This window comes from Gadus chalcogrammus, chromosome 23 (assembly GCF_026213295.1).
Source record: "Gadus chalcogrammus isolate NIFS_2021 chromosome 23, NIFS_Gcha_1.0, whole genome shotgun sequence".
Taxonomy (NCBI): domain Eukaryota; kingdom Metazoa; phylum Chordata; class Actinopteri; order Gadiformes; family Gadidae; genus Gadus; species Gadus chalcogrammus.
In genome coordinates this window covers 10077378-10132581 of record NC_079434.1, presented here as the reverse complement: position 1 = coordinate 10132581, position 55204 = coordinate 10077378, and the positions used below count along the sequence as shown (strand labels likewise).

Genomic DNA, 55204 nt, shown 5'->3' with positions numbered 1-55204 from the left:
AGGAGACAAAGGCATGGACGAGCTTCTCTGCATCAGCCAGGGTGAGTGATTGGCGGAGTTTGGCGATGTTCCTGAGGTGGTATAAAGCTGTCTTACAGAGGTGTTTGATGTGGGTGTCAAAATTAAGTTGTGGGTCCATTTTAACACCGAGGTTGGTGACGGATGTGGAAAGGGGGATGTTTTTGCCAGAGAAAGTGATATTGGTGATGGTGGGGGAGCGGAGCTGATGTGGCGTGCCAATAAGGATGGCTTCCGTTTTATGGCTGTTAAGTTGTAGGAAGTTGAGCTTCATCCACGCCTCTATCGCCTCCAGGCAGGTGGTCAGTGTGGATGTTGGCAGAGGAGCAGAAGAAGTGGGGGTTGTCCTGATGTAGAGCTGTGTATCATCAGCATAGCAGTGGTAAGACAAGCCATGCCTGCTAATGACACTACCCAGGGGGAGCATGTACAGTGAGAACAGTGTGGGGCCCAACACCGAGCCCTGGGGGACACCGCAGGTGACGTTGTTGGTGTGTGATTTTGCTTTGCCCAGGGCAACGTGCTCAGTTCTGTCAGTGAGGTACGAGGTGAACCAGTTCTTTACATTTCCTGATAGTCCAATGGTGTATTGCAGGCGGTGAAGGAGAATATTGTGGTCAACCGTATCAAAAGCAGCTGTTAAGTCCAGGAGGATGAGGAGAGATGGGGAGCCGGTGTCTGCTGCCATCAGGAGGTCATTTGTGACCCTGACCAAGGCTGTTTCTGTACTGTGGCCATAGCGGAAACCAGACTGGAATTTTTCAAACAAGTGATGTTGTATGAGGTGATCCTGGAGTTGTGCTGCAACTGTTTTTTCCAGAACTTTTGACAGAAATGGGAGATTTGAGATGGGCCTGTAGTTGGAGAGGACTTCTGGATCAAGGGTAGGTTTTTTTAATGTTGGTCTGATGACAGCAGTTTTTAATGCAGATGGGATATGGCCGGCCAGGAGGGAGTGGTTAATGATATTGGTGATGAGTGGAGAGACAGCAGAGATGTTGGCCTTCAGCAGAGCTGTAGGGAAGGGGTCTAGTGCACAGGTGGATGGCTTCATTTTCCTGATGACGTCCTCCACCTCTTCCTTTGTGATGCTGGAGAAGGAGCAGAGGGTCTGGACAGAGTCAATCGGTGGGTCAGCAGTTTGAAGGGGCAGGGCAGTAGTGATGGAGAGGTGTGAGCGGATGTTATTCACTTTTTGTTTAAAAAAGTTGATGTGCATGTTGCACCTCTCCGTGGTGACATCAGATTGGGATGGTAAAGGGGGTTTGAGAAGGTGATGAACAGTTGAAAAGAGCTGTTTGGAGTTACCAGGGCTATTGTTGATTATTGCGGAATAGAACCTGGACCGTGCATTATTCAGGGCTTCAGCATATGCCCTCCCGTGTTCCCTGTATGCCTGTTTGTGAACGGTCAGACCAGAGGCCTTGAGTCGCCGCTCAAGGACACGCCCAGCAGCCTTCATTGTACGTAGTTCACTGGTGTACCAGGGTGCGGAGCGCGAGAAGGAGACTGACCTCGATGTTAAGGGGGCGTGGAGATCCAGGAGACTGCTCAGGGACTGGTTGTATAAGTCCACTGAGTCAGCAAGAGAGAGGGAGTCAGTTGAGCCAGAGGAGAGATGTTGAAGGTCCAGGTTATAGTTCAAGACCCCATGGGGTCACACAAGAAGTTTCAGAACATTCTGATGTGGAGTTTCAAAGTAAAAGCCAAAGGGTTAGTCTCCAATATGAGACACATTACATATGATTTTGGATTCAATTTAAAAGAAAATGCCCTGTTATTTCAGGCTCATTTCACTTCAGGAAATAACAGGGCATTTCCTTTTAAATTGAATCCAAAATCATATGTAATATGTCTCATATTGGAATTGTTGGTGGGCTTTTATTTTGAAACTCCACATCAGAATGTTCTGAAACTTCTTGGGTGACCCTATGGGGTCTTGAACTATAACCATCAAGTGAATTGAGCCTGAAATAACAGGGCATTTTCTTTTAAATTGAATCCAAAATCATATGTAATATGTCTCATATTGGAAACTTTGGTGGGCTTTTATTTTGAAACTCCACATCAGAATATTCTGAAACTTCTTGGGTGACCCTATGGGGTCTTGAACTATAACTAAGGCTGGGGTAAACGATTATTTATTAAACGATTAATCGGGCGATTATTTTATCGATTAGTCGACTAATCTAATGACTAATTGGACGATTATCTATTTTTCTGTTGCTCGATTAATAAAAACCATAATGTATCTCAAATAAATACCAAAAAATTCTTAATAATATACTTTATTTAATACGGAACCCGTAAAGGGACATGAAAAAATGTGTGCGTATACTCTCTTGCGCTCCGCCTCCAACTACGAGATGGTTAGTTACATCTTTCCTGCTGTCGGCTCCCAGACCGAGGAGCACAGGTGATACGTTCCCTCCAGGGCCGATGCTCTCTCGGGGGCAACACCCTTCACTTTGACCGACAGTGAGTCTGCTTATAGGTTGGAATATGATGGAATGAAGCGGCCACCGATTCTTGACAGGCTGGGTACTTTACCTTACACACAACCGGACTCGCTCATGACTTCACTAGACTGACACGCACGCTATCGCTCGCTCTCCTCGCTTGTCCACCTACTCGCTGACGACACACACACACACACACACACACACACACACACACACACACACACACACACACACACACACACACACACACACACACACACACACACACACACACACACACACACACACACACACACTTCCAGTGATATGCGCACGATATTTCCCCGTGCGCACGAGATACTTTCTCATGCGCACGAGATACTTTCTCATGCGCACGAGATACTTTCTCATGCGCACGAGATACTTTCTCGTTTGAGATGCTCCAACATTGCTGTCGTGCTCTTGTCATATGCCAACTCCATTTGGCAAAGAGTGCAAATCACAACAACTTTCCGTTTAGGACTTAACTTGAAGTATTTCCATACCTTTGATGATTTCGTGCGCGGACATTTTCCTTTATTGTGACTTTCGTCCATTTCTCCGTCGAAAATTGTCGACGGAGAAATTTGACGTCGACGAATTTTTGACGTCGCCGCGTCGACATCATCGACGCGTCGCTACAGCTCTAACTATAACCATCAAGTGAAATGAGCCTGAAATAACAGGGCATTTTATTTAAATTGAATCCAAAATCATATGTAATATGTCTCATATTGGAAACTTTGGTTGGCTTTTATTTTGAAACTCCACATCAAAATGTTCTGAAACTCCTTGCGTGACCCTATGGGGTCTTGAACTATAACCATCAAGTGAATTGAGCCTGAAATAACAGGGCATTTTCTTTTAAATTGAATCCAAAATCATATGTAATATGTCTCATATTGGAATTTTTGGTGGGCTTTTATTTTTAAACTCCACAACAGAATGTTCTGAAACCTCTTGGGTGACCCTATGGGGACGTGAACTATAACCATGAAGTGAAATGAGCCTGAAATAACAGGGCATTGTCTTTTAAATTGAATACAAAATCATGTTATATGTCTCGTATTGGAAACTTTGGTTGGCTTTTATTTTGAAACTCCACATCAGAATGTTCTGAAACTCCTTGCGTGACCCCATGGGGTCGTGAACTATAACCATGAAGTGAAATGAGCCTGAAATAACTGGGCATTTTATTTTAAATTGAATCCAAAATCATGTGATATGTCTCATATTGGATATTTTGGTTGGCTTTTATTTTGAAACTCCATATCAGAATGTTCTGAAACTTCTTGCGTGACCCCATGGGGTCGTGATCTATAACCATGAATTGAAATGAGCCTGGAATAACAGGGCATTTTCCTTTAAATTGAATCCAAAATCATTGTAATATGTCTCATATTGGAATTTTTGGTGGGCTTTTATTTTGAAACTCCACATCAGAATGTTCTGGAACTTCTTGGGTGACCCTATGGGGTTGTGAACTATAACCCTGAAGTGAAATGAGCATGGAATCACAGGGCATTTTCTTTTAAATCGAATCCAAAATTTGTAATGTGTCTCAGATTGGAATGTTTGGTGGGCTTTTATTTTGAAAGTAAATACCACAACGGCCGTACACTTCCTTTGATAGTATTTGCTTTTATTGACTGTCTTTTTGTATGTACCCGACGAATGCTTTTACTTTAAACTAGTTCTGAGACGCTATTACCGTAATGGCTAGTATATACAGGTACGGCAAAAAACTGGGTCGGCTGGCTTGACCGCCGATCTCGATGAGTCGGCTGGCATGACCGCAGTCGGGGGGTGGGGGGAGGTTGTGAGGGTCTGCAACCAGTGTCCATCTCAAGGGAAATACATATAGGCTAGTGGAATAAATAGAAGTTGCTTACCTCTAGCATGGCTAGCTTCACACAGTTGTTCATATGCACTATTGCTCGCTTGTGTTTATTTGATCCGTTCTGACAGAATGTGTCATTCCTCTTACGTCAGGTCTGTGTCCACGAACTATCACACGCACTTGTTTTAAAAAGTATACAAGGAAAGCAAAAAATTGCATTGGCATAACCAGAGCTAGTTAGCCAAGCCTGAACCAAACTCTGGAAAAACTTCTCTTGTAGGCTCTATCCTTTTCTCTTGCTTGTTGGGTGACGTTCACTTCTGGCTTTTCTGCTCCGAGTTCTTTTACTAGCTGAACTCACAGGGAAACAGTGGAAGCAGTACTCAAAGTCGCCATCTTGCTGATCTCTGAGGTAATGGCAAACGCGCGGTTACGCGCAGTGGACGGTGCACTGCGCTTGGGGCTATATCTTGAGCGCCCCAAAGCCATACAATTCGACGACGCTGATTGGCGAAATTATATACTTTTCTGCCTAGCAACGGGGGAACCATTGGCTAATAATTCATGCATGTGGGGTTGAGCGAAAAGCGCCCCACGGAAGACATCTGCTTCACCAAAATGAACGTTGAACATGTCAGTGAATGAAGATTTAATCATGGGGGATTCTAAAGATATTCTAAAGTAAATGCATTACTCGAATGCAATTAAAATAGATTAATTCTCAAAATGAGAAGATTATTTAAAAAAATATATATATATTTTAAAAAGAAAAGATGGCCGGTCGGCGGGAGGGCGGCGCCCCAGCGCCCTCTATAGGCGAGCCGCCACCACTAAGGAAATCGTTTCATTAATGTAGCATGTCTACTCCTAATGTGTATTTACATTTCTACTACTCATATATTTTTAGCATATATAATATAAATGCTAATAATAATATATTTTTTTATCGTTTATGCTACTATATCTGAGGCCACCTAGAGGGCGCCGTTTAGCAGTCGATTGGTTGTGACAAAACGTCAGGAATTGTTCGACAGCCGGGATGTAATGTGATTAGTAAACATATCGGGCCTATGATGAGCCTTATTATATCTTATGAGTCCATCTTATTCAATTATTTACAAAACCAACGGACCGTCATCATTGTATATATTCTTAATAACTACCTGTGTGTGTGTGTGTGTGTGTGTGTGTGTGTGTGTGTGTGTGTGTGTGTGTGTGTGTGTGTGTGTGTGTGTGTGTGTGTGTGTGTGTGTGTGTGTGTGTGTGTGTGTGTGTGTGTGTGTGTGTGTGTGTGTGTGCGTGCGTAAAAGTTCTTTCTCCCAAAAGTTCAATTAAGGAGCATGGATGTGAATGTAGGTGAGTATGTATGTCGGTATTTATATTGTATTAGACATCAATTGTATAGTTATAGTTCAGATAAGGTTGAAGAAGAGTTTAGGATGGCTATTGCTTCTGGTCATCTTTGTAAGTTGTTATCAGTCCTTGGTTGACAAACCCTATGAGGGCTTTTAGGGAGAGAGGATTCCTGCATTCCCCTTGTCCATAAAAGGGCAAATCCATGCACGTCAATGTAGGGAAGGGAGTGTTTCTCGAAATATGTGCAAATACACTTTAGGGTTATTCAAATACTTGATCATTAATGTGTGACTAGAAATATCTATAAAATCACAATGAACATGACAGTATTCCACACGTATCTCAATATGTATGCGATTTAAATACATGCGATGAGTTAGCTGACCATATAAGGCAAATAATACACTTCATGATCGTTGTTTGATTACTTCACACCCCCCCCATGTGTGCGAGACTTGGTTTACCCCAGACTTCCTTTACGGAACCAACGTCGATATCAGGAAGTTCGGGCGGTGGTCAGAAGAAGAAGAACAGCTCCCTCTCGCATCTTTCTTCCATACTTGTCAGGTAAGACGTTTTGTGTCTTCATACATCTACCGAGGGACAATTAGTCGCACTGCTAATCCATTGTTAAGCGGTGGATCTGATTAATGTCGACTCAAATTGTCACCGTTTTGAATGGCCTGTTTTTAGGTCAGCGCAGAACTTCGCTAGCTGTGTGTTAGCACGGATGCTAATGTTGACGTCGTCTTTACTATCCGTCTGACTGACTCAAAGTTGTGGTTCTAGTTTAGTAAAAGTCGAACTAGTTGAGCGGAAAATGGCAGTTGTAGATATGTAATCGGCTTGTCATTTCAAATATCTCTCAGTATGTAGGAAATGTTTTAGACGGTATGGGATGTTTTATGATTTAATTGGGGGAAATCACCTACCAGGTGAGATACGCACTTCAAGATAGGCCGTCATCTCTTGGCCAGGAGAGTCTAGTAATTTAGTTTTCAAATCGTAATCGTATCCTAAATCATATCCTCTATGCAGGGGGAGCACTAACTGAATCCAAGTGCCTTCAAACATCAGTGCTGTTGTACAAAATAAACGAGCTGCTTTCCAGCGAACTGCTCCTCCGTCAGGAGATGAATAACGAGCTGACAGGAGAACGTAGCTCCTCTTAAGGGCATACGTGCTCGCATCGCTGGGTTTCCAGTCCTTAAAGATACAATGAGATTCTACGAGCCTCAGAGCCGTTAAATATCTCCATATATAGCTTGATGCGTCTGCCCACCAAGGGACTGGCAGCGCTGGAGTTGTTAATGTTCTGATCAGAACGAGATGTGCACAACATACCAGATGTCATATTATGATGGCTTTATATGGTTGTGTAATTCTTAACAAATCTGCGGTCTGACAAACAGTGTTTATAGTTTTCCTATTGAACTTAAGATGTCGTGTTCATTCTACTTTATTGTACAAGTTTTAGTTGTGGTGGTTAGTGTTTGACTCCCAGTTAAAAGTTTTTGGCTTCCATGGTCAGCCCCAGAGCCCGTAAATCCTCTTTATCCTCAGGGAAATGTATCAGAATTGACTGTAGTACGGTGTCTCCCTGCCCGCCTGTAAGAAACTTTTAGTTTACCATTAAAACAGTTGGTCTGCCGATATCCTGTACTCAGCTGTATCTTCTCCTCCAGCCCCACCAACAGTCATCATGTCCAGCAAACGAGCAAAGGGGAAGACCACCAAGAAGCGCCCCCAGCGCGCCACTTCCAATGTCTTCGCCATGTTCGACCAGTCCCAGATCCAGGAGTTCAAGGAGGCCTTCAACATGATCGACCAGAACCGAGATGGCTTCGTGGACAAGGAGGACCTCCACGACATGCTGGCCTCCCTGGGTGAGTCCAGGGGAGCGACGGCTGGCTATGATGACAACTTAGTTTGAACTAAAGACGTTAATAAAGTTCATATCATGTTTAGTTTCAAACGATGTCAGTGTTTTAGATTAAACGTTTTCTTTTAATCTTAAAACCACGTCGTTTAAAACTCGTACAGCGGGTTGTAGTTTAACCGCTTTTCTCTGACCACAGGTAAGAACCCAACCGATGAATACCTGGAGGCCATGATGACCGAAGCACCCGGACCCATCAACTTCACCATGTTCCTCACCATGTTCGGAGAGAAGCTTAACGGGACTGACCCGGAGGACGTCATCCGCAACGCCTTCGCCTGCTTCGACGAGGAGGGCACAGGTACGGTACCACGACGGTACAAGTACTCTTGCACACCGATACACATAGTGCAACTCTCATGCCAATAGGAATGCCCAGGAACAGCTCTCTGTCCTACATTTCAGTACAGAAATGTGTTTAATACACTTCAGTCCAGACTACTGGACTTAGTCCAGAATTGACTCTCTTTAAATTGTATATATGGTTTTACTCTTGTGCAACCACTACAGTTAAATGTGAAAATGATTCAGGAGAATGTTGTAGACAAAGTATAGAGGGAGATGGAACCATGAGTTAGGGCTGACTCGGTGATGCACGGACACTGTAAGGGATGGCCGACTATTGACTTATTCATGAACGGCTGGAATGTTTGGAATGAGCTGGACTGTTTCAGCTTGATTTGGAATGGACGAGATAATGAACAATCAAGTCTTATCTGATTGCCCTCTTCCTCTTTCTATTGGTGGACCCAGGAAGCATGCTCTACCCTTTATTTATATTGGTCAATGTTGTCTGATTGGTCTCTGTATATGGCTTCATCCAACTGTTTGGGTGTGTCCAGGAAGTGGTTCTGCTCCATCGGGCAGTGTTGCTGCTCCATTGGCAGTGTGGCTGGTGTCTGATCGGTCTGCTCGTGTGTTCTCAGGCTTCATCCAGGAGGACTACCTGAGGGAGCTCCTGACCACCATGGGCGACCGCTTCACGGACGAGGAGGTCGACGAGCTGGTCAGGGAGGCCCCCATCGACAAGAAGGCCAACTTCAACTACGTGGAGTTCACACGCATCCTGAAGCATGGGGCTAAAGACAAGGACGATTAAAGAGAGCCAGCGACGCCTTCTACCACACACAAATTAAACCCACGCCACAACCTGCTAGATCTCCGGGCTGCATGTCCCTGCTCTAGGAAGCGGTGTAAACACTTAGTCCACCTGGTCTTCTTCCGACCTGGTGTCTTAAGGGTGAAAGGTTTTTCTGAAGGGTTTGGGGTTTGCACAAATGTTCTGTGTTAGGAAAATTTGCCACGTGGGTCTAAGGGACGTGTGATCTGGGTTCTGTGGCTTTTTACCTTTTTATAATATAAACGTTTTGGAATAAATCCCTCTATCAAGTTGTAGTTTGTTGTGTTGTGTGTTTTGTGAACGGCCTGTGAAACGGGAGCAGTCTTGTCTGAACACCTGAAGTCTGCACACGGTGAAGAGCTCTGTCTTGTCTGAACACGCAGCGGCTCTTCACAATCGGGATGCTCAAACAGCTGCTAGACCACAGCTTTCTCATGCATTCAACTTTATTTACACAGAGCAGTAAGATGAGAAGACATTCCTGCATGCCTTTGTTTTGACCTCAAGGGAAGGTGTGTACTGGCAGGCTGACTATAATATTAGCTCTATTAAAATGAATAATTTGAGATGGAAAAATTAGTGAATTAATTTCTGTTTGAAATAAACTTGATACAATTAAATGCTGGAAGTATTAAGTAACTTCAATGATTTACTACCTAGATACTGCTGTGGTGTTTCAAATGTCTTCAATATTGTGGATATAAGCTTCCACTTGGAAAGGAATTTGTATTTTACACGATTCACTCAAAGATTACGCTCGCCGAACGTACTGGATTATTCTGGGTCATTGAACTATTTTAATAAGTTTATTTTAGACCAGTGACCCACAGAGATGATTGGCTGTGGTGCCCTCCAGTGGCCACACGTAAAGTTAGACCGTTTTTACAATAGGTGGAAAGCGAACCAATCAGAGGCTGTTTCACGCCGTTACGGAACCACGTTATATGTAATCCTGAATGAGGGGCGCTTGCACCGTGACCTAGAAGCTACAGGTATGGTTTTCCCTTTCTTGAGATAATTTGGTTGAACAAATGATTTGACAGTGACTAATGTTTACAAAGCCGACAGTGATCAACAGAGACGTTTGATAACCTGCTGAAGTAGTAGCGTACAGGCAATATCTTCCTAGCCCGCTAGCTCACTGACAGGGCAAGGACAAGTGATTTATAGTTTGATGTTTATAAAGCAGTGTCTTAGCTGGTATACGGGCGGGTTCGATGGTCCAGATCTTCATTTGAATGCATCATTCATCAGAGTAAACTGTTGTTTGACGTACAAGTTGCTGTATACATGGCACACCATTTGTCAACAGCAACCTGGCAGTGAGTGGAGTGTTGTTATTCTACATGTTACATATATAGATCACGTAAGGATATTTAATTACTCTCATCATGCTTCAGAGTTCTGTTTGAGATTCTTATTATTTTGAACCAGCAGGTCCTGATGAGGGAGAGTTCATGGCGCTAAAAGCCGCCCAGAGGCTACACAGTCTGGGTCGGGCTGGACGCTACATCCCGCGGCTCTTCGGCAACATAAGTCAGGGAGATGTATGTTGTGCTTCTGAGCTGCGGATCGCAGCCAACCGCCCCATCCACCACAACTGCGTCCTCGGTAGGATGGGCTTTTCGACGATCACAAGGGACCCGTCCTTCCTGGCCAGTGGGTCCGTGGGTCTCCACAAAGGGTCGGTTTTCCGCTTCCGGCTGACCCAGCTGCACCCGCCGCCGGAAGCTGAGGAGCGGCTGTTCGGCAAGCGGCTGGCCGGCTGCTCTTCCTCGCGGCAGGTGCTGCGTCTCCTACGCCAAGCGGAGACCCTGTCCGACGTGATGGCGGCGGGCGCGCTGCATCGCGTGGCCGACCTGGAGCAGGAGGGCTGCTCGCTGCGGGACCCCGGGGTGCTGGAGAAGGACGAGGTGCGCTCCCTGTGCTTCCAGCTGGAGCAGGACTCGGGCCGGCTGACGGACGGGGGGCTGGTGTCGGCGCTGATGGCCTGCACCCGGCTCTTCCTGGACCCCTGGAGCACGCTGGTGGTGCGGCTGGTGGCGGAGAGCCAGGAGCGGCTGGACCATGGCCGGATGAGCGTGGGGGAGCTGTGCACGCTGGGCCGGGCCCTACTGGCCCTGGAGGGCCCCGGTTGCGGCATGCTGGGCCAGGTGATGCAGCAGGTCCAGCGGCGGGGGCCGGCGGCGTGGAGCCTGGCGGAGCTGCTGGGCGTGTACCGGCTGCTGCAGGACGGGGCCGCCGAGGGGGGGCATCAGCAGGCCCTGCTGCACGGCATGCACGCCCACGCCCTCACCATGGCGCCCCGCATGGACGCGGCGGCCGTCAGCGGGCTGCTGGGGGCGCTGGTGGCGCTCGAGCAGAGCAACGCCACGCCGCTGGTCATGGCGCTGTGCAGGCAGGCGGTCCGCCACGTGGGCGGCTTCACGGACGACCAGCTGAGCCTGGTGCTGGGCGTGCTCATGCACTTCGGCCACAGCGACGTCCACTTTGTGGGCGCCATGGAGCGGCACGTGCCCCGCGTGGCGTTCACGGCGCGGCCGGAGACGGTCACGCGGGTGGCGCAGTACTTCGGCCAGAGGAACATCCTGTCGCGGCCCGTGTTCGACGCGCTGGCCGAGAGCTTCGTGTACCGGGCGGACGACTACGACACGGGCCAGGTGGCCCGGCAGATCCTGCCGCTGGGGAAGCTGGGATACCTGCCGCCCAACGCGGGCGAGGTGTTCGGGAAGGTGGAGGGCATCCTCCACACGCGCTTCTCCCAGTTCCAGCCGCGCACGCTGCTCAGCCTGCTGCACGCCTGCACCCTGGTGGAGCGCTTCCCGGTCAACTTCGTCTCCAAGGTGTTCAAGAGCTACTTCCTGCAGGAGCTGCAAGGTGAGCAAAGCCTCTCTCTGTATTTCTGCATTCTTTCATTCTTTCTTTGACATTTTTTGTCTTGGCTTTCTTCCTCGCCTCCGAACCCCAATAAATGGTGGAACCCGTCCTTCCTCCTCCTCTGTGTTCTAGAGCCGGGAACCGCAATGGACCGGCTGGTTCTGGCCCAGCTGACCCAGCTCTACATGACTGTGAAGCTGGAGTGTCCCTTCTACGGGGTAAACATGCATTGTTTCTACTGGCCCATCGACGGTTATGTAACAATATAGAGTTGTGGTGTATGCCGGCATTTGAAATACCTGTTTTAATACCCAAATATATAACCGATGCTAGGTCTATCCAGCAAAGATCTGGTTGTGATGTGACAAAGGGATAGCATATGGATCGGCTTGTGTTTGTGACTTATTATCTGCATACACACCTGTTGGTTAAAGGGAGGTGCTCTTTAAGTGATGCTGAATTAGTAACGGGGTGTTCTGTGGCCACTGTCCAGGGTCCCATTCTGCTCCCCAAGTACCGGGTGAAGTCCTTCCTGATGCCGGGCGGCTCGCTGGAGACTTTGGTGGACGTCCAGCTGTACAACCACGTCAGATCCGGGCTGGTAACCCTGCTGGGGGCCCGCACCTACTTCGCCTCCAAAGTCCTCACGCCCTACTGCTACACCCTAGGTAGCTATCTTTCCCACTGTATAGCTCTAGCCTGTCGGCTAACATTACTATATGGCTAAATGCTAAGTGAGGGTTGGCCAGCTTCACTCCCCTCACTTTGTACTGCTAAACGATAGGGAGCTAACTGTTAGCTTCACTTTCCTCACTCTGTACTGCAGTGCTGTAGCTAAATAAGCCAGTTCTACTTGTCTAACTGTGATAAACCCCAGGTAGCAAGCAGCTAGCCTCCTCCATCATCTGAAGTCCACCTGTGTTTCTTCTCCTCCAGATGTGGAGATTAAACTGGATGAGGAAGGTTATGTTCTCCCCGCCAGTCATAACGACTACGTCCACAAGAGGTAAACACTCGATTAGTGTACATATTTACCATTTCCTTAATATCCATTACAGAAGGCAAATCATAATAATGCCATAGGTTGTTTTCTGGTTGCCCCGCCCACTAGACCGAGCCGGAGCTTAGTGTGTATGCTTGTTTCTAGGGTGGCGCTGTGCATCGACGGACACAAGAGGTTCACTCTGAGCAGCCGCCAGCTGCTGGGGAGGGAAGCCACCAAGCAGAGACACCTGAGGCTGCTGGGGTACCAAGTGGTTCAGGTGAGGTCACTTCCTCTCCTCAATATGGCTTCTATTCACAGGGAAAAGTGCTGATTTCTAAAGAGGAAGACATTGTTTTGTAGGGTTTGATATAACCCCTGCTTGTTCCTTAATTACATCTCATTAAATCTGTTTTGGATAGAAGATTAAATGGTGTCTCAAATATAGTACAGGATGTCAATATGGAGTTGGTAGGGGCATCTTGCTCATGGGTCTTGAGGCAGGCGTCAAGATTGTACCGAGATTCCTTTCACCATAATGTTTTCCTGGAGGTATTTTTGCTAGCAATAATAATAATAGCGGACCTAGACCTCATTGTAACATGGGCGTTGATACCATTTAAACCGACAGCATGGTCTCCTTGTTTGTCTGATGTGAGTAACTCTGACTTGTGGTTGCACAACCAAGGTTTAATCAATGGTTCATTCTGTTCCAGATTCCGTTCCACGAGTTTGAGAAACTGAAGAACCAGAGTGAGGTGGTGGAGTACCTCCACAACAAGATCTTCCCCAAAAGCTACCGGCTCAGCTGGTGATGCCCACATCACCCCTCCCTCCTAAGTTATTTAATCAACCACTTTTCACTGTACAATAAAGTTTATTTTGTATAAACGTCCAAGACTCTTTTAGTTGAGCAAGAGTTGGGTTGTCCGAAAATATAATTTATTGGATTGCAGTAGAAAGTTTACAGAAGGCGTTTTTTTCTTCCAAGAATCACTTTAGCCAGAATATTTGTTCTTCAGAAAGACAATCACATTATTACTAAATTATTTCTCGATATAATATATTGCATGCTAAATTAAGATTAGCATTAAGGCGCCTGTGAGCTGGCGGTGAAAGACAGGAGTGTTAAATACAAGGCTTTGGTACATGTAAAATCCCAGCGGGCCGTCCTATGTGGCTGGGATCTGGGGGAGGCCGAACTCATCCACCAGCACACCGTCCTGAAACAAGACAATAGGAATATCAGGATTATGGCACAATGACGAATGGCTCCAGATCCCCGCTTTGTGACCTTAAAATGGGAGGGTCCACCCAGACATGAGTTGACGAACCTCTGGCTCAACACTCCCAACTGGTGACCTCACAAAACTTGAATAAGTTTTGTGAGGTCACCAGTCCTAAAATAAACAGTAATCTCCTATTGTGACCTCACAAGTGGGAGGTTCCACCCAGAAGTGTGATTGGTGGCCTCTACCAATTGCTAGGCTGAAGTCCAACCATCATGCATCTGGGTGAACTCTCCCACTTGGGACTTCATAAGTGAAACAAGTGGGGCCCTAATGCTAAATAAGAGGTGGACGGCCCCGTATGAGCAGTATCTAATGAGACGGGGGAGGACCCGTGGCTCCTTACCCGGCTGGTGGACTTGTCCCCAGGCAGACCTTCTGGGATGGAGGGGGCGGTGGAGGCATCGTCCAAGTAGGAGCTGTCCTCGTCAAACATCATCTCATCTCCCAGTGCGTCCAGTTCTGTGGACCCAGAAACCACACATAATCATTATCCAGTTCTCTGGGCCCAGACACCACACACACACAAACATCAGTTCTGTGGACCTAGACACCACACACACACACACAAACATCAGTTCTGTGGACCTAGACACCACACACACACAAACATCAGTTCTGTGGACCTAGACACAACACACACACAAACATCAGTTCTGTGGATCAAACACAGCAGCAGAAGCAATACTTTAATACCCCATACAACGACAAATACGGGAATCCGTCTGGTTGAGTTGTAGACATTAAAACAGGAAAAAATGACAACCGAACCAGGCGCACACACTCACACACATACCAGAGGTCCTGAATACATGGAGGAGGGTAGCTGCAGGCTGGTTTAATCAGCTGACCAGCTAAGGAATGAATGTAGTTCACAGCTCAATCACATGACCATGGTCGTGAATTATCAGCCAATCGGACCATGATGTGTCCTGTGAATTCACTGCAATGCCCTCAGGCGGGCGTTGTAAGGAGCCCCTTAGGAGAACAAACCACTACACCAAGTCCTTCATTCCCTCTGCCATCATTGTATTACACCCTGACAGTGTTTATTTTAAATGACTAAACGTGGTTATTTATACTACTTAATCCGACTTTTTTTTTTTATTGTTGCTCGTTGTACTGACCTATGAACATGATATGTTGCCACCGACATATCGCTATCTTGTCTTTTCTGTGAGTTTTTATGTCTTTTAAGTTGTTGGTATGGACTTGGTAAACTGCAAATAAGTTGCCCTTTTTGAGATCAATAAAGTTGTCTGAATCTGAATGCCATTTCACAAATCTGGGGAAATCCCAGCTGTAAATTACAATCCAGACTGAAAGACACACAATGAATTACATAATCACATTTAAAAGGGGCCAGGTGTGATGCTGATTAGCCATTACAAAATCCATCCAGAAGTGACACCATAAGTGGAAGTGTCCACCCAGTATGACGGAGCAGCTTACTCAGTGGACTGTACCAACTGGTTGGCTGACCCATCCATTGTACTTCTGAGTGGACTCGCCCACTGGTGACATCACTAACGGACAGGATTTGAAACGGGCCGTTTGCCGCCTTCCCTCCTGGTGATCGGTGGGCTGAGCTCACCTGCTTCCAGGTCGTCCTCGTCGATGTCGGGCGTGCCGTAGCTGCGGCTCATGGCCTCCTGCACGTCGTTGGCGTCCTCCATCATGTCCTCCAGCTGGTCTTGGAGGTCCTGGAGGAGGGAGGGAGGGGGGGGGGAACACAGACATCGTTTGGATGCATGTTTAAAAGAGAACTGGGCTTTTAGTTTGACCACATTTAGGGAGGAGGGAGCTTTAAATAATCAAAGACCAATACCTCGATCTTGTCAATCTTTATGTTCTTGTAGGCCTTCTTCATCTCCTTGGCTCCAACCTTCATGGCGTCCACCTGGAGGGAAGATAATGGTCAAACACAAAGTCCATGGACCACAGAATGTACGCGTATGTTGAGGAGGTCTCTACAGCCATCCCTAAGATGAAGGGTTCCTTTCAAGCTCTCCTCCTGTTCAGCCTCTCTGCCCTTCAGACTGTAGCGGTGATGAAGGTGAGTGTCTAGAGGGTCTTACGGTTGTCTTGGTGTCTTTGAGGGACTGAATGGTGTAGTTGGCCTGCTCCATGTTAAACGACTGCTGCATGAGCTGGTCTCTCTGGCCCTCGTACCTGGAAGACCAAATCAAACACTGAGACCGGTGCACGCCGACAGATTAGAGTTATCGATTTCACTTGGCCACTTTTCCTTTAGCAAACACTTAAAGCATGTGGTCAAAAGTGCTGTGTGACACAGTTTGAATAACATTACATTTGAATAATAGAGACAGTGGATTTGAAGTGTGATGTTTATTAGCCAATCCAAGCCACTGCAACATCACAGCTGGAGATAGAATACAGGCTCTTTAACTGTGATGACTTACATTCTCTTCTGCTTTAAAACTCTCATGGCCTTCTGTTTCACCATGTTCTAGCAGGGGGGAGAGACAGGCCGCCGTGTTAGGACACAACACTACAGCTAATGTTCCAAGGTATTAACCGGTCAAGCCTTGATGAGCTACCTTTGAGGGCCCGTCCCTCATCTTCTTCATCTGGTCCTTGTACTTCACCAGCTCAGCATCTAGTCGGGCCACCTTCTTCTCAATGGACTCTGACCGAGAATCGACCTGATCAGAGACAGAGCGATGCTTTACATTTCACCCGGTATAGGGGCCACTTAACGTGGGGATTTATAGGTTAAACCCCATGAGTAGACCCATTGCAGAGTGACTGAATGTTACCAAAAATAAAACACATACGACTGTAGGTCTTAGATCTAATACAGTCTGACAGAAGTGACGAGACGTTAGATTCATAATGGGTTACATCCCCTGGTGTGAATGGCATAGCTTAGGGGTTAGTTGGCCCTGAAACCTGTCCAACCAGTTCAACACAAGATCCAAGCAGGAAGATGGCTGTGTTTTTATCATTAGTTTAAAATGTAAGGATTTCGTCTAAAACAAGAATTGTTTTTAAATCGTCTCCTTGTTTAATCTCACATGATGAAGCTTGTGAGAGGAGATCCTATCCTCTCCCCCTCTCTTTCCAGGGTGTAGCGCATTAGCACCAATACTACATGGATACTCTTTACATGATAGTGTTAGAAGTGTAAAAGCAGTACACATCTTGTGGGTAAAAATTTGTTTTAAACCACGAATAGCTGATTACACAAACCAACCAAAAGCCTCCTTGTTTACTTTGCGATGGCAGCGTTCAACAAGTTGTTAAGGTTGATACTCACAGTGCCGATGCAGTCCGTCAGGTTGGGAGGGGGGGCTTTAGGCTTCCCGCTGCCAAATATACGATTCATTATTGCTGAAAAATGTTAAACAACAGCGAAAATAACCTAGTTAAGAACGCTCACTGACCGACGAGAAAGAATACACCCGGAAGACAAGTTGTGTTTACGTCAGTGCAGTAACTTGTCTGGACCGCGCATGCGTCCACGCCCTGCGTCGTCCAGCCTGTACAGCACCATGGTACAGCCAGTACAGCACAGTAGAGTACGGTAGTTGTTTTACATAAAAACATTGAACCCTAAGTATTTTGACCATTATTAATCAGGATTTTCCGTCTATTTGTGTCATCCCAGAAGTTTTTTTATTGTTTATTTGTTAAGTAATTTTACATTGTTAATTATTAACATACACCACTCTCACATATTAAGTCTAGTTATTACATGTTTCACATGGAGTGTTTGAAAGAACCAATTATGCAAATTATTGCAATATTTGTGAATTTCATATTTTTATGGCGTTAATGTGTTAGCTCTAAATTTTTCATTCCCGTGATGGCCATGCGACGGCGCTGATTGTCTACCTCAATTAGACCTTCACAGCCTCTATGGAAAGTAGTGCTTATTATGGGTCGGTTGCGTAATTTGCCTAATATCTAGCGGCCCCCTGAGAGAGACGCATGATTTTGACTTTAGAATAACCAAGTAAATGGTGCATAAGTGAGATGTGTTTTTCTGATATTCAAGACGATGGTTCTTCTTAGTAAAAAGCTGTGGTCTTCCTTATGACGTCACACTGGAGTTTCTGCTACGCGTCATCAAGGAGAGAAGATGCGATTGGAGCATCCCTTTCATTAACTCAGGAGGAGCGGTTGGAAGATGTGATTGATTCAGTATAACAACAAATTCAACACGCAATATATTTCATGAAAAGAAAGAAAAAGACATACAGTAAATGGGATTTGTAATCCTAAACAATGTTAACAAATATGTAAACCTATCGAATAAATATTTGACCAAATCTAACTCTCTCTCTTGTGAAATAAAATAACTTCAATTAGCCTATAAAAGGAAATTGGTCTCTCGTCCATGCCTGGTCATTTGATTACGGCTCTGATCACAGATAAGGGACGTCCCAAATCGAGAGTGTTTAGAGTTGATGGTGAACTGGCCATTGGGTTCAGCACAAACTCATCAGGCCTGCTACTGATTGCAGAATGGGAACGATTCGGAAGCTAGCTCTCTCCTGATCCTATTAGATTGTTGGTTCCATTGCTCGACCCTTAAGACAATATCTATGTTCTATGTTCTATCTATCTATGTATTATAATTAGAGAAACGGTTTCTTTAGCTAAAGTATAATAAATTAGCCTACCACAAAAATAAACCTGACGACGGGATGAGTCAGTCTTGAACGAAGAATTCGGCATTAGATTTTTATAATCACCTCATAATTAGTCAATTAAAACATCTTTAAACAGATGGTAAGCTACCCATTAAGTTACGTTAAAGTAACAAACGTTACTAATCTGGAAACAGACGGGCCGGTATGGGTTCTCTTGGCCCTACAGGGCAGAACTGACGGAGTCTGCCTCTAGGAACTGATCAGTCAAGAGTTGAGGTGAGGAGAATGACTCCTCAGGCATCACCTTTGAGTCAAGCCTCAGATCACAATACACACACATACAGTATGTAGGCTATATATATACACAAACACACGCACCCACGCACGCACGCACGCACACACACACACACACACACACACACACACACACACACACACACACACACACACACACACACACACACACACACACACACACACACACACACACACACACACACACACACACACACACACACACACACACACACACACACACTCGCGCGCGCGCGCGCGCACGCACGCACGCACGCACGCACGCACGCACGCACGCACACACACACACACACACACACACACACACACACACACACACACACACACACACACACACACACACACACACACACACACACACACACACTAATAGAGAAAGGATTATTTGCTTATTCACCCATTTAAGATGGGTCAAATTACATGTTTCTGGTGAGCCAATGAGCAGCATTATCATCCTGGAGGAGAGTGGAGTTGGTAATATGATTCCATGTAAACAGTTTCACCAAACTATCTGAAACCAAACGTCCTACACGAGAGACTCACCAACCATATGAACTCTAACGTCCGACACAAGAGTTTACACAACCATATGAAACCTATTAGTCCGACATTGCCCCCTAGCGGTCCCACCGGCCAGCTGCGGCACCGCTGTATCTCCGCCGGATGCGCTCAACACGCACTGAGGACACAAGCACCAGATATAGACCCTCACTGTTTCACATCCCATTCTAGAACAATGTTATCCATTTTAAACCACTTTATAAACCCGTTTGTGTTCCACGTCCATAACCTGGCTAATTAACCTGTTGATCGCGAATCTGTTGTGTTGCGGTGATGAGGCACGCGATGTTGGGCTCCTGGACAAGGCGCAGAAACATATTTTACGCTTGGAATTAAACGCATGCGCAGAGGGGTACCCCACTGCTTTGCGCTGCCAAGGAGAAGCAGTCAGATGTGCTCGAACCAAATATCACCTGGATTCTGGCATTCATGGTGACACAGTGAGTACATGTCTGTCTCCATCATTTACATTGATTATTGATTATCAGTGATGCGTGTATATATATACGATTTAAAAAGCACACGTGCATTCGCCTTCATTTGGACCAGAACATCAGCATTGGTCTCTGAACGACATGTTACCGATAGGACGCCTATTATACAATGCTGCATGTCAACGTTATTTGCATACTGAATATACCTGATCTTTTGCTTGTTTGTTGATAGTCTGTTTAGCCTTCTAACTGCAGGATATCTGTGGATTAGCTCGATGTATGGCTGCATTCGGATAATTTTTCTGTTTCCATTCAAATCAATCTGCATTCCGAGGAACAATTATGAGGGGGGGGGGGATATGGCTATTCAAAACAATAACCAGGACGGGTTGTAATAGTTTCCTTGATGAGGCGGATGGTGTCGGTTAACCACAGTTTGAGATGATGATGGTGTTGATGGAGGCTGCGGCGCAAATGTAACGCCTTGTCGCTTCCATTAGTGTCAACCCTGTGGTGGGTGGGAGAGAGAGAGGGACAGAGTGAGAGAGAGGCTCAGGGAGAAAGCGAGAGAGCGAGAGAGAGAGAGAGAGAGAGAGAGAGAGAGAGAGAGAGAGAGAGAGAGAGAGAGAGAGAGAGAGAGAGAGAGAGAGAGAGAGAGAGCGAGAGAGAGAGAGAGAGAGAGAGAGAGAGAGAGAGATGCTAATAATTTAAAAAAAATTGCCATACTTTTTTTAATTTTTTGGCTTCATGTTGATTAGCATCTTCTGCAAGCCCGATTCATCTTCATCTTGAAATAAAGCAACGCTGCGTCCGGCTGAACGTTATCAGAAACTAGTCTTTGTGAAATCATTATTGATATTCACCCACTGTCATTCAATGTGCTCCCACAGTCCACTTAGTCTCAAGGAGTCTGCGCACGACTCCAGACCCTGTTCTGTGTCCTTCATTCTGTGTGGTCGGAATAAGTGTGCAACATGTAACCCACAATGACTGCTGAACGTGGAGTGTGGTCGCCTGAAATTGGGTCAGAAATGTTGGATGCCACTGGCTTAATGTTAGAGGGGATCTGTCACACAATAATCACACAAGCATCGCTTGTCATGAGCTAAATAGTGGGAAGTTGGTCCATTTACGTCACTTTTCCAGATCGTACCAAGGGAGAACCCAACTCACGGACCAGTGACGTCAATGCTCGAACGATTCTGTGCTTTCTTTTCTTTCTTACAAACACAAAGTTGATGTCGCAGACCGCAAATTGTAAACAGTAGGTCCTCATATTAGCAAAGAGCCATGATGGTACCCCTTTAAGAGTTTTTTGGTAACAACAATATACACTCTGCACCCCCCCCCCCCCCTTCTCCCCTACAGCTCTTCCTCTGTGGTTTATGGGTTCGGAGTGGCTGGAGAAGAGGAAGAGGCAGATGCAGGTTCACCAGGAGGCGGCCGCCACCGTCCTGCATGCACGCGACGCCATGCGCAAGACGCCTCCCAACAACGCGTCCAACGCGTGCTGCTTCTGCTGGTGCTGCTGCTGCAGCTGCTCCTGGTAACGCACGTTACTATGCACGAGGCCAGCGGGTCCGGGACTAGTGTTGACACGATGCTGGATTTTTCTAACTCTGATACAATTCCTGGAAAAATATCGATGCTCAATACCAGTTTCGATACCAAGGGGGACAAATGTACATAACATTGAGAGATTGTATTTTATTTTATTTTTTATTAAATGACATTCATTTATTATTTTTATTATTAAGATCACTATAACAAGACTATTAACGAGGTTACGAGGTACGACAGACGAATGACTGTAGTAAAAGTGACCAATTACTGTGAGTGAAAGAGGGGAGAGGGGGCGGGGCTTCGTGTGTGTCTGTCAACTCGCTGGCGGAGGAGAGAGAGCGAGAAAGCGCAGCCGGTACTATTGTATCGATACTGCGGGAAATGAGTATTGAAACTGTATTGAAAAATCAATACTTTTGACAACACTAGTCCTGTCTAATTTACGAATTATTAATTACGAATTGCAAAAATGTATCTAATATTATTATCTGATCTCACAAGTCTTCAGCCCCAAATTCAGGTTGAGAACTGCCAGATTTACCAGGCGAGGGGCAACTTTGAGTAGCCCCCCCCCCCTCTCCCTTGATATACAGTCCTGCCTGATGAAGTGAATAAAAATGCGAAAACAAAACCAAAGTCTCCGCACACTGTTCAGGTCACCTCACCACCAAAACAACAGCCCACAGCCTGAACCGCAAGGGATGGTTTTGTGTTCTGAAGCCTCCTCCGTGTTCCCATTCATGTCTGGACTATATGTGTTTCTTTCTCTGTCTCCCTGATTCCCGGCCCCAGCCTCTGGGGTTTTACCTGACTTTGGTGCTTGCTGGGCCCCTGGGGGTCAACTTTGACTTCTGTTGCCACCTCTGCCTCAATTATTTTCACCTAATTGCTCCGGAGTCACAAAGAGCCACCGGTCCAGGGGGCTCAGCTGACATCATGCACACCTGGCCTTAATTAGTCTATAGGCGAAGGCAACACCAGGTGTGCACAACAATTCAATTACACACACTGGGCTGGCTTCTACCGAGAGGCCACAGGGTCCCTGTAGGATAGCCGTAGTTCCGGCTACTATCTTGAGCATAGCACTAACAACATACTTTCCAAAGCCTACTGAGTTCCATTAAAACAGAGTATCACTATGTGATCCGGAATTCAACCACCACGTAACGTGTGCTACTTAACCCATAAAGCATGCTACACATGGTTTATAACATGATATACATGCTATAAGCTAACGTTCGATACAACATGCTATTTAGACATACTAACATGCTGTACTTGCTACAGGTCAAGATGTAACTATTTTGAAAGGCATTGAGTCGTTATTGGGACGTGCATGTGAATATGTTTTATTCTCCCTTTAGAGACGTTCTCTTCTGTTCCTTGTCTTATAGGCAGGTTTTAAAATGCGCTCTGTTCCCTTCCTTGTCTCTTCTAGTCTGACAGTTCGCAGCGATGAGGAGACGGTCCCGAGAGGTCTCGAGCGGAGAACAGACGTCTTGGCCGTGTGTGACGACAGGTAAGGGCACGCCTCAACACAAACGTGGCTGGCGGCTTCACCATATACCTTCCAGTTCACAAAGAGGTCGTTCACCTAGTGGAAGCTGAACAGTTTAAAACAAGACTGGTTGTGAGAATGTATTTTCTTGAGTTCAAGAACTTCATTAGCATCGTGCAGTATGTATTTAGATCTGGTGACTTTCAAGTGAGGCGACAATCAAAGCCATCACCGTCATCTTCATTTTTTCTCCATCCAACTTCTCTCTGTTCATCTCCTCCATCGTTATTCACCCTCTTCTTCTTCTTCTCCTCCTGTCCCCAGCCCTAAGCCCACCCTGGAGGATGCTCGATCATGGTCCATGTCCTTCGAGCGTCTGATGAAGAGCGCGGCTGGGCGAGGGTGTTTCCGGCAGTTCTTGCGGACGGAGTTCAGCGAGGAGAACATGATGTTCTGGCTGGCCTGTGAGGAGCTGAAGAAGGAGACCAACAAGACGGTGGTGGAGGAGAAGGTGCGGCAGGTCTACGAGGACTTCATCTCAATCCTGTCCCCTAAAGAGGTGAGACCGGAAGCGTTGTCATCTTCACCCTCGTCGCCGTGTCAAAAGAGGGAGATAATTAAACCTGCACTATGTACGTTGTTCCATTAGCAGCCCCTAGTGGCTTCTGTTGTAAGACGACTCCTCCTCTTCCTCTTCCTCTTCCTCAGGTGAGTCTTGACTCACGGGTCCGAGAGGTGATCAACCGCAACATGCTGGAGCCCACCTCCCATACCTTCGAGGACGCCCAGAAGCAGATCTACACCCTGATGCAGCGGGACTCGTACCCACGCTACATGAACTCCTCCGCCTACACAGACCTGCTCAAGGACCTGGAGGAGCCCAAGACTGAGCCCTAGGGGGTCCCAGGTTAGGGCACTTAGTCCCCCGCACCCCCTTATGTTGTGAGTAGACGGGTAGAACAATAGCTAGCACTCTACTGGTGTTAACTCCCATGATGCACTAGAGATGGGTTCATTCAATAGATCAGGATATTCCAAACCTAGGGCTCCGCAGAAAATGCTGTGTTGTTTTCTCATCAGGGCTGGGCCAACTAACCGCTAATTGTGCTCCACAGGGAGCCCCGACAAACGATCCTTGGTTAAGTGAAAACAATCCATGTACAAAGAATGAGGTCAACTTTTATGGGTCAAGGTGGTAAGTTGACGCCAGTGTTTGTCAGGGATCATTTAAACCCGGCAATTCTTTCGTTTGGATGGACCTTTCAGACGCACTGTTTCTGGCACCTTCCAAAAATTAATATGACAAGTCGATAAAAAAGCTGATAGAACGCTCAACAGACACAGGATGGATACGGTAAAGGCGTCAGAAAGACTGGATACAGGATAATCTAGTGATCAGGGTATTTGACTCCAAGCCTCTACCTGTAGATCTTTGAGAGCGACATACCCCCTGACCCCTACCTGTTCCTAAACGACCTGCCTCTGTTCTGTTTAACCCCTCCCTGCAGATTAATGACATATTTCTGTACTGTCTAACCCCTACCTGCTCCGTAATGACCTGTCTCTGTAATTTCTAACCCCTACCTGCTCCTTAACGGCATGTATCTGAAGTAGCTTTAGATAAAAGAGCCTGATTAATGACTTAAAACGTGAAATAGTAAATAGACATAAACATGCACTTGTGATACAATGCATGTAGGATATCAGACTAAGCTGATGTTTACGGTTTCTTTCAGTTTGATTTGTGAAAACAGGAGAAACAAAAGGATAGTCCAACAGTGCATATTAATATTATGTGTCGGAAAATCATCACATATGCGTCAGTTTTAGGGCCGTCAAGGTAGAACTATATTTCAGTTTCAGGACATCTTGAAGTTTGTAATCAAGGTTGAGATTACAGTAGTGATGGTTTAGTGTAGGTTTGAGGTTATGGTTCGGGTACGGTTAAAGTCAGGAGGGAGCAATGCATCATGGGAAATTAACCACCAGATAAGTCTGTCTGGTTTTATCTAAATAGATGGGAGAAGAGAATCCACCCTAATTGCACTCTTTATCCAGAGATAACTTCTGACAGCTCACCAAACCACTCGAGGTGCCCGGCTAGAACCAGTTCAAACCTGTTACAAAATAACCTCCTATATTTTTACATATATATATATATATATATATATATAAGCGCTTGTTATTGCACTTTTCTATGTTGTTCTCTGAAGGACAGCATGCACCCTTGTGTTAGGACACATCACACCACGTAAACTACACCTGGTAGAAAATAGATTTGATTTATTCTTCTTTTATTTAAGTGCCTTGGAACAAAGCTCTCTCACGCACTTCCGCCGTGGATCTGAATGGTGACACTATGACATCATACGTTTGGTGCTCTCAGCTCTGGTCAAAGATAAGTTCCTCAGAGAAAGGGATGGGCGAGAGATGGAAGTGGAGCGCGTGTTGTGGGTTGGAATACTGTGAGGTTTAGCACGGGGGTGAGTCCATGACCATAACCACTGATATTATCTGTGTATTTATAAAAACGTTTGTGTGAAACAGTGCTGACCTTTCTCACAACTTGAATAAAGCACAGTTGTAATGTTTATGTTGAACACACTTTGCCCTTGTTTTGCATGGATATTAATGGAATAGTCTATTCTTTCTAATATAATACTACATCTTCCTACAGATTTTGTATGTGGGTTGTGTGCATGTATATATGTATGCATATCAATCTGAATATTATAAAAACCTATGTAAATTCGTAAACTGTGTTTCTTTTGTCAATGCTTCGTGGTTCACTTAATCACATCATTGCAAAATACAATGATTGAGATGACTCAAAGCATTATAATACTATATAAATGAACATACAGCTTGTATATTTTGACCTTTGTCAAGTAGTATATTAATACTTGGTTTCACTCAAAATAGCTGGTAGCATCATCATAAGTATACTTATACTAGATGGTGCAGTAGTATTATAATACTAAAAAGTATTAATCAGATATTGCCTAAGGTATTCCAGATAGCTTGTGCTCTTATCAGCAAGCGTCTGCACTCTGCTGGGGTAATTCTACTTCCTGTGTCCTAACACTTGAGGTGGGCCTACTTCTGGTCCTCCCAGTTAGGAGTACCCCGAGCTACCATCCAGGCTAGCAGATTAATCTGGATGCTAACGCCCAGGCTAACTTCGAGGTTAATGCTAAGGCTAATGTAGAGGCGAATGTCCAGGCTAACATCCAGGCCCACCGTTAGCCCCGGTCCAGTATGGCTCTATGTAGCGGTAGCAGCGGAGGTTTGCGCGTTGAGTCAGTGTGGGTTCTTCAGGTAGCGGTAGCATAGGCTGGTGGACAGCGGTCGTGGGGAGTGCTCAGCCAATCAGACAGGCTCAGCTCAGATGGGCGGGAGCTGTTTCTCTATGAACCTCTTAACCTCCACCATTTCCTAGAGAGACAGAGAGAGAGACAGACGGACAGATGGACAGAGAGACGAATCAAGAGAGAAAGAAAAGGAGAGGGATAGAATGTAACAAATACAGAAAGAAACCAAGAAAGAGGGATGGAGAGAGAAAGGGAAAGAGAAAAAGAAAAAAGGTAAAAATCACGCCTGCTGAAGCAACAGAACACCCATCAATATGTCCTCCTGTCGCGCCCAGTCCTGAGGGTCAACCCCGTGCTGACCTCTGGGCAGGCGTCGTGGGCCAGGCCGCGGTACGTTTTGAAGGTGATGTTGGCCGGGTTGATGAGACTCTTCATCTTCTCCACGCTCTGGCGACCGAAATGCACGGGGACGATGCCGTCCGCGTCCCCGTGGCACTGCAGCAGAGGCACGTCTGCGTTGGCGCCGCAGGCCGAGGCCTGACAACACGAGAGATTAGGATTAGGATCAGCACCAGATTACAATGTACAGTGCTGTGGACCAGGGGGTTTTCCCTGACCCGCCTTTTGTTTGGACGGGGCCGTAAGGAGGAGGGAAGAGCTCCAGATTCTGGGAGTTAAAGTCCATCCCAGGGTTCTGATCTAATCACTTATCCTCATTATTTCCTAAGTATTCAATCAGCAGATGCCTACAGTTAAGTAATAGACAATCCTCCTACGTCCTATGTAGAGTTCCTTCGATCAATGGAGAGGGTTTCAACTGCAGCTCGTAATGAGGGCTAGGGCAGGAACAGGTGTGGTCCAGGTGAGTGGGCCTGGCCTTACCTGAGGGAAGGAGTTCCGTAGAGGCAGCCAGCAGCTCAGAGCAATCACACCGGCGAGCTTGTGCTGAGAAGTCAGAGCGGTGTAGAGAGACAGCGCTCCACCCTGCCAACAAAAACAACACAGGCTTCTGACTGGCTCACAGAGCTCTACAGGGAGGGGATTCACAGCATCCCAACCAATATTAAGACAGCTGAAGCCGAGGTTCCTACACTCACCCACTACCGCAAATCAAATCCTTAATAAACCAATCACATTATTCCTAAATCTAGTACCGCCATAACATCTGATTTGACTAAGAAATGTTTTTGTCTGCAGGAAGATATCTGGATAATTATATGACAGCATGGTCACTAAAGCTCCTTATACAATTTGAAATTTGAGATAAAAGTTTCACAGAGCAAGGTGTGAGATCGTACCTGGGAGAAACCACCCAGCATTATCCTATGAGAGGGAATTCCATTTTTCACTTCATGGTCTATTAGGGCTTTTACTGTGAAGGGGAGAAATGGTTTATCTTAAACAGTGTGACTGCAAAGGTTTTTATGTAACTGAGAACACTGTGACTATATTCAGACAAGGCTTACAATTTTCTGACGCTCGTTTGATACCCGATGCGTCCTCGTCCGCGTCGTGGTTCAAGCTATAAATGTCGAACCTGCCAACAGAGCAGGTAAAAATCCCCACATATTTACAGAAGAATGAGCCTCCTGCAGTCTGACTATTCAAAGACACCTATAAGATAAACACTTCACACTATCAATCCTGGGAGAGAATTCAAGAATTATTCATGAGCAAAAACAGTCTTTATTGACTCACCATGCGGGCATGGACATCCTCATGTTTAAGGTAACTGGTATCGTTGGACTGCAGAAGGAGAGAGCGTAATTAAAATCAGAACAGTCCAGAACAACCTAGTTATGCCAAGTTGTATATGAATGGTGTCCAGGGTCCTACTGTACTTACGCATGCGGACAGATGTACTTCACATGGGGTGTTTTGATGCCTGTGAAGGCACTTGCCCACCCATGTCTGGTTAAGGAGAAAGAATGCACATACATGTACTAAAGCAATATGTCCACATATTATTATTTTTGGTATAATAATTTCTGGTGTAATATATCAATATGCCAACACAAAAAGAACATACCCCGTATCACCAAGACCATGTAGAAATATAACCTGTGATAAATACATAATACACAAAGGAATTGATAATGCACAGTATTGATCCATATCAACGAATCAACATGACCATGTAAACACAGACATAGTAAAACACATGGACGCGTCTTACCGCGGCGGTGGCTTTCCGCGCGGCAGGCACCACGGCAGGTAGAGGAGCTGACATGCTGTTACCGCACATGCAGAGCTGGAGTTGCTGTCATGTGATGTTATCCTTCTGGGAGCGACGAGCTGCCAAAGTGACCGCCGAATGTGTCGGTTTCACTGACAGGTGGACTAATGAGGAATATAAGAAGATGAGACGGAAACGACGGACTTTAATCCTTGGGACGGGTAGGATTATTGCCGTTATTTGAATTATTACCTGAGAAAATAACAACCAAATCACCGGTTTGCTGCTGGCCTTGAACCACACTCACGATTGGTTTAGCAAAACACTCCGTAGTCCCGCCCACATTGCGACGTGATTGGAGGTCGTGTGATTTCCTGTTCCAAGCACAACGGCGACATTGGTTCCTGGTAAATCACGATATTGAGAAATAATCAAGTTATAGTTTAGTAAATCAGTTTATATATATTTATCAATAAAGATGACTGAAATTAGGTATTTCGTCTGAAATGTATAATATCTTTGTTTGGTTTTCTAAGAATATGTCGGTGGGTTTCCGGGGTCAATTGTCACGTGACTAATGTGTCCTTGGTTCTGTTCCCTGTGACATGTGAGCAGCATAAACATGTCTCTTATCAAAAAGCCTGGCGGAAAAGCTTTGGATGTTTTACAGAATTTACCTCGCATCACTTTAGCAAACTTGCGACCCGAGCCGGGGTCAAAGCAAAAGGTGAGCTTTTGTTATGTCAATAATGCAGCAGCATTCAGAGCTAATGTTAGCTATGTCCAGTTGAAGTCAATGGACTGATGCTAACATCGGCGACTGGACAAGGGGTAACCTGTGTGTCTTGTCTGGTTTGTGTCTTCAGGAGAAACGGCGAGGCAGGGGTCAGTATGGAGGCAATCGGAGCGGCCGCGGCCATAAGGGAGAACGCCAGAGGGGAACTCGTCCTCGTCTGGGGTTCGAAGGAGGAGCGACTCCCTTCTACCTGATTATCCCGAAATATGGATACAACGAAGGGCACAGGTACACAATCCTGTATTTTTGTCATTATAAAATGTTTGTGTGTGATAATGAATTCTGGTCCAGCACAAACGATCTGGTAACAGGTGATCTTAACAAAACGGACAAAAATGTAGCCCTTGAAGTGCACATGTATACAAAACAATCTCTAACGATACACAATGAATGAATGCTGTATTAACCTTCAACAATTCCCTCTGTATATTTCTTGTCGGGAATTGGTTATGGAGAACCCTTACTAAAGTGGTAAATTACTATATTGACCTAACAGCTGGTTTGTAATGTCCCAGTGGCCAATGTACTGCACGTTATTAGTAGTATTATTAGGTGAGTGCTGCATGCAACACTCAACTATTGTTCTTCTGAAGTTTTATTCTATCTTTCTTTCTTTCTTTCTTATTCTCTACAAACTTTTGGACCCATCTCCTTCCTCAATTTTTCTCCTAGAGACACCATTCAAAATGTCAGAATAGCTTGGAATTCCTTTCAGATTATTTTATACTTTTAAAGATATTCTACTTTTAAAATACTATCTTTTTTTTAACATGGGAGTCAATGGGAGGAAGCCGTCCTCTGGTACTTCAACTGTTTAAGAAGTAACTAAATGAATTTTCAACCGTTTATCTTCGCAAACCATTTAACAAATCTACACACTTGTATCTTCAATAATATCCAAACAGTATTTCGATATCATTTAAACTTTCTTCAGAATCGCAGTTTTAGTTTCATACCGGCTTCGGTTTCAGCTGTTTTCATTGAAGACGTCTGCCCATTCTAAGAATGGGCAGACGAAATTAGAATAAATTAGACATCGTAACCAGTGTTTGGAGTAACGCGTTACAAAAGTAATGCATTACTTTTTGCTGTAACGTGGTAATGTAAGGCATTACAAAAAAAAGGTAATATTTTACTCGGTTCAAATCTCAGTAATGTGCCTTACAATGCATTTTAAACCCGAAATGTCCTTCCTCTTACTGCCTAGAGAAGAAGATCACGGCAGCAGCAGAGTCCAGGGGGGCTGGTTGTAGTCTTTTCGCTCGGTTCTCCGTAACAACAGTAGGGCTATAACGGAGCGAAAAGACTACAAAATGCCAAATAAAACACAACAGAAACTGTATTTCGCTACGATACTTGATTTGGAACATCAACGAACATCACTCAGTGAGTTGCACATTTCTGAAAACGAACATTAAGGGTTGTTTTAAGGACAGTTTTGTGAATACCGATAGCCAGCTATTGTTGATGCAGGCCGGGCGATTTGAAATGAGACAGATACCCGAGACAGGACCATTCGTCAAAATTTCGGTGTCAACCACTCTATTTCATCCTAGACAAACCAAAAAAGAGGGCTCAATGTTTTTTTTTTTTACAATGTACCGTAGTAGGCTCTAGCTCTATTGATTTCAATATGAATACCTAAAGTTACAGTATTTCTATTATAAAATGTTTTGCACTATGAGCCATAACTGCGACCATTATATTGTAAATTTGTTAGCCTTAAGCCTAGCTCAGTCATTATGCCATACCACATCACCTCCTGCTGTGTAATGAGCTGCATTGAAAACAAGAAGATCTATTGAGAACAACAATCCATATATCCTGTTATTTTGGTGAAAGTAAGGTTAAAGAAGTGTAATGCCTTACAATTCAAAGACAGAAATATTTTTATGTAACTAATTACTTTTAAATGACAGTTACAAGTAATACATTATGCATTACTCTTAAAGTAATTAGAAGAAGTAACATGCCCAACAGCCAACACTGATCGTAACTCAATCATTTGCAACCGTTTACCTTCGTTCAAACCATTTAACAAATCTAAACACTTGTATCTTCAATAATATACCAACGGAGTTTCTTCAGAATCAGTTTTATTTTCATACCGGATTTTTTTTCAGTTGGTCTTATTGATTTACGTTGACGCTGGAGCGCGAGGACGTTCAGCAGTGTGGCCAGATTGGGCGTTTTTTCCTGCCAGGTTGGGCTGCTTTTGGACGAAGTTCAGGCAGTGTTGCCAGATTGGGTGTTTTTTCCTGCTCTATTTGGCTACTTTTAATCATGCACCGGCTCTCTATTCTCTTAAAGACACACACGCACACGCACACGAGCACACACACGTGCAGTGCAATACATTTGACCTTTCAGATTCTTTTTTCAGCATTTTTAGCAATGCTTTACATTATAACCCATTATTATTAATGTTTCCTTATTGTATTTGCCAGCCGCCGGCCCCAGTACCAGCCCCTGTCTCTGAAGCGTCTGCAGTACCTGATCGACGTGGGCCGCCTGGACCCGTCCCAGCCCATAGACCTGACCCAGCTGGTCAATGCCCGGGGGGTCACCATCCAGCCCCAGAAGAGGGACTTCGGGGTCCAGCTCGTAGACGAGGTGACTGCTGATCAAAGCTAGAGACAGAGGAAGACCTTCCTTTCTACTAATGCAACACATTCATTGAACTATTTCATTCATTTCATAGTAATTAGAATATCGACCGTTACAACACAAAAACCGTCGGTTGACAGTCTGATATAAGTTCAGATGTTTTACTCTGGGTAAGGTTCTGGGTTCAAACCCCATTGTACTAAAGCTGTCCTACAGGTAGTCTGCATACAGAAGTCCTTGTTTTCTTTGGAACAAACTACTAGGGCTGAAGTGATGTAGAAGTTACAATGTATTTGTATTGTCTTCATCCAACACCCTATTCTACAGTACGATAATGTGTTGCATGTAACTAGGCTAGTTTCAGTTGCACTGCCGTGCCACTAGGTGTCACTGCATCCCACGGTTAAGATCAGCTCCGCCACATCCCTCCCTGACCTGCTCATTGTGATCTCCTGTTATTTATGTTGCGTTCTTCCTGAGGTTCCCCGGGTCATTTGTTTTGCTTCCTCCTCAGGGCGCTGAGCTCTTTTCAGCCAAGATCAACATTGAGGTCCAGCGGGCGTCGGAGGCAGCGATCGCTGCCGTGGAGCGCAATGGCGGGGTCCTCACCAACAGCTTCTATGACCCCATCAGCCTCGGTAACTAGTCACCATTCGCTCATTTAACTGAGCAGGTACGGCTAGGTGGGCTTCTTGCTCAAGGATGTTGACGTTGGGGATCCAAACAAACCTCTCAGGCATTAAGTCATCCTGACCACTAGACTATACTACCTCCAATCTGGCAGGACGTATGCTGCAGGGGTCAAAGTTCACAGTGGGCTAGTATTGATACCGTGATGTATATGACTGGAGTTTGACTGCCTCCAAAAAACAATCTGTATACGTCCTGAAATAATATCATTGTTTCATAAATGTCAGACCACTAAGTAGTTTAATGTAATTTTATTCATTTGTAGTTTTGTTTCTTTTGTTTAATGAAATGCACTTTTGATAGTGCTTAAAAGGATACTAAATTGTATTTTCCGTAGTGTTTTGTAGATAAAAGGTCTTGGGAGTGTTCAGTACTGTAATTAAAGATGTTCAGTATATTTAATAAAAGGTGTTTGGTGGTTATTCCCGGGGTCTAATCCGGGTTCTGGTTCCCAGCGATCCTCATCAAGCCCGTGCCGTTCTTCCAGCGGGGGCAGCCCATCCCCAAGCGCATGCACCCGGGGGAGGAGATGGTCCCGTTCTACATGGACCCCTGCGCCCGCGGCTACCTCGCCCCCCCCGAGCAGGTCCAGCAGGCCCGGCTGGCCCTTGCCAAGAAGTACGGCTACGTCCTACCTGACCTCTCCAGGGACGAGCTGTTCCACATGCTGAGCTCCCGGAAGGACCCCAGGCAGATCTTCTTCGGCCTGTCCCCCGGCTGGGTGGTCAACATGGCCGACAGGAAGATCCTCAAGCCCACCGACGAGAAACTCGTCCAGTACTACGGCTCCTAGAGGAGAGGCCAAGGTGCGCTCGGCTTTTCTATTACGGAAACCTGGTGGAAATATGAACATTTTGCCTAAGAGACCAACTCGAAGTTATGACGAAACCTTTATGGAATACTGTTATAAACTTGTCACAGTTTCTCTTTGAGGAATTATTTCGTCATTTTGTGAAAACTGGTCTGCTCCGGCAATCGTCATTCTGCCCGGAAACAAAGTTGGTCAAAACACATGATGACGTAGCTGAACTCATGCAATGTAAAGATAATAATCCAGCTTCTCTGTAAAGTTTTGTTGTTTGAATAAATATCATTGTTATACACGCTTTGTTTGTTTTGCTGAGGACTTAAGTCAGGGGCCCCAGTAGCCATAATCTCACGTTGCGTTCTATCCATCCTACCGATTGACGCGTATCAGCCCCTTATAACTCGCTACAGTAGCCGGGATAGCTACCGTCAGTGAGTCACCGGCGTGGTCACCACGGTGGAAGTAATGTCCAGTGCAACAGGTGAGCGGGAAATAAGCAGGAGAAGACAACTCAAAGAATGAAAACAGGAAGCAGATGTGTGTTACGTGTGAGAAGGGCAGCTTAGTGTTAGTCACAGGCAGCTGTATCCTGGCTAGGAACCCCCCACTCTACGACTCAACGTACACACGCACACACACACACACACACACACTCCTTGCTGCGTGCACGTGAGGATGCACTGCAATAATATGTCATGAGGAGCTTTGATGCGCAGTGAAAATAATTATGAGTGCACTTAATGACGTCCGCAATACACACATTTTTCCAACAGAAACCTCCACGACATTCCTAAAGTTCGACCCACTTGTTGTTTTTGTTTGGCAGACAACCAGTAAAAAAACCAAACAAGCCAATGGAGCATTCTTAAGCTGCAGGCCTGCCGGTCATGTTTACAAAGAGAGTTGTTGCATTTGTACAAAAGGACTGCAATACCAAGTCCAGATAATGGGCCCCTTCTATTTCAACTTTCTCCATCACGCTTGTGTTTATTTTCCCTAACTGGCACAGTCACTATAAATAACTTGGTATTTTACGCTGATATTGTCTTAAGCAACGCGGCCATAGAAATGCTGCAGATATAAAAACACTATCGTAGGAAGCATATGTTTGTGTGTGTGTTTTTGTGTGTGTGTGGTTGTGCGTACACAGTGTGTGTATACTGTGTGGTGTATGTGTGTGTGTGTCTATGTGCTATTTCTGTGAACTGTTTGGATGACTCTAAATACATAATTAATTAATTCATTAGATATGACCCGTTTCTACGTGCATATTTCACTGTTAAACCACAGCACTTTTTAATACTTGATCCAGATTGTTCAATAACGTTCCAAGGGTGGGCATAATTTTTCAATAATGGGACACCTGGGCCTTTGAACAATTCTAACAAAGATAACATATCCAACATTAACAACAATGGCCAAATAGAGCTATCCAAACTACTATAACGCAATAACAAAATGCAGAAAGCACGGTGGAAGAATGTTTTAATTTTAGCCCATTAAGTTGACAAATAAAGCATATAGCCTTATAGATTAAGGCTAATAATGTATCATTGTTTGAAGTATTGGTATACATGGTATTGGTATAAATGTGGTACTCCAGTGGTGCTGATGTTAATTTGCTGTTCTGGTGTCCCCGGCAACTGTTGCACTAAAGTCTCATCACACTGTGGTGTCCATGTCATGGTCTGGGGTCTTGTTCTGGTCTCTAATCCTTCCCGTAACCCTTAACCTCACCCTAAAACCTGACCACATACAAGACAATCCTGCCCCTAAACATTGATACGATGAGATAGGAAACTGTCTTACAATCGTAAAGCATGATTTCCAGTATCGGACTCCACTCCATTGTGCCAGTGTGTGTGGTAACTTATATAACACGGATTCCCCAGAGCGTATCCCTCCAGCACATCCAGCACATGCAGCCCATAATAAGCTCATAAAGTACAGCAGCAGTGGATAGTTCACCCACTAGGCCGCTCAGGAAGGACCAGCCACAGATCCTTACGCATAATACTTAAAATAAATCAGGGCACAGGAAAGAACCAGAACAGTGATTGTTTAGGGCTGCACAGCGGGCCTTATCTTCAAAGAAACAGATCCTTTTGTACAGGACCCAGGTCTCATAGACACTTGGGAACATACAGCCCAACACTGAGCCCTCAGCGTAGGATACACAACCACAGCCAACAAGCTGCTTATTATGGTGTGCATGCACAGAACCTCATAGGGGCAGGATAGTGTGATAATGCAGGGCGTTCGACTCCGTGCAGAAGGTACTGGATTCAAACCCCTTACGTCCGCAACATGTAAGATGAGGCAGACACTCTGGCCACTAGCTGCTCCTCAACGACATGTACCTGGACTCCCTGTAAGCCGCTTTGGATCAACTTAATGATGACTGAACTGTGAAGCATACATGATTGGAAGCCGTCTCTGTCTCTCCTATTAAGAAAGGGATCTTCTACTCAGACTCAACGGTTTGTTGTGGTTTATCAGCTATTAATCTAATGTCTGAGTCTCTCCCCTTCACACCACTCCCCTTCCAGACTTCGCAGCGCTGGCAGGCAGTTCGAGGTCGTTGTGTGTGTTCTTAGTGTGTCAGCTGCGTCGGCGTGTTGTTAGTTATTGTGGGTTATCTACTGGAATTGAGAGAGTCGTTTAACAGTAGAGAGCTGATATCAGCTAGTCTCGCAGCCCTTCATATCTAATTCATAATGAAGGTTAATTAGGGGCAGGGTAGGCACTTTGTCTGCCCAGGTGACGTGTTGGGAGGGGGAGGGGGGGCAACCGAGGGGAATTACATACAGAGGACTCTTAGGGGAACGGAAATTATTCCACTGTTCGATGCCCAGTGTGGACTCGGCCTGAAGGATGTAATGAATTTACATGCTGTGCCACGGAGTCAAGACGCGGCCAAGTGATTCAATTGTTCAGATAAGAGTCTTATCAGAGTACAGTTCCTCCTCTACAATGAATGGGATGACTGTTTATAAGAAAGAGTTTTACATACAGAGCAGGGGCCAAATGAATAGGATTATTGTTCATTAGCAGGAGAGCTTGCTCTCAGGGGACCATAACGTTATTTAAAGTGATAGTTTACAACTTTTTACTCACTTACTGAAAAGTTATTAAAACTCATTGTGGCAGAGCTTGGCAGAGCTTACTTGTTCGATTTTACTAAGAGCTTACTAAGTGCGATTTATTAAAAAGTGTTATTCGATTACTTCTTCCTTGTTGTAACCATCATATAAACATTCCCCATTTGCATTAAAACAACACGTATCCCTCTGACCTGTGCTCCAGGCATTAGCCGGGGACCTGGTTTGGTTGGGTGGGGGGCACGGGGGGAAGAGATGTTTGAAGTCTGATTGTTTATCCGTGCTCAGAGGTGGGGGCCTCACTGCGTCAGCCTAATGAGGCCCCATTAAGCCAGGCCTCCCGGGGGGGGGGGCCACGTAATCCTCTCCGCTGGCCCCCGACGTCAGCCGGGGCCGGGCCCCTGTTTGCACAACAGTGTGGGGCCTCACACATCAACTCGACAACACACCTGATCACAGCCCGGTCTGAATCCCCCCCTGCCTGGGGAGTTGATGCTAGCATGCGGTGCACATACAATCCAGCACACACTACAGAGTGCGGAACACAATACAGGATACAATGCAAAGTACACCACGGAATACAATGTGGGATTGAATGCAGAGCGGCAGTTAAAGGCCCGAGTGGGAGCCCCACAGTGTGGTGGCTGCAGACGGGGAGCTCCGGGACAATGCGTGGGAGAATCGTAAAGGTGGAAGATTAAGAGACAGTGCGTCGTTAGATGAAGGTGTCCCGGCGGAAATAACCTGCATTCCTCGTCACTGTAAATGTCTCGTGTGGTACGGGTCCAATGGGGGTAGGGGCTAGCCGACTGGCGGGTTGGGTGGTGTGAATCCAGGTGCGATCCGGGTCTGACCTCCGGACTGTAAATCCTAACGGTCAATATTCCCAGAAGGAGTCTTCTCAGGGTCCAGCACGTTAAATAAAACGGGGTTTAAGTCCAGCTTGTCTCGGCGTCGGGGGGGGGGGGGGGGCATCTCGGAGATGATCCGTAAGGTAAACCTCCATCGCCATCGCTCCATCCTTAGGGATCCTCCGACCTGAGCTAGAACATGACATCCGACCGGTTATCATTCCATTGAGACCGTTCTGCTGGAAGCGTGTGTGTGCGTGCGTGTGCGTGCGTGTGTGCGTGTGTGTGTGTGTGTGTGTGTGCGTGTGTGTGTGTGTGTGTGTGTGTGTGTGTGTGTGTGTGTGTGTGTGTGTGTGTGTGTGTGTGTGTGTGTGTGTGTTGGAGCTAAAGAGTGGACCAGGATTCCAACTTCTGAAGGAGAAAAGTCTGGGACTCTGGCACCTGTCAACTCTATCCCAGGGGCCAGGGGCCCGAATCGGGCGCCACTCTGGTGCCAGAGGGGGCCCCTTGGTGAGGCCACTGGAAGTCCCAGGTGAGCGCTGGATGAGCAGCTGCACCTGTGGCGGTCGGCCCAGGAGTGAGGGCCCTGCGGAGGAGGGCCCCTATATGAGTGGTGTCCGATACAATGGAACATTGTGATCATAGACCCCAAGAACAATCCCCATTCACGCAGCACAGAGCCTATTCACGCACACACACACACACACACACACACACACACACACACACACACACACACACACACACACACACACACACACACACACACACACACACACACACACACACACAAACACACACATACACACACAGAGAAACAAACACATAGGCCTACACAGACACACACACATACATACACACACACACGCACACACACACACAGACACACACACACACACACACACACATACACTCACACATGCACACACAATGTCCTGCAAACCATCCCAATAAGCGGCTTAAGATTACATAATCAAACCGATCATCACAGAATCGTACACTTTTATTTTGATTATATTATGGTCTATATGATATCATTAGACTTAACTATCTATCTAAGTAGGCTATCTATTCTATTTTCGATACTTTGAGGTATTCATTTTAGATTAAATAATCTGATCTCAGACATATTATATTATTAATAATCTAAATACATTATTATTAAGTCATCAATATGAGCAACGTGGATCATTAATGATTATTAATGGGTTTTATTTTTCCTTCGCGAGGTGTGGGCCTCTGTCGGCGCGGTGTTCAGTCGAAACTAACATTATTCTATTCACGCTGAGTCATTCAACGTGATTGATTCAATCCATTAGTGGTCTCACCCCGGGGACGCGTGCTCTCCGCGGCCCCCGTCGATGTGGATTCACCGTCTCAACGACGTGACAAAACAGAGCCAACAAACACAGCTCCTTTGGTTGACATCGGAGGCTTTTATGACACGTAAAAATATGTATAAAATGTAAAACCTGTTTATATAAACGGCTCTCCCAAAGCCTAAGTAAAGGGGGGGTTGTTTTTCAATGACCTGTCATGTATTAAAGGTGTAGCTGTATCTTCCGTACAGCTACGGAAGACAGATATACCTCCATGATATTTGGGTAAACAATATTTTATATAGGCCTAAATGTTTACATTTTAATAATAGGATATTTAAGCCAATTTCACGTAACGTAATGCAACACAACGTGCTGTAAACAACTTTAAACCACACAAAATACAAAAAAGTCTTGCCATTTGTACTTAAAAAATTGTCAAAGTGCGATTTATTTATGGGATTTTACTATCGCTGCAGGTTAACGAACACACAAAACCTCGCGACGTTTCAGTTTATCTTAAAGAGATTAAGTGTTTTATTGTCTACGCAGCAGTCTGAACTGGACCTTGGTTAGACCCTTATTCAATTATCCATCCATAGACCATCCAGCCGTCTGCTGACAAGGTGTCAACTCCCCGTGTGTGTGTGTGTGTGTGTGTGTGTGTGTGTGTGTGTGTGTGTGTGTGTGTGTGTGTGTGTGTGTGTGTGTGTGTGTGTGTGTGTGTGTGTGTGTGTGTGTGTAGCCTACCAATGAATGTGTATACGGAATGGATCGAGTTACCTTAAATCTGGGTGTGTATTAACGCAAATCGGTGTCCTAATGTGAAACGCTCTAAGGCATGGTCTATGTGGAACATGCCTTGGGGCATGTGTGGACCGCAGGTGCAGCTCCGTGTATTCCAACCTAATCACGTCTATTGTTGGCCATGGTGGACCTTCCAGGATGGAAAGGACTCATATGCATTGAAACTTGTGCATGTCAAGCCTGCACGTGTATTGGTGACAGCCTGTTAAAGAGAATGGGTATGAATGAAGTGCCTGTGGAATAATGGCAGAAGCTTATTCAACACAAAATGGCATTACTTTCGCAGAATCATCCTCGTCAGAACTATCATGATGTAGTAGGCTACCGTAATGGACTTACAAAATAAGAATGTATGCGTTTCGTTACTTGAACTATGTTTAGGACACAGACCTTCCTTAGCGTGAGGCATGCCTTTTATTCTAATTATAAGTATTTCCATTATTATTTAAATACAGGTTTCTGACCCTAATAAGAAGGTCAGAGGGCCTTGAGCTCTTATCCAAACGTGATATTTATGGCTATCCTTTTTTTGTCGAACAAATATTTGTGCGCTGTAGCCCGCAATAAAGGCGCCTTGATCATGTTTGCTTCAGTCCTGTAAACGGTCTGTGATGGAGACAATGAGAGCCGATAAGACCACGTGATCCGTGGAATGTACTGCTCAAAACTTTGATGTTGAACTATCAATATCTGACCCATCAGCACAACATTGATTAAAGTCCACCAATCACACAGCGAAAAATCGAGAGACAAAGTCACCTGATAAAGGCCTTATAAGTACATCAGGATGGAAAATAATTTCATCGTTAATTAGAAACTTGAAACATAAATTGTAGGCCTGCAGGGGTAGCCTAATCCTAGCAGTCCGTCACATTATTTAATTCAATTGGGGGCTAAACAGGAGGGGACATATGATGTCATCAAATATTGTCTTAAATAAATGAATGGAAACTACGTTTTCAGATGACGCCAGGAATGTACAGCAGGCCTATAAAAAATATAATTATAAAAGTCCCAGTCATATAGAGATATATACCCCAGTAATCCTGGTTTAAATGTAAGCCCTTTGAGGACTCTAACCCTTTTTAGATTAAGTTAAATTTGAGACCCGTTGATTGGGGGCCATGGTGGCTGAGCTGGGGGAGATACCTGGACGTTCACACCTCGGGTCCCCCTCCCGGCATCCCATTGGTGGAGGGCCCTCATATAGCCGTCCCTTACCCCACCACGAGCACCAGCAACAAGAGAGTGACAGGGACCTTCAGGGTAAACAAAACGTCAAGCAGCGTCCAACGCCATGCATTACCCCGACACGTACGACCTTTGCGCCAAGAACAAGAGCATGACGTTTGAGGTGCGGCCTGCCGACCCCGAACCGATGCTGGAGATGCAGTCTCCGAGCTCCGGGCCCTGCAGCCCGCTGTCGGAGCACTCGGACACAAGCTGCTCCAGCCCGGACGTCAAGAGGTGTTCCGCCGCGGCGCTGGCGGCGCAGCAGAGGGTGCGGAGGCCGCTGAACGCCTTCATCATCTGGACCAAAGAGGAGCGCAGGCGCCTGGCGCAGCTCAACCCCGACCTGGAGAACACGGACCTCAGCAAAATGCTCGGTACGGCTCTTCGTTAGTTATTTCAATAGTCTTTAAACCTATATAATGTAATTCTCAATAATTCACATTCCTCTTGTTTTTTAGATCATCACTTCACGAGGATGATGATGATATTTATATATTTATTTATATATGTGATATATGTCCTTTTTTTGTTTAATATATTTTATTGGTTCATAAACGGTTTATCTATTGAATGATTATTTGGGATATTTATATTTCTATAAATTATTTGTTAATCAATTGATTTTAAAAATAGAGAATAAGGACGCAAATGTTATAACCATCATCACGATGATGAGGAGGAGGATCGTAGTACCGCTGTGCAGCAGGTTATTAACGTGCTTGTGTCCCTGCAGGCCGCTCGTGGAAGGCCATGTCTCTGGCGGAGAAGCGGCCCTACATGCAGGAGGCGGAGCGGCTGCGCGTGCAGCACACCGTCGACCACCCCACCTACAAGTACCGCCCCCGCCGCCGCAAGCAGGTCAAGAAGACCCCCAAGGCGCCCTCCCCTGAGGCCCAGCCCCTCCCCGCCTCCTGCTACCCCGCCGGGCCCTACGACCTGAGCTACACCCGGCTGCCCCCCCCGCACCACCCGCACCACCCGCACCACCCGCACCACCCGCACCACCCGCAGACGACCCCCGGCCCCTCCTACGCTCACCCGGCCGGCTACCCTGCCCCCGACGCCCGCCCGACCCCGCCGCAGTACCCCAGCGCGGCCGACTGCTTCTCCTACAACAAGCCCCCCGGGCACCAGCGGCCCGCCCCCTACCCGGCCGACGGCCACGTGTACGGTCACCACGGCGACCCCGCCCAGCGCTACGAGCGCCCCGCGGCTCCGGGCGAGGAGGAGCAGTACTGGCTGTACCACGGGCAGCTGTACCCCGCCCTGCCCTGCATGGAGCAGTACCTGGAGCAGGTGCAGCTGGACATGCTGTACGACCTGGACCGCAGCGAGTTCGAGCAGTACCTGGGGCCCGGCCAGGGCCACGCCACAGAGACCGCCGACCCCTGTGGCTACCTGGAGCACCAGCACAGCGGGGGCTACAGAGAGGAGCGCTCCCTGTCATGAAGACCGACCCGCCCCCCCCCGCCTGTGATTGGACGCTGTGTGTCTTGCCCTGTCTGTATCCCTGCTGTCTGTTACCTTGTTTTCTCGTTGCAATATGTACATTTTGTCGGTTTCTATGTCAGTGGATGGGAGCAGCCCGTGTGGTGTTCCGGTGTAATTATTGTGCAATAATAGATCAATAAATCGAATGAAACAAAAACGAACCAACCTCTGTGTTCTTATTGATGCACCATCGGTCAGATCTGTTGACACCGCAGCACGCTCCGTCGTCAGTACTGATTGGTTATTGAGAAGATTTTTCCAATCCGTGGCTTGGGATTGGTCGGCTCTGGGCGGACACCAGGAAGTAGACAGAAGTCTTTATCTGTTCTGCCATGTCATTCGCCGCTGGGAGGGGGAGGGAGGGGAGGGAGGGGAGGGGTGGAGTCGTGTTGGCGCCAGCGCCATAAAAGACTCCACACTTCCTGCTTCATGTGAAAACATCTGACAAAGGCTCTATAAATACAAACCGTATCCAGCAAGCACTCCAAGCGGGCCAAATGTTTACTCATTACGAGAAACGTTTACTTAAACCAGACATTTATGTCCTCTCTGGGCGTGAAGCGGCGGCCCCGGACCAGCCCAGGGGTCACTCGTGTGTCCTGCCTGTCAGGAGGTCAGAGGTCAGGGGTCAGATGTGTGTGTGTGTGGACCCAGCTCCTTGAGGGGCATCTAGTGAGCTTGTGTGAGAAGATCACGTTCACGTTTACATTACATGGATTCATTCAGCAGACTAGAAAGAAGTGTTCGTGTGCTACTTCTAGTTTTGTAATATGTATGACATACCGATGGATGAAGAACCAGATTACTGAGTCATCCTTCATGCATCAGTATACTATTATTTGATAGATTAGGTAACAGTTATGCGATCATATCAAGATGTGTAACTTATTGATAGTCAAGAGAACAACCTCTTCGAGATATTTGGGCATGTTATCAGCTGCGAAGAATCTGTGGAATTCAAGTCCCCCCTGTCGTAAGAGAGGAGGGCACATTCTTCAGGAAGTACATCGCTTCTCTGTTAGGGATTAAATATGTCAATATTTAGGATACTGACACGCGAATACTTGAGGTATATAATTCAACCTAAAGGCACATAGGGACATTCCTCAGATGGCCTGGGCTATAATTAGATCATCTTCTCTTAACTCAAACATGAAGGTCGTGCGGGGTTTCCTGCCCCAGGTGCATGCTGGGTAAATGTGTGGTGTGTAGATAATGAAGGAACATCTTCCCTGACTGGAGGCCAAACAGGAAGTAGTCTGGAGAGTCACTCTGAGGACTTCCTGTCCCCCCGCCCTCAAACAGGCTCTAATGAAAATAAAGCTTCAGTTATTTATATATATAATACATTTATAGTTTATAGTTGTATCTATCGTATTTAACATATGGATATAACTTATCAAATATACCATATTACAGACATATTAAATATAACAAATAACATTTTTATCATTAATTACATTTATATTATAGATCTATTATATTATTATGTTATATTATGTGTAATTCTATTATATTGTATCCTATTACATTATATCTATATTATATTTCAGAACAGCAGGGTGTGACCCCAGAACTTGACCCCAGAACACACACACAGACAAACACACAAACCTGCCTTCTCTGCCCCCCTTACACACATCAACCTTCACACACAATTCTCCTCCGCCCCCTTACACACACAAAGACAAACACGTTTACACACACACACACACACACACACACACACACACACACACACACACACACACACACACACACACACACACACACACACACACACACACACACACACACACACACACACACACACACACACACACACACACACACACAGGTTGATTTCATTCTGCAAAGGGTATACATGGACGTTATTCAGAGGACTACCTGGCAACAAAGCTTTATTTGTTTGTGAGCTCAAACCCTAGACATATACATAAGACACTGCATTCGCCTTTAGATCACAAGTCAACGTCGCCCTCATATTGGAGAGGCCAAGTATGGCCAGAGAAGGAACCCAAGGGAACAGGGGAGACGTTTTTCCTTTTTGGATTAAAGCACTGTGACGTTGACACCTCGCCAGCCGTTCAGTCGAGTCATGTTAACACAAGGGTTTATGAATGCATGGAGTAAAACAAGCAATGGGTAACGGGTAGAAGCAGTTGATGTGGGGTCCTTGTATAGAACCACCGGTAAGGAGCAGAAACTACTGGACAACTTTAATAACATGAACCCAGGTGAACAGAAAGAGTAATCAACACAGACAACAGAAAGAGTAATCAACATGCAGTTTAGGGTTTGGTTGGTTATATAAAGATGTCCGTATATATCTATATCTATATATCTATATCTATTTCTATATCTATATATTAATACAATGGGTCATAGTATAACAAATTATTTAAACTGTGTTGCGAGAGGGGAGTGTGTGTGTGTGTGTGTGTGTGTGTGTGTGTGTGTGTGTGTGAGCGTGTATTTCCATACAGTTGCAGCACCAATAGCTAATGTATGTAACATCAGGAGAGGAGGAGAGAGGTGGTACTGCTATCTCACACCTCCGCTCTCCACACCTCTCTTCACTCCCCTCCCCTCACACCTCCTCTCACCACCGCTCCTCTCTCCCCTCTCTCTCCCTCTCTCTCTCTCCCTCCCTCTCTCCTCCCTCCCTCCCTCCCTCCCTCCCTCTCTCTCTCTGTCTCTCTCTCTCTCTCTCTCTCTCTCTCTCTCTCTCTCTCTCTCTCTCTCTCTCTCTCTCGCTCTCTCTCTCTCTCGCTCTCTCTCTCTCTCTCCTCACCTCTCTGTCTCCTCCCATCCCCTGATATCTCCTTCATTCCTCTCTCCTCATCTCTCCTCCTTTTTCTTCATCTCTCTTCCTCCTGCACTTTCCCCCTTCTACCTCTCCTCCTCTGGTCCTGAAGATTAAAGCTGTCTCTTTAACACCTGCTGGGACCCAAGGAGCTAGTTAGCATTTCTCCACACCACTGGTGCACTGTATGCTAGCATTAGCATACAGTACATCAGCGGTGCAGAGAGCCTGCACAAGGGGAAGCTCTGAGAGTTAGCATCTCTGTACTGATATATACTGTGTGCTAATGACAACATTCTGCTAGTATGCATAGAGTCCACCGTTTACATGTAGAGCTTCCTTCTAGCGGCGAAAAGCGACAACACATGTTTCCAAGATATTATGGGGGTTATTGTGTTATGTGTTGTGTGTGTGTGTGTGTGTGCGACTGTGTGCGTGTGTGCGTGTGTGCGTGTGTGCGTGTGTGCGTGTGTGTGTGTGTGTGTGTGTGTGTGTGTGTGTGTGCATGTGTGTGTGTGTGTGTGTGTGTGTGTGCGCGCATGTGTGCTTGTGTTTGTGTCTGTACGCATGTGTGTGTGTATATGTGTGTGTGTGTGTGTGTGTGTGTGTGTGTGTGTGTGTGTGTGTGTGTGTGTGTGTGTGTGTGTGTGGTGTGTGTGTGTGTGTGTGTGTGTGTGTGTGTGTGTGTGTGTGTGTGTGTGTGTGTGTGTGTGTGTGCACGTGTGTGCACGTGTGTGTGTTTGTTTGCCATTGGCAGGTGCTATGACTCAGGGCAAACAGCGTTTCATTGTTGGTGGTATTGTGGGATTAGTGTGTGTGTGTGTGTGTGTGTGTGTGTGTGTGTGTGTGTGTGTGTGTGTGTGTGTGTGTGTGTGTGTGTGTGTGTGTGTGTGTGCGTCTGCATGTGCGTGAGTGTGAGTGTGTGTGGGTGGTCGCATGACGTAGACTCACTTCCCTCCCTGTCGCAAGGCTTCATGAAGGGCTGGAGATGGTGGAGGTGGAGGTGGAGAGGGTGGAGGTGGAGGTGTGGAGGTGGTGGAGGTGGATGCAGAGGTGGTTTCGTACAGATGTTGGAGAAGTGGGAAGATATGATGGTTGTGAGGGTGGTGGTGGCCATGGTGGTGGAGGTGGAGGTGATGGTAGAGGTGGTGTTGCATTGGTGTCGGGGTGGTGTTGGAGGAGAAGTTGGAGGATATGAGGGTAGTGAACGCAGGGATGGTGGGGAGGAGCAGGTGGAGGTGCTGTTGGGCTGGTGGAGGTGGTGGGTGGTGCTGGAGGCGTGTTGGGGTGACGTTGGAGGATATGCTGATAGTGAAGGTGGTGGTGGTGTGGAGGAGGGGGTGGAGGTCCTAGAGGTGGAGGAGGGGGTGGAGGTCCTAGAGAGGGTGGAGGCTAGGGAGGGGGTGGAGGAGGGGCTGGAGGTACTAGAGGTGGAGGAGGGGGTGGAGGTCCTAGAGGTGGAGGAGGGGGTGGAGAAGGGTCTGGAGGTACTAGAGGTGGAGGAGGGGGTGGAGGTCCTAGAGGTGGAGTAGGGGGTGGATGTCGCGCCACATTCCCTGCTTGTGTTATTCATCCTGTTCCAGTCGCAGCTGGAGCTCCGGAAGAACGATCTGGAAAAGTACTTCATGTTTGTCATCGCTGATTATGGGATGTGAGGGGGTGGAGAGGGGTGGGGGGCAGGGGTTTGGTCGCGACGGTGCCAGGCTTCATGGCAAGGTCTTGACGACCAGAGGCTACTCTGAGTAATGCTCTCCCCCTGGGGGGTCTCCCTACCACCGCCCCTTCGTCAAGGACTCGCTCCCTCGCCTTAATTTTCTCTTTCTTCTCCCAAGGAATTGTGTGAGCTCCCGCGGCCATGTCAGAGCGCTTCCTGTCGTGGACCTGAGCACTTCCTGGACAGGAAGTCTCCAGACTTTCATTTAGTTTTCTTTAATGCGCCTCCATGGTAGGAATTACAACCGCACCATCGGCTGACCCGCGCACGCGATCCAAACCCTTTTACATCAAGCACACCGCGGAGGCACCCAAACAGCAATAGTATCACAACCCATCAAGTCAGGTGTGACTGCGGTTTGGGTGGTGTTGAGGGGGGTGGGGGGTGGTGTTGGGGGGGGGTCCAGTCATCTCAACGGCCCCAGCGATCCGTCCTCCCATTGTGTGCGAGCGTTTGCTGAGTGTGGGAGAGTCAGGACAGTGAGACTACAGGAAGACAATGGGATCATATTTATTTACTGCTGTGAGGGTCAGCCAGTAGACCCCCCCCCCCCCCCCCCCCACCCCCGTCCCGTCCTCCCTGCGCTGATAGTGGGGCCTACAGTGGGACCGAGACGGCCGGGTATCCAAAGGTCAACCCCGGGCGACACCTGTTATCTAGGGGGGGGGGGGGGGGGGGGGGGGGGGGGGGGGCGTCCCGGGCCGGGGGGTGCAGGGGTGAAGGGGTTGTAAAAGGTTGCAGCTCAGAGGGCTGCAGGTGGAGCGCGAAGAGAGGCTGGGAGGGGGGGAATCTGGAGATATAAGGTCCTGAGGTGACTGCAGGACAACAGGACAGTGCTATCCTAGCCCTGCCCGCCTGGGCCTGTGGTTCCCAACCTTTTTAGGGCTAAGGACCGTTACAATCCCAACCAGAGAATCAAGCTGTAGGGAATGATTCGGAAATATGGTGCACACATTTTTGCTAGTTTTTTTAATGCACTGGGTTTCTGGCAACTTTGGCAATAAGTGGGGGACAATAGAGAAATATCAGAATTTCTGGTCAAATATGGATTACAATAGAGCTTAAATGGACGAATTTAAACTACTTGAAATAATGAATCAATATTCAAGCAAATCATAAATAGTACAGATTATATTAGTCACCAATGTCTGGATTATGTATTAAATCTAACAAATGGGCACAGCACACCTAGCCTGCCTCAAGTTGGGAACCCTACCTGACTGTGGCTACACCAGGTTACCCTCTGCCCCCCGTGTGACTGTGGCTACACCAGGTTACCCTCTTCCCCCCGTGTGACTGTGGCTACACCAGGTTACCCTCTTCCCCCCGTGTGACTGTGGCTACACCAGGTTATCCTCTTCCCCCCGTGTGACTGTGGCTTCACCAGGTTAACCTCTTAACCCCCAGTTTGATGGAGGTTTCATTTCAGAAAGCATTTCCGGTGACTCAGAGACTGTCCTTTGCGTAGCTACAACCCAGTTTTGAGTCATGATTTTTTTCAAAGGCAGACTCAGATGTTTGCAGCCTTGAGGGCCATGAGGAACGGGGTGCAGTACCACCAGCCTCCAGGAGAGGGTTGGTGTTACAACGCATGGTGGATTGAACCGACTTGGAGAACTCCAGACAATCACATGCAGAGAGAGCCATGAGGACGGGTTGTCATGGTTACATTCCAAAACCACCTGTTCATTCTGAGAGACTGCTTCTAGGCCTGCTTCTAGAACAGATATAGTCTGTTGGACTTTTATCATAAAATACTCTTCCCTGATGTCGTGAAGATCATGCAGATTTTGGTTTTTATTTTTATTGAGAAAAATAAAAAATGACCCGGAAATGGACCAATCAATGTTGATTATCTGACCCAGATGACAAAGCCTGAGAAATTAATTTCTGAGCGGCATTAGGGAGGCTGTGAGTTTCTGTGGGGAGAGCGAGAGCCAAGGTTGAGTGGTTTTAGATGCTCGCTTGCCCCTGCTCCAATCCCACAGATTAACATAGACCCTGGATTAAAACCTCAAAATAGAGAATTCCCTTTTAGACAAACAGATTGATTAGAAATAACCCTAGAGAAGCGGACGGGGGACGTGGGCTCCTCACCTGGGAGTCTGGCTACGCAGGGAGCCATCTACAACATCCCTACCTGGCCACCACCTGTGTTGACCCCCTGGCCCTTTAAGGACCAGGCCTGACTACTGCTTAAAGGGCCCCTTGCTTTACACTGTTGGCCCCCGATGAACTCTTGTCTGGTCAGCCACATCCCGCTACGCCGAATAAGACATTAAGGTTGATTTGGCCGGTGTTGTAAACCCTGCCTGTGCTTTAGACTGTAAACACCTCACTGTTCTCATGTGGCACGGGACAGCCACAGATGTCGGGATTTGTCAGGCTTGCTTTGAACGGGGACAAACACAAAGAACCACCTACCAGGGGGAGACACGAGTCGGAACCTGAATAACATGAGCAGTAACCCACCAACACAGGTGTTGCACATCAAACTAACGACACACAGGCAGCACTCGGATCTGGTGGGAGGGAGGGGGGGGGGCGCAATGATGGCGTCAAACTTTTCAGAAATATCCATTGGCACAGCGACCTGCAATTTTTGTACATTATAATGTGGACAAAACCGGGAAATGTCCTTAGTCACAAGGCTTTCCTTAGTCACCATATCCCCCCCCCCCCCAAAAAAAAACACACATGCAGGATAACTGAGGCATGCATGTATTCATCATCATGGGTTCATCATGTATCACCACTCGTGCACTCTCTCACCTCAACACATGGACGGTCCGTGTCGCAGCAGCATCACACTGCCCTCTCTCTCCCACACTCTCTCTCTTTCTCTCTCTCTCTCTCTCTCTCTCTCTCTCTCTCTCTCTCTCTCGCTCAACTCTTTTCCTTTATAAACCCCCCTCCCCTCTCTTCCTACTGTCGCTCTCTCACCCTCAACCTACTCCATCTCTCTCTCTTTACCTCCCCCATCGCTCTCTCTCTCCCCTCTTTCTCTCCCCCCCTCTCTCTCTCCCTCTCCCTCTCTCTTCCTTCCTGCCCTCTCATGGCTTCCTGTTCGGTTTCTTATCACTGTAGAAAACGTGACACAGCCCCGGTCGTCTCTCTCTCTCTCTCTCTCTCTCTCTCTCTCTCTCTCTCTCTCTCTCTCTCTCTCTCTCTCTCTCTCTCTCTCTCTCTCTCTCTCTCTTTCTCTCTCTCTCTCTCTCTCTCTCTCTCTCTCTCTCTTTCTCTCTCTCTCTCTCTCTCTCTTCGGACGCCAGCTCCATATATGGGCGGGTCGTCTGACCTGGCACTACGGGTGCCTGAGAGGGGGGGGAAGGCCGGGGGAGGGGGGGGAGCGGGGGGAAGTGATATCTGAGAGTTCTTATTTATTATCAACAGTCCAACAATCCGTCTGAAGAGGCAGGACGTGTTGATGTTTATGTGTTTACTTATCGGACAGGAAGCCGCAGGCCGCACCAGTGTTTTATCAACTTACTACTTCCTGCCGGTGTGAGGAAACCTGCTTTGATTTACCCCCCGCCAATCACGACGGAGGGACAGGGCACTGCACCCCCCCCCCCCCCCCCCCCCCCCCCCCCCCCCCCCCCCCCAACAAAGCGTCCGACACAAAGCCAAAATCAATTCTCGGCGTTCCGCCACGTCTGGTCGTGATCTCGGTGGAATCACAAGATTCATGGCTGTTATTTTGCTAAGACATATTTCACTCTGTGGGCACTCCTCCCTGAGCCTGTACTTCTGATGGATCTAGGCGTTCCGTCTGCCACCTGTGTCCAGAGAGGTGGAGGAGGGAGGGTGAGCTGCAGTGGAGCAGCAGTGTGGTCTGCGTATTGTTCAGATGTGGTCCAAAGGCTGTGCAATCGCCGGGGCACGAGGCCATCAGATAAGCACTCTGACCCGCTGCCCTAGCGCTGATAACGAGTGTTGTGGAGAAGGAAAAAGCCCCAAACCTGTCCATGGCTTGGAGAAACGCAGCGATGACCTCAGGAGTTCAAAGGGGGAGCTGGACAGGGCATTGAATGCCCCGCGATGTGAGCTATGTCTTAGCCTAGCAGTTAGCCCTCGGTAGCCGTCCCATTGTTCCCGTCTGGAGAGGCTTGGGCGCTGGTGCGGATTGGGTCTGCGATGATATCTGCAGGGGGGCTTTCCCTGGCAGCTTCCCCTCTTATCTGGTGAGAAGATCTGCCTGCTAGGGCTACCCGCTAACATTAGCCCCCAAGGGTCAAAAGTTAACAGCCCGCGAACTGGGGGTCTTTTATGTGACACGTTTGTCATGTAAAATAAATAAATATTTATTTACAGACACACAATGAGAGGATGTAATTGTGCAGCGGGTCAACACGAAGAGCGATGAGCTTAATTTTATTTTGGTTTTTGGTCGGCTTTGCGGCGTCGGTGAGGTGCTTTTTGCTGTGAGGAGAACAGAGAAGGGGAGGGGAAGAGTTTTCTGAGCTCTGTGTGTAAATGACCTGTGAAGATTATCTACAGTTCAACATGGACCCTGGGAGCTTAACTCAAACACAGGACCTCCTCGGAGTTAGAGATACAACGGATACGGAAACACTCTGTGTATTGATCCCACAGACTCCAGAGAAGAGCCTGTAAAAATCATAAAACAATTTTTGGCAAATTTCAAATAACTTTATTTTTCCCGTTTTTAAAGCTGAATTATAATCACTTCTAATCCCCTTAGCGTATTCTTCATTTAATTATACCTCTCTTTGATACAGAGAATGTCGTTTTTACTTCTTTTTTTTCTTGAAATTGTGCTCCTTTTTCATGCACTTTGTGTGGCGGTATTTGCACAAAAAGAGCTATACAAATTAAGTTTGATTGATTGATAACAAAGGATCCTTGGCGACACATCAGCCTCAGCCCACCCCTGGTGACGTGGAGACAGGGGAATATAAACATCACATCAAGCAGGTTTTCAGAGGGAAATTAACAGAAAATTAGAATAAAAAGGTGACAATGTGGCATATCTTCACACATTGGATTGTTAACCTCCTCAGCCTCCCCAATCATAATGTAACACCCAACCATCTGTCTCTCCCGGAGGAATATTTTGGGATATTGATTTGTTCAACACGTCGGGTCAGAGTGTCTGAGAGTTCAGCGGGAAGTGGGCAAGAGACAGGTATTAAGAACCATTCTCTCTCCATCTAACAATGTTCTTTCTGTCTCTCCCTTTCTCTACCTGTCTCTTTCTTTCGCTCCCTGTCTCTCTCACTCGCTCACTCTCTCTCTCTCTCTCTCTCTCTCTCTCTCTCTCTCCCTCTCTCTCTCTCTCTCTCTCTCTCTCTCTCTCTCTCTCTCTCTCTCTCTCTCTCTCTCTCTCTCTCTCTCTCTCTCTCTCTCTCTCTCTCCCTGACTCTCTCTCTTTCTGACTCACTCTCTCTGATTATGGTTCCCTTTTATACCTCAGTTGTAAAGGGAACCGACCAGAGAGGAAGAACTCTCATGAAAACACACACACACACACACACACACACACACACACACACACACACACACACACACACACACACACACACACACACACACACACACACACACACACACACACACACACACACACACACACACACACACACACACACACACACAGCATTACCTCCATGAAATCAAAGCTTTTTAGATAAAAACCCAAGGCTGTCTCTCACCACTTAATTCCCCAAAACGCTCACATAACTCCCCATATAACATGCATATTATAACCTATAACTATAACACTGTATATATATAGTGACATGTAAATGCATCCATCAATATGTAAAAACAAGCACGAGGACACCTAATAATGGTAGGTGTACAAATAATTCATTATTTGTATACTTTACACACAACTGCTATGACATCAGAATAAAGGTTATGAAGAGAGTCGGAGCACGTTGACATTTGAACTCACGGGGTACCCGTGCTGTCGGGGAGCTTGTTACCACGGCGACCACAGAAAGCAGAAGTCGCCGGCTCCATGGGGGAAGTTCAGGTGATGACTTCCTGTGAGGCAGTCTGTGACTCACAGGAGCGAGGAGGGGGGCCCCGCGACGCGCGACGCTGGGGTTTCTGCACGCTCCCCGGCGACGCCTCGGCTCACTGATATACACGGGCTCCACGGGGAGCGCAACAAACGCTGCCGAAAACAACCGACGTGCAAAGAAGGATGTCACTATCTAGGAGGGCTTGATGCTAGCGTTCGCCATTAAGAATTGAAGCACAGGGACTTTTTGTAGCTGGATAGAGTTTGGAACAACCTCCATTGATTATCATCCCAGCACCGCCCAGTCAAGTAAGACGTCCACAGAACTGAAGTGAGCAGGACTAAATCTTCGTATCGTATCTGTTTGGCCATATTTTATTATATTTTATTATCTAATGTCATCCCTAATGGATAAGCTATACCGCCGAATACTGAACGAGAATGGCTTGAGAATGTTAGATAGGAGTATTGGAGCATGGCGCTGTCAACGTTGAAGACGGAGCAAAGCCTGCGCGATCTGAGCTCCACCGCAGCTTGTCCCACAAGGTCGATCAGCCCCGCCCCCCCCCCCCCCCCCCCCCCTCCGCCTTCTCCCCCAGCGGTCGTGGATCGAATCCCCCCTCGCCTCTGGTTGATAATAAAGGTGATCCGGGCATCCTACGTCACCTTTGGTCTCCTCCTCTGTTTGACAGACAGATAGCCGGTGGCTGTCTCGATGGGGACGGGTGCTGATCCCGCAGTATGGATTGACATGGGGGAGGGGGCCCGGGGACCAGGTGTTGACACCTGGCGGTGTCTGCGACGGTACGCCGCAGCGCCTCGCCCCGCGCACATGAAAGGCGTCGGCGTGTTTGAGCGACCAGGGGATCGATCCGGGGCCTGATAGTCAAACACAAAGACCCCAGTGTGGCCAGGGTCAGGGGTCAGGTGACTGATTTACAACCCGCCGCCATCGAACACAGAGTCAGGGTCAAGACGGCGCGCAGGGAGAGAGTGGGACAGGAAGTGAAAGTTGCAGTTGGTGGGTTCAGTCATTTCGGAGAGGGTGTCAGGTCAAGGTCATGTTGATGTTGAAGAAGTCCCCACCAAAGCAACAATGCTACCGGAATACCAACTGACTACTGGTAATATGACGATAAAACACCTCCTGAACTCACTTCTAACTATATTTCTGGTGTTTGTGCATGTGTGTGTAGGTGAGTGTGTGTGTGTGTGCAATGAGTTAATCACCAAAGTAGAAGATATTTGTGTGAGTGCAAGCGTGTACCTTTGTATGTGTGCGTGCGTGTGTGTGTATTTTTTATATCGGTGGGTCTGTGTGTGTGTCTATCTGTGTGTGTGTGTGTGTGTGTGTGTGTGTGTGTGTGTGTGTGTGTGTGTGTGTGTGTGTGTGTGTGTGTGTGTGTGTGTGTGTGTGTGTGTGTGTGTATCTTTGTGTGTGTGTGTGTGTGTGTGTGTGTGTGTGTGTGTGTGTGTGTGTGTGTGTGTGTGTGTGTGTGTGTGTGTGTGTGTGTGTGTGTGTGTGTGTGTGTGTGTGTGTGTGTGTGTGTGTGTGTGTTATGTCTATCGTGTGTGTGTGTATCTATATCTGTATCAGTGGGTGCAGCGCATGCTAACCTACAGCCACAGTAACGCTACATGAAGGCTGCATGTGAAGGACACGTGGGTCTAAAATAGACCTGAGGTCTTATCAGTTGGAGAAGGTCCTCCAGGCGCTGGAACAATGCAGCAGCAGCAGAGCCCAGCGGCCCAGCCCCTCATAACCAGCCACAGGAAGCCCCCCAGCCCTGTCCTCGCGGATAAAGTCATAAAGATGATGAACACTGTGCTCCACCGCCCGCCCAGACGCCTCCCTCTCTCTCTCTCTCTCTCTCTCTCTCTCTCTCTCTCTCTCTCTCTCTCTCTCTCTCTCTCTCTCTCTCTCTCTCACTCTCTCACTCTCTCTCTCTCCCCCTCCCTTCACCCTCCCGTCAACCCGACGCCAGCGGTGATGTCACCTGCTGTCAATCAACGTGCAGTACCGCTACAGAAGGGCTGCGGTCATGTGACCTGCAGGTCCAGATTCACATTCCAAGCCCGCCATCTTGGTACTTCTGGACCAGAAGTTCTGTGTAGAAACAACCAAGAAACCGACCAGTTCGGTCAACTCTGACTGTAATTCTAAATACGTACCAAGGTGGAAAGTGGTGACATCATGTGAAGCCGTCTATTAATAGATCTTATAAGGAGGTGGGCGGTGAGCCAGGGCTCGCAATGGTGGAAGAGACGGGTCAGAGTTCACAGGGAATAAAAACCAATACAGTAGGCCTATGTGTCCAGTCCCTCTGTCATCGCATGGGGAATAGTGCAGGGCTTTTACTCAGGAAAATACTTTTTGATTATTTTCGTTTTTGTTTCCGTTTCATTGTTGCGTGACCCCCTGGTGGAGTGCGGGCCCCGCGGCCCCTCGGCCCCACGGCTCTACAAACATCCTCGTGGTAACGCCAGCGGCCGGGCCGCCGCCGCCGCCGAACGCTGGGCTAGAGAGGAGAGTTCACCTCCATATGACTGAAACACACACACACACACGCACGCACGCACACACACACACACACACACACACACACACACG

General features: G+C 46.9%; 7 protein-coding genes across 9 annotated transcripts; 5 read left to right on the top strand and 2 right to left on the bottom strand.

Moving 5' to 3' along the window:
* Positions 1-6150: 6150 nt before the first annotated feature.
* On the top strand, positions 6151-9023 carry myl12.1 (myosin, light chain 12, genome duplicate 1). Its single transcript, XM_056584398.1, has 4 exons — positions 6151-6261; positions 7380-7580; positions 7773-7934; positions 8560-9023. The coding sequence occupies exons 2-4, from the start codon at positions 7397-7399 to the stop codon at positions 8730-8732; spliced, it is 519 nt and encodes a 172-aa protein (XP_056440373.1). The 5' UTR covers positions 6151-6261; positions 7380-7396; the 3' UTR covers positions 8733-9023.
* A 130-nt stretch (positions 9024-9153) lies between these two features.
* Positions 9154-13510, top strand: fastkd3 (FAST kinase domains 3). Of its 3 annotated transcripts, none has more exons than XM_056584396.1 (7): positions 9154-9745; positions 10191-11630; positions 11763-11848; positions 12124-12298; positions 12567-12636; positions 12778-12892; positions 13329-13510. In XM_056584396.1, exons 1-7 carry the CDS (start codon positions 9586-9588, stop codon positions 13425-13427), a joined length of 2145 nt encoding a protein of 714 aa, XP_056440371.1. In that variant the 5' UTR covers positions 9154-9585; the 3' UTR covers positions 13428-13510. The 3 variants fall into 3 exon arrangements, with proteins under 3 accessions (XP_056440371.1, XP_056440370.1, XP_056440372.1); XM_056584395.1 differs by having other exon boundaries at positions 10188-11630; XM_056584397.1 differs by lacking the exon at positions 9154-9745 and adding an exon at positions 9759-10075 and having other exon boundaries at positions 10188-11630.
* chmp5b (charged multivesicular body protein 5b) lies at positions 13031-17374 on the bottom strand. The gene is made up of 8 exons (XM_056584399.1): positions 17182-17374; positions 16463-16567; positions 16325-16371; positions 15980-16073; positions 15730-15801; positions 15496-15604; positions 14248-14363; positions 13031-13835 (listed from the first exon to the last, which is right to left on the bottom strand). The coding sequence occupies exons 1-8, from the start codon at positions 17248-17250 to the stop codon at positions 13785-13787; spliced, it is 663 nt and encodes a 220-aa protein (XP_056440374.1). The 5' UTR covers positions 17251-17374; the 3' UTR covers positions 13031-13784.
* Positions 17375-19754: 2380 nt separating this feature from the next.
* Positions 19755-25684, top strand: LOC130377253 (regulator of G-protein signaling 20). The gene is made up of 5 exons (XM_056584290.1): positions 19755-19836; positions 21199-21376; positions 22832-22912; positions 23216-23450; positions 23600-25684. Exons 2-5 carry the CDS (start codon positions 21216-21218, stop codon positions 23786-23788), a joined length of 666 nt encoding a protein of 221 aa, XP_056440265.1. The 5' UTR covers positions 19755-19836; positions 21199-21215; the 3' UTR covers positions 23789-25684.
* Positions 25027-28739, bottom strand: lypla1 (lysophospholipase 1). The gene is made up of 10 exons (XM_056584289.1): positions 28631-28739; positions 28379-28542; positions 28232-28263; positions 28048-28113; positions 27901-27948; positions 27669-27739; positions 27501-27574; positions 27085-27186; positions 26563-26739; positions 25027-26326 (listed from the first exon to the last, which is right to left on the bottom strand). The coding sequence occupies exons 2-10, from the start codon at positions 28445-28447 to the stop codon at positions 26276-26278; spliced, it is 690 nt and encodes a 229-aa protein (XP_056440264.1). The 5' UTR covers positions 28448-28542; positions 28631-28739; the 3' UTR covers positions 25027-26275.
* Positions 28740-28923: 184 nt separating this feature from the next.
* mrpl15 (mitochondrial ribosomal protein L15) lies at positions 28924-33594 on the top strand. Its single transcript, XM_056584288.1, has 5 exons — positions 28924-29105; positions 29245-29402; positions 31622-31787; positions 32296-32419; positions 32927-33594. The coding sequence occupies exons 1-5, from the start codon at positions 29001-29003 to the stop codon at positions 33262-33264; spliced, it is 891 nt and encodes a 296-aa protein (XP_056440263.1). The 5' UTR covers positions 28924-29000; the 3' UTR covers positions 33265-33594.
* Positions 33595-40654: 7060 nt separating this feature from the next.
* Positions 40655-42039, top strand: sox32 (SRY-box transcription factor 32). The gene is made up of 2 exons (XM_056584817.1): positions 40655-40964; positions 41324-42039. Exons 1-2 carry the CDS (start codon positions 40655-40657, stop codon positions 42037-42039), a joined length of 1026 nt encoding a protein of 341 aa, XP_056440792.1.
* Positions 42040-55204: the final 13165 nt, after the last annotated feature.

Coding starts and splice junctions, on each gene's coding strand:
- chmp5b (XM_056584399.1), bottom strand. CDS start 17,250: ATGAATCGTATATTTGGCAGCGGGAAGCCTAAAGCCCCCCCTCCCAAC. Junction 14,364..15,495: donor CGAGGACGACCTGGAAGCAG/GTGAGCTCAGCC, acceptor CTGGGTCCACAG/AACTGGACGCACTGGGAGAT. Junction 13,836..14,247: donor GGGACAAGTCCACCAGCCGG/GTAAGGAGCCAC, acceptor GTCTTGTTTCAG/GACGGTGTGCTGGTGGATGA.
- lypla1 (XM_056584289.1), bottom strand. CDS start 28,447: ATGTGCGGTAACAGCATGTCAGCTCCTCTACCTGCCGTGGTGCCTGCC. Junction 28,264..28,378: donor CGCGGAAAGCCACCGCCGCG/GTAAGACGCGTC, acceptor TATTTATCACAG/GTTATATTTCTACATGGTCT. Junction 27,187..27,500: donor TGCTGGGTGGTTTCTCCCAG/GTACGATCTCAC, acceptor TTTTGTTGGCAG/GGTGGAGCGCTGTCTCTCTA.
- sox32 (XM_056584817.1), top strand. CDS start 40,655: ATGCATTACCCCGACACGTACGACCTTTGCGCCAAGAACAAGAGCATG. Junction 40,965..41,323: donor GGACCTCAGCAAAATGCTCG/GTACGGCTCTTC, acceptor GTGTCCCTGCAG/GCCGCTCGTGGAAGGCCATG.
- fastkd3 (XM_056584395.1), top strand. CDS start 9,586: ATGATTGGCTGTGGTGCCCTCCAGTGGCCACACGTAAAGTTAGACCGT. Junction 11,849..12,123: donor TGGAGTGTCCCTTCTACGGG/GTAAACATGCAT, acceptor GCCACTGTCCAG/GGTCCCATTCTGCTCCCCAA. Junction 12,893..13,328: donor TGGGGTACCAAGTGGTTCAG/GTGAGGTCACTT, acceptor ATTCTGTTCCAG/ATTCCGTTCCACGAGTTTGA.
- mrpl15 (XM_056584288.1), top strand. CDS start 29,001: ATGTCTCTTATCAAAAAGCCTGGCGGAAAAGCTTTGGATGTTTTACAG. Junction 31,788..32,295: donor GGGTCCAGCTCGTAGACGAG/GTGACTGCTGAT, acceptor CTTCCTCCTCAG/GGCGCTGAGCTCTTTTCAGC. Junction 32,420..32,926: donor CTATGACCCCATCAGCCTCG/GTAACTAGTCAC, acceptor TCTGGTTCCCAG/CGATCCTCATCAAGCCCGTG.
- myl12.1 (XM_056584398.1), top strand. CDS start 7,397: ATGTCCAGCAAACGAGCAAAGGGGAAGACCACCAAGAAGCGCCCCCAG. Junction 7,581..7,772: donor CGACATGCTGGCCTCCCTGG/GTGAGTCCAGGG, acceptor CTCTGACCACAG/GTAAGAACCCAACCGATGAA. Junction 7,935..8,559: donor CTTCGACGAGGAGGGCACAG/GTACGGTACCAC, acceptor GTGTGTTCTCAG/GCTTCATCCAGGAGGACTAC.
- LOC130377253 (XM_056584290.1), top strand. CDS start 21,216: ATGGGTTCGGAGTGGCTGGAGAAGAGGAAGAGGCAGATGCAGGTTCAC. Junction 21,377..22,831: donor TGCTGCTGCAGCTGCTCCTG/GTAACGCACGTT, acceptor TGTCTCTTCTAG/TCTGACAGTTCGCAGCGATG. Junction 22,913..23,215: donor TTGGCCGTGTGTGACGACAG/GTAAGGGCACGC, acceptor TCCTGTCCCCAG/CCCTAAGCCCACCCTGGAGG.